We start from the raw sequence: 68,081 nt of genomic DNA, 5'->3' as shown, positions 1-68,081 counted from the left end.
AAATCAGCCACTTTCCTCCTACATTAATAATGGTACTTCTCTTCCACACCAACAAAATTTCATTTTGAATATCGCGGTACGTGACAAGCAAAGAATAATACATTACACTTCTCACGATATGAAAGAACGTAGACAAATTTGAGAAATGAATGAAGTGAAAGGAGATAACTGTTGCAACCCATGCTGACCAACTCATTACAGCAGTTTACTTCGTTGATTATTTGAAACTGCATAGAGAATAAAAAACTAAATTGCCTCACAAACGCAAAATCTCTAATGCTGTTGTTAAAGTGGCCTCGACAACGAAAAACATTTCCCCAACGAAAAGTATACCGACGTTCGTTGATAAAAATACAAAACACAGAATGATATTAACGAGGTTTCACGTCACGCATACTCCTGGCAATGCTGTGTCTGCGCGGCGATTGCTATCTGGCGTAATATTCCGCAAGCTATGGCGCAGGACGATGCCTTGTGCACTTAGGTTACTACACAATCACATTTCTATTGTATCAGACTCGGACGTTACTCATGGATGGGCTCGTCATTTGCCTTCCTTCGCACTTGTCTCCCTGCTTCTCACTGAAGTCGAGGGTGCTGAGGAATGGCGAAGCGCTTTGCTTGAGGTCAGGAAAACTTGTGGGTTTACAAGTATTGCGCAAGTCCTGGCTACTCTATGGGAAGAATTCACTCGCGATTGGTAGTTTGCATGAGTCTGCGGCATCTTTTGGGGAACCCAGAAGTGAAGACGACTCAGAGGAGCCACGGATCCCCGAGAATGAGGTTGAAGTAAGTGTGGTAAGCATGTGTGTATTGTGCCGGGAGACAGTATCCTCTGAGCATTGCGGTCTACGACATCTGTCATCTATCTTTAGTTTTATCAAAGAAAACTGGATTTTGGGTTTAAAGATTAGGGTTTAAGTGGTTGATGGTTGAATATTCACCTGAACAACCGTGCTGGACCGAATCGAGAATGTTCGTCAATTTTCGATCCTTTCTGAAAATGGCGCAAGCACCTTGCTGTGCATTTGGGTTAGGGTTCTGTACAATCCTTCAACTGCAGAAGAAATTGCTATGCGTTATTTGGTGGATGTTCCTGGACGAAGAGAGTGCGGATTAATACATAAGTATCTTGGATTTTGCGCTAACATATTATTATTTTCTGCCAGAGCGGATTATCGCCTTCAGGGCGAATTGTTAACAGCGAGGAAAGTGCGCAGAGTGAGCTTCCTGTCCAGCCGTATGCCTCCCCTTCCAGAGAGTACTTGCAGAGGCTCAGAAGAAGCGCTCAATTTAAGGAAATTTCAAATGACTCTGTTAGTATACCTCTCACCTATTCCTCATGTACATCTGACAAAAATTAACAACAAATGAACAGATAAGTACGTAATGCAAAACATTCTTGCACTTCTAACCTGAGTGAGGCATTTGTCGATTGCAGCAACAAGAATGTTTGGAAGAATAGTTTGACTTTTTACTTACATGTGAACAATGTTCAAACAGGTGAAACCTTGTTCGGAAGGGCCAATTGAAGATCTCAGAGTGTACGACAGTGTAGCTAGAGCGCCTTCCTGGACAGTAACGGTTTTGACGTTTGTAGTCGCATTTTCTGCTGGGGTGGCTGTAGCTCAGTTCAGGATAGATTTATTATCAAGGAAGAAACATGGTAAGATTTTTTTTCTGATTAACGTCCAGTCTCCTTGAAGCATCTGTCAGTTGAGATAGCTCGTCTAGAATCATGTTTTGAAATTGGTGCTCTTCTTGTTTCCGATTACAGCATTCGGTACCTCTTTACCCATTTAGTTCTCTCGTGTTTGGATATATCAAACTCTTCTTTTTCATTCATTACGAAGTTTCTCTTTTTTGATCAAGTAGAGAAACGTCTGATCTGATTTTTAAACAAACAATTTAACAGGAAATTAGTAAAGCCACAAGTTTGTAATAGATGATTGGTTGAATGAGCACGAACTTGGACTAGTCATTGAGCACATCAGAATGTTGTTATTTGGCATGGTATTGAAACCTTTCTTTGGGCAATAGTGGTGCTTGAGATTCTTGCAGCAAGTTAAATGTCTGTATCCTGTTTGTCGAGTAACACTTCGATTGCTGAAGCCATTGTAGATGGAGGGGTACCACCGTCTGGAATGGCGTCAGTTTCATATCAAGAGCAGGTAGGTAAGTTCAATATCTCTTAAAGTAATTGTTTGTCTCTTGAATTCACTGCTTTCGCTGAATTATACCATCAGTGAACTTAACACGTTAGTGATATGCTGTAGTAGCATTGTTGCTGCTGAAAACACTCTGTGGATTATGTTTTCCCTGCTTGCAGTTACTGGGACACTTTCGAGCCGAGGAGGCTCCCGAGTCTGAACTCAAACCTGTCCTTGCTGATGGCAGGTAATAAGATTCTCACGCTTAGTATTCTCCAACTTTTAGCTAACCAAAAGACAAATACATTTTGCAGGATCATTGGGTAGCATGATCGTGCAGTCTATGAACTCAAATTAGGTTCATTGTTCACTCCAGTGGTTTAGATTGATGTTTGCGCAAACAAGAGCAGTAAAGACAAGCTGCTTGCTATGCCTTCTGTATAATATTCTCGTAATAACAAGGAGTTTTTTGCAGTTCAGGAATCCGATGGTGTTTGCAATGCTGTCATATATATATATATATATATATATATATATATAATGTTTCTTCGTTGACGTTCGCAACCTGGTTTTGACTGTTGGATGCAGTGTAATGCTAAGGACTGCAGCTGCAAATGCCTTTCTCAGCATGCAAGATGCAGCGAGGAAAGACGGCATCTGGTTGATTCCTCTCTCTGGGTATGAAAACTCCCATGTACACAAAATGCAGATGACCATCATATCGGTTTTCTTAATTCGTGTAGTTTCTCCAGAAAGATGATCTGAGTAGAATAGTACTCTGATCTCTTTCGATTATAACGATTCAGAACAATGAATTTGCTATTTTATGTACAGAAAGTTTTCTTAGTGGTCAAACTCGCAGAACCGCAACCCTGTTTGTATCTTTATATCTGTGTGTTTGTTGGCTATTTCATATTCACGATGTGTTCATCCTGTTTTAAGCAATGGAACCTAATTTTGACTCACGTTACATTTGCCACAGGTTTCGTTCTGTAACATCTCAACAGAGTGTGTTTTTTGACGGGAAGGCAGAGCGTATGCAACGTGCGGCTGAGCGTGCTATGGTGAGTTCATTTTAATAGATAAGACTATTGTTTGTATGGCAGAGGATGCCAGACTATAATCGATTTATAATTCTAAACCGAGTCTGCTCGGTTCCTCTTCATGAATTCATGGCATTGTCTGACGAAGATATTCTGTTTACAATGAGTTTACAATATTTCAAGTGGTAACGATGAGGAAACGATCTTTCGAGCCTGCACTGGTCACTCCACTTTTTATCCTGTCAATCCATTTTCATGCTTTATACACAAAGCTTAACATGAATTTTGCTTATGACTGACAGTTATCTGCACCCCCGGGTTACAGCGAGCATCACACTGGTTATGCAATCGATATTGGTGATGCGACTGATCCTGCTACTTATTTCGAACCAGGTGAGTGGAAATTCCTCTTCTATCTTTCATGCTTTTCTGTTAATCTGTCAACGAGCTATCTAGATGACAACGCAAGTATGGACCATCTTTTTTCCAAAATCCTGAAATCCATTTCGCAGTTCGGTGCTGCCTTGAGAATACATGTACACACACCCACTCACACACTTGCACAATACTAACCCGCATTTCTATGACTGATAAGAGTTTGATGAGGGAGCAGCATACAGATGGCTGGAACAAAACGGTGCTAGGTAATTGTATGACTGGTTCCTCTCTTTATATTCATCAGCCTACTAAAACTTTCGAAATTGATGAAAGTAGTAATAAGCAGGAGGAAGCTTTCTCGTGGACTTAAAGCATCACATGCTAGTAGCACAACAGCCAGACAGCATGCAGCATATGAGGCTCTAGTTTGCATTAAAGCATTCATTTTCTCTAGGTTTTCAAGTGTTGCGTCTAACCTTGTTGTTTTGCTGCTAGATTTCATTTTGAACTGTCGTTTTCAAAGGACAACTTACATGGCGTCTTGTACGAGCCTTGGCATTGGCGATTTGTCGGGGATGACCATAGCCTTCATACCTTCTATGCTCAACACAAATTATATAACATCTCTGATTGTAATCCTTAGTTCTTGTTACAGTCCTTTCCATCAGCAGCGAAGTGACACCGTCATTGCCCTAAAACAAATTTTCATGTTCCGCTTACAGCGCAACCAAAGAATAGTGTACCGACCCGTTCATTAATGATCATACTCTTTCTCCAGTTAGACTGAGCTGAATATTTTCACAAATTGTCACATTTTGACCAGAAAGCTACTGGCGTTGTGATCAAACCCCACTTTCGCATGTAGCGAAAACTGCGAAAGTAAATATTATAGAAATGAATCTTCACATATTTCAAATCTCACTCAGATTCTCACATTTCACTCTATATAAAATGTTGGTTGTAAGCACTTCACCTGTGAAACTTGTGCAACGTATCTTCATATAAAGCCATCTAGTAAACATTTTAATATTTACATTTTGCGATAATACATGCCTTTAGCTCATTGTTGAAGCTCCAATGCTTGCCAAAACTTGGGATGTATTAGCGGAGAATCGTATGAGATTGGTCCTTCGAGTATTACAGGTTGTACCGACTCATGGGTGTGTTCAGGTTTTTTCTTTTCGACCCAGACGAATTGCGGTCTCTGGATCGGAGGGTTGGGTCTCTTGCTAGGATCTGACCTGTTGTTCTTTGAAGTTTCTTGATCTGGTGTTGGGTTGATCTCGTTGGAGTTTTCTGAGTGTGTAGGTTTGCTTCGTGGTCTCTTCCCTTCTTTGTTTCTTCTTAGTGGACAGTTCTTGGCATGATGTGAAGTGCTGCGACATCGGTTACATTAGTTTGGCAGACCACTGTATTCGATGATGTATTCTTTCGCCACCTAGGAAATTTGGTAGGACCATTGAGTGTGGAAGTTTTGTGATGTCGTCCACCAGTATGCGTACACGAGAGTCTGAAACTTTACTTCTGTATGTTTCGGAGGGGTCAATTGCCATCACCTCGCCGATGTTACTAAATGCCTCTTTGAGTTGTGGTGTGCGTAGTAAGCGTTGTAGTCCTCGCAGTTGGGCCCATATTGGATAGGTTACTTGTTGATAAAGCTGATGCAGCTTCCAGGTCAAAATCAGCTCTCCACGTAGAGAAGAGAATGTCTTGGTTGTTGAATTTGTACTGTTTGGTTAGCGTGTGCGTTTTGCCTTGTTCACTTGTGAAGTGTACCTCAAAGTATCCTCCTCCTAGCATCGTTATCGAGGAGTAGGAATTATGGGGTACCTGAGTGGCCCATTCGTGAAGTATCCTCGGGCCGGGGTTCTTCTTCAAGTATCCAATGAGGGTATGTTTCTCTTCATGTGTGATTTGCTGCTGTAGCTGCTGTAGTGTGTTCATGCTGAGGGTGGCTTTGATTGTATTGTGTGCATGTTGGGGTTGCGAAACATTGCGTCCTTTGGCGTGGGTGTAATTGTGTTGCCTATGGTACCTGTGTCCATGCCATAAGCTTGTAGTAGATTCTCGACATCCGGCTTCAGTTGTTCCGAGAGGCGTTTGAGCTCTTCTTCCACAGTGTATTGGTGTAGTAATCCAAGTTGTGGATTTTGTTTAATAAAAGCTTCGGCTGTGTCCCATTTTGCTTGTATGAAGGCTCTAAGGTTCTCCATCGTGTGGTGCGCTTGGTCTAATGCTTTCTGAATGATCAGTGTATCTATGTGGCTGTTAGGGTTGTCCATGATGTGAGGAGTTGGGCTGTTTACTGCGTGTATCTGCTGACCACTGCCAAACATGGTGGTTGAGGTCCCGATGTCCCAGTAGTTAGTGTGCATTATTGTCCCTGTCCCCGGTGTGCCTTAGTTACCCATGGGTGATGTCTGACGTGACTATCTCGTTTGGGGAGGAATTGAGAGTCTGTTGCTCGAGGAGAATAGGTGGTGATGTCCCGACGTCCCCGAGGTTAATGCTCCTGTCTGACCCTATTGGTTTTGTGTCCTTAATGCCCTTGAATAAGACTTCGTCTTCGTTGGACGATACTCTCCCTCCGTCGGGAAGTATAGGGGCCGAATCTCAAAGTCTCCTTTGGAATGTTTTTCCTCGGAGTTGAGGCTCACAAACCTGTCCTCACTCATTTGGGTTTCTGCAATTGAGTCGAGAGATGGGGGACTTACCTGTGAGGTCGTGTGTTGAGTTGGTTCCTTGTGTAGATCTTTCGTTAACTCCGCTCGACTCCCGCGTCCTGTCGACGCCTGAATTGATGTCCTGTTGCATAAAGCATATGCTGGCTCTCTTGCCGTGGCACTGTACTTGGTCTTGCGGCGTCCGTTGTCTGATTTTCGCTCCATTCTACTGTTGCGATCTAGTTAACTACGTTGGGTTCTGCTGGTTCTGGAACCAGAAATTCCTAAACAGCTCTAACCCGGTCAGATATGTACTCGCTCAATGTTTGGGTTGTATCGTAAAAATTGGATCTGTGTTTCTAGTTCCAAATATGTTTGCAAGTGGTTGCGTTGCAATCTCCTAGAGTGTTACAATGCTTCTCTGAGTGGAGAAATCTAATGCGCACTCAAAAACGTCAAAAATCACTCATTCCGGTAATTTCGGATCTCTAGGGTGCGTCCCCCGATTTCACGGAGCCCCGCTCGCTCTAGCCAACTCGCTCTCCGCTCTACCATTTGAGCTCCTAACCAACTGAGCTACGGGAGCTCACGCCCTGATTTATTTCATAATCCTTTATAGAGTTGTTTTTCGTAGTTGAACTATTAATGTGGAGATATCGGATTGTGTCGACTGGTTTTGCAAAGCGATTGACAAAGTTATGAGTATTTTGAAACTATGTGTCAACGAAGCGGCATAACAATGCTTCTTCAAAAATAATGAACATCCTTTGGTAGAAGAATGGACATGTGCCATCAACGGTCCCTTGTGGAGTTATTTTTTTCTTGTTGTGACAGTCGTTAGCCAGACTTTGTCCGACTCGATCCTAGGGCTGGTCGTAGGAACCACTGAATGCTTGTGGAATCACGTAGAACAAGCATTTAAGTTTTTGTACAATGGCGGAAAAGAAACATGGATTTCAATCTCTTACCGACGATGGACTCTATTCAAAGGTTTTCATCGGGGGACTTGGTGTGGAGGTGCACGGATTACCTCGCGAGATAGATGGGCTCCTTGTGCTATGGTGAATGATTTTCTCTGGCGTATAGTTCTGTCCAATTTAGGTGTCTAGCAGAACAAACAGCATGAACTCGTGATACGCCCTCTAAAAATGACGTATTCAGGTATCTGGCCCTGCATTTTATCTTTTAGTTGATTCCTTCCCGCCGAGTGTTTCTCACCTAGTTGCCTTTATCTTGTGATCGCAAAATCGCCAAGGAAATGAAAAGTGTACGGAAGTTCAATAGTTCATTCTGAACTGCACCACTGGAATTGTAACTACAACTCAGTTTGCAGAGACCTTTTACTCGGGTTCTTTTCGACGAGTTGTAAAAGAAAACAAAGTGCACCCAAGACTTGAAGAACTGAATCATAAGCTTTCTTACTTGCAGTACAGTATCCAACTACAGGACGCTTAGTCTCTCATCAGAATACCTTCAACAGATTCTAATTCCAGGTCTTTGGAGGCTGATAGCAAGTGCAAAGGAATTTTCTGGATTATAAAGTCCCCGGAAAAGCTACAGAATAAGGATGTATAAATTACAACATGATTTACACTGAAGTTAAGTGTCTAAGCGTTGTTATCAACTTACAGAACGTACACAGCCATGCAAGGTGATAGCCTCAACAAAGCTGCTCAATCGTAAAATCTAAATAATACTGGAAATTCCTATCAGGATTCTGCATAAACTAACAAGACAATGTCTGAGATCCTCCTGCAAACATCAGCTGGTGAGATACAACTGATTTTCTCTCTAGTGGATCTTACAATTGGGATTTATCTATATCTATAGATATATATATATATATATATATATATATGTTGTCATTAACATAGGGTCCCAGCGCAGGCAAAACAAGAGCGTATAATACACAAGGTAAGACGAACCATACCCATAGGTACTATCTACGGGTTGCAAAGAGCCAGAATGCTAAAACAAAAGAAAGAGTTGTTGCAATCCAGCTCATAAAAGCCATGGCAGCAGCTACCGCAAATCTGCCGCAGTGGTTGGATCTACACTGATCGAGATCGTTATGAATCAGCACAACGATTCCCGCAGCTGCGCAAGCTCCAGCAAATGTCATCATTGAAATGACCTATACCCGATTTCAGAAACTCGTTTAAAAAAAAGAAATCACTTACGGTGGCTGTTCAATAAGAGAATTGGATGACGCACGCCTAACCATACAGACATATTTATTAGGCAAGGATCTCTTCTGCAATGGAGACGACGTCTTATTTTAAGGACAAAACAAAGCATACATAAACATGAAAGGACCTGATAGCAGCTTGTACAAGTGAAAGCATCCCTTCAAGGACAATAAAAATGACATCAAGATTCTAAGCATTTCAAGCGAATTAAACCGAATCTCAAAGAGCGTAATTGAAGGTTAAAGAGCTTCTTACCCAGTCACCAACTACTACAAGGCTCACTATCCTTGGATTCCAAAGGCTTCGCTTCGTCAACAACGCAGTGTCCAAAACCCCTATACTGAAGCTCCAGATGAATTGAAATACCATCGCTGCCACAAGAAACCTTCACCACCAAAGTGCAAACTCAGCACCATTGAGGAGATTTCGTTACAAACAATTCGTTACAAACACAATTCGTTACAAACAAGGACATTCTACAAGTAACTTCATTCAGGGAAAAATCTTAAGTGAAATTAAAATTGCAACCACATTGAAACCCTGCGATGACCTCCTTCAGACACAGTTACCTGCACTATTTGTTTAATTTTATTTCTTTGACCCCGACTTTTCATGCTTATTTTGTAACTATGAAGCTGGATTGAAATCTTCTTGAACCTTTCGAAATCCTCAACTAGAATGAGGATATGTGAACAATATAGAAAGCCTCAGACGTGTGCGTTTCTGAGGTTTCCCTTCAAGTGGCTTGATGGATGGAGGGAATAGAAACTATAAAATCCAAGCTTCAAAGTCAGGAAGATTCGCACCAGAAAGCTGAAATTGAGGAAAATCCAGTGATTGATATCTTAATGCAAAGCGAAATAAGGGAAAATCCAGTTTGCGCGAGCCGCAATGCCAATCCCCCCATCGTGCCCGGTGATCCAGCCAAAACTTTCATTCGAACAACTGGGTGTAAAAATCGTGGGAACTGTGGCGGAACAGCCACAGGATGTACTGCGGTGTGACTTGCCACCTGATGCATGTCTTAGAATTATCTCAATGAATCTTTGTTTCCCTCCGTCCGCAGAATTAGCACCTTACAAACTGCCATGTCAACACTTCGACAACATAGACTGTCTCCATTGATATATCAAAAGCCTCTCACTTTACATCTCTCTTTACAGCGAGAAACTCTGTCCTTTCCATCACCATGCTCTCTGCTCAACCCTTTCTGACCCTTGAGCACCTGTTGATTAATAGTTTGGCCCCTTTAACTCAATACATCATCGAGATTTGACAGTTCTCAGACAAAATGTTCTGAATACCCTCTTGGCTCCTGTCGTGCATATTCACATCCTTCCCATCGTCTACTTTTCCAAGTTAGACCGTCCATATACCCTGGCAACCCACGAAAATTTACACCCATTCCAAAATGATCAAACAGGAATCATTACCCCCCTGCAGGATGCAACGTCCCTCGTCTCCTGCTTCCCACACTCGGTGCACATGAACTGTGTCTGCAATACAAAGTGGAGACGCCTGTCTGTGATAATTAAATCGTCGACGACTTTTTTAAGAGAAGTATTTGTGTGGGTGTGTACGATCAACAGCCGCTGCAGAGGTTGATTCCACCAGAATCCTTACAACCAAGATTAAGGAAGTAAGCTTCTTTTAAATCTCGAATGTTCCCAAGATTTCATCCCTCAAGGTAGGTCCATTGCAACTAAGCATCGCCATATTTAGTGATAGATGAGCTCTGAAAATCACATCATAATCTCAGCCAACCCCTAATTACGTTCAATTTCATGTTTATCTATCACGCTCGTCCTAAGCTGACAGCAGTGATCCCGTAAAGCATACTTCTAGTCACTTGTGCAAATGCTTCAAACATCGAACCATCGTCTGGCTCATCAATGGACACAGCTGAAGCATAGCCGCACCAGAGTGACATTCCAAGGCTTCCTGTGCCGTTGCGCCATGGAACAAATTCTAAGCTCATTCAGTGGCCCAGACCCGGAACAACTAGGTTCCAACATATCCAACCTCGAACACCATTCAACTTTGGTGCAATATTCATCGAACTTAGGAATTTCAACGACAATTTTCCTAGTGTTTTCGAGAATCTGCGGATTGATCCGTGTATCACAGGCATCCGAGTCCGAGAACGTTCAAACCAACCAACGATGCTCAGATATTTACCCCGACACCACTATTCCATCAAGTGACTCATCCTGACCTCGCTCCCAATCGAAGTACAGAACAAGCCACGCTACAATTAAGACCTAAAACGCCTGTGCAAACACAAAAAAAAAACTTAGAAAATGTGAAGGGGAGCACTCCAGAGTAATATCAAGTTGCTCTACAGATCGTCTCTATTTTAAGCCAGACATCGTCTCTATTTTGTGCATCGCTGTGATTGTGAGGGACAGTGCAGCACACTAATCAATAAACGAAATTTGTTGATCTGAAAGCAATCGGGGAGTGATCGGGGGGTTAATCGAGGGGATGAAGCAGTGAAGCCGAGACCACAAGTCACACGGAGACATCAAACTCTAAGGGAGGCGAAAGCTTTCTAGTGGGGAGGAAGTGTCTCGAGACCACCCTCTGCGTACGCTATAGCCGGGAGTCATTCCGCAACAACAGCAAAATAAAGCCCCAATAACATCTGAAATCGAGAGAGACGATCCAATTTGATGTCTTGTTTAAGTTTTGCCACCTTCATGTCATGGGATTTTATCACATACATGCAAAAATCTAATGAACTTTGATACTTAAACGTCAATTGGGATTTTTTCTTTTTATCTTTTTTTTTTCAGAATTTTGAAATGCTGGAGTAAACGTAGTAAACATTGAATGTGATAACAAAAATAATTAGAAATTAAATAAAAATTTGCAAATTTGCAAAAAACTTGAGGACTTTGCTTTGCAATGGGAAAAAATGAATAAAGACAAAGTAATGGAAAGAAGCAATATATTACTTAATTTGCAACCATAGTTTGTATTGGGGGTGTGGGATTGAAACTTATGCATTCTTTAAATCTAACTAAGATACTTAAAATTACTTGATCAAATTGTTATATAAAAACATCCATATCTTTTTGGTATCTTACAATTAATTATGTACATTATGAAAATAGACAAAACGAAAAAATTCATAAATTGTTGTATCAAAAAATTAGTGTCAAAAACACAAACTTCAAAGAACTAAAAAACCAATACACTCTTGTGTCACTTGAAAAGACTAGAAAATCATTCAAAGATGATATAGTATTAAACTAGAATGGCTATTGGCAAAGATAAGAAGATTAGAAAGTCTTGAAATAAGACTAGACTAGAAAGGCATTGACAAGACTAAAGAAGGCTTCACTCTTGCCTCCATATATACTCTTAACTAGGATCTATACGGCAAGGTCCTATAAGACTTCTAAAACTATTGACTTTGTAAGACATGTATCTTAACTTGCAAGGCAAGATTTTTTTATATACACCACATAGTTAGCTTATTTGGCAAGTTACCAACACGTAGTTAACTTGTTGACCAAGTTTCTAACCTATCAATCAACTATAAACATATGTAAAGCAAAGCAACATCTATTAAGCTTCTACAAAGCTTCTCTAAAAAATATTATGAAATAAATTTATTTTTACCTACTTCTATTTAATCATATAAGTAAATATTAAAGTAAATATATATGCCTCTGATAATTAGTGAGTATTGTAAATATGAATCTAAATATTTTTCTTAAAATCTTTATATACCAATAAATTCTTAATTTTTTAAATTCTAACTTTTTTTAGAATTAATTCTTTGATATCTATTATTTTAATATATAAAATAATAATAAAAGTTTTAAAATAGTTTTGAAGCAAAAATTAGTTATTATCTACTATAATTGCTTAATATTATAATGCATTAGTGGTTGTAATGTATATTTATAAGTATTGAATTTTAATATTGAATTTCATAGAATAATAAAATATATTATTGAAGAAAATTTATTTATTAATAATAAAAATATTTAAGAAGTTTCTTCTTTTATTAAATATTATTAATGATATTGCTTAGATTATTAATAATATATAATTAGTATATTTTTAGATAAAAGATAGTTATATTTTTATTCAAAAAAATTATAAGTACATTAAAATATTTCAAGCAATTATTTTTTTTCTATAACATATATATATATATATATATATATATATATATATGTGTGTGTGTGTGTATGTAGATAAGATAAAATCTTGTATAATTTATATACCTTAACTAACATTTCTTACTTTGTTAATAATATTTTTTGGAATAGATGGTGTTTCTAAATTCAAAACCTATAAGCTTGATTTTATTACAATTAATTAAAAAGAATGAAACATTATAAATTAAGTGAGGAATTATGAAATTAAATCGGAATCTGCAATTTTATGGCAGCTTTGATATTCCATAGTGTTGCATTTCTCTCATGTAATGTTCCACACAAGGTTTTGACATTGGAAAATTCTTGCAATATGTTTTAAGTTCATAACTTAGCAAGTTCCATAAGCTATAGTCCTTCAAACAATGAACTAATTCATTGAAAAGAAGATATTTAATAATATTCTTGTCAACTCAATGTTGAATTTTTTCCATAATAAGATTGTGTATATTGCAACATCTTCATACAATGAATTTAAATTCTATCAAAAACTTTATCAATTATATTATCTATTTTCTATTGCTTGATCCATCCTCATTAATCTTAGTAAAATATATACACTTATGGCAAGTCTTGCAATTTAATTAAAAGTCAATAAACACAATAGAAAAATAATTTTCAGATAGAAAAGACAAATCAAAATAAACAATTCAAATATGATATGCTATCAAGTGTACTTATATAAAAGTGAGTTAATTTTCTAAATTTATTTTATACTTTATAAGTTTTCATTCTTTTATTCTTTTAATTTTATCTTTCAAATAGACACTTAAGTTTCTTATAATTATTATATTTAGATATTTTATTCATCACTTAAACTTTTAAAGTATTTTTTTAGTTTGGATCTAATATATTTGCATAATTATACATTCTTGTATTTTTTGTGTTTTAAATAATCATAAATTAGAATGTTATATATACATTTTACAAGTAAACTATAGATTTAGATCAATTCTAAATAATTCCACAATAATTATAGAGTAATTTTTTTATTATATGAACAAAATCAAAACAATGCTAAAACTAATTTTATTTTAAAAAAATTACTTGATCTTATTTTATACATTAGTTATTTCAATACTTTGATTATTTTGTTTTTATTACAATATTAATTTTTTTGAAAACATCTTTTAATCAAGAATTTAATACTTATAAAAAAAATATATAAAAAAAATATTTTATATGTATTATTATATTATCAAATAAAAATTACTTAAAACATCTCAACATATTATCCTACTATTTTGAATTCTATTTTTAGAATCATCTTTCTTATTATTGTTATTAATCTTTATTTCTTTCCATATATTCAACTTTAGTGTCTTTATTAATTTTTGTATGTAATTACATAATTGTATCATCTTTTGCACTTTCATCTCTAAAAAATTTCATAAGTGCCAAATTGATTATATACTAATTTTTAAAATTTCATACATTCTAAAATTATTAGATATCTATACTAGTTTTATATATATTTAGTAGCTAATTATTTTTCTTTATTTTCATATAAGACATGATATAGAGTAATTCATGTTTATATCTTGCAAATAATTTATCAAGTATAGTAACTTCTAAATTACAATATTTAGTTAGAAAATAGTTTAAAGTATTTTTCTACATCCATAGATAAATTATCTTCCATTATCTATCTAATATCACTATCCCTCTTTTATAACCAACAAATTTTTCTTTTGGTACTATCAACAACCACTATTCTACATTATCTATCTAATATCACTATCCCTCTTTTGTAACCAACAAATTTTTCTTTTGGTACTATCAACAACCAGTATTGAAGTTTTATAATAAAAATAATTAAAAAATTAAATAAAAATAATAATGTGTAGTACAAGTCTAATATCATGCAAAACTTTGATAAATAAATCCCTCCTCCAAAATGTTTCACTTTTATCCTTTCTACACTTTAATGCTTTCACAATTAAAGCATTAGATTCATTGTTTTTCACTAATCCCCTGACACTTAGTTGTATGCCTCATACTTAAAAATCATTATGATGCCAAACATCTCATATTTCCACAGTTTCATAGGTTGTGTGGATGTGTAGCTTAATTATTATTAAATTATTGAACCTATATCGTTTAATTGGTTTTAGTAACGATGCCAAACACCTAAACTATCTTCTTTAAAAAAAAAAAAAAAAAAAAAAAAAATACTTACTGTTCCTTGGCTCATAATCATTTTGTTTGATTACAGCCCAGTCAATTTACATTTAATTGCTTTTTCAATCAGTGTTTAACTATTTGTATGGCCCATTTACACACGTGAGAGACTTATCAACATTGCAGAAAGACACTGACTTAAGACCTCCAAATGACTTCAAACTTCAATTCCGCAAACTATTCTCAAAAACTTCATAGATCTGTTTGTGGGTCTATCTCAAAGAATTTTTGAACATCAACAGTCTTATTCTATTTCATTTCAAAAACATTCTTATATTCATATTCAACAACAACACAATAGAAGACTGATCATGCTATTCTCTACATAATTCTCAGAATGACAGCGGAGTCTTCAGTTGTGAGAATGGTGGGAGTATCAATTTCATGAAAGTAAGCAGGAATGCTTGCTACAATTCAGTAGGATAGTAAGGTCTGACGAAACAGAGTTAGAACACGAGAGCACTCAAACAGGACACTCAATTGAACACTTCAAAGGAGATGAGATAGAGAAGAATGAGCGAAGCGGAATGTAATAATCGTATTACTACTACATCCAACTAAACAGACGCACAATTTGATGAATGCTGCAAAAGGGCAGGAGTGGAACTGGAATAACCTAGACGTTCTTTAGCTTCGCCATCTTGGATGGAGGCCATTTGCCTTTCTTCCTCAGCTTCCTCTTCCTAGCCAATCTTTTCCTTCGAAGCTCCTCTTTCTTGGCCTTTCTCTTCAGCAGCTCGGCTTCAGAGAGCATGGTCGTAATGGCGGGCGCCGACTCCTCGCTGGCTTCACTAGTAGACGCCTCAATCACGTCTCCAGTGGCCTTGACTACGGACCTTGGCGCAACTTCGGCAGCGCTAACACGCACATTTGAAAATCCCGAGCTCAAACCAATCGCATGACCTGACCAAAGCCCCAGTTCCACATCAAGGAACCGCCAACACTCTCAAACCTACAGCCCGTAAAACTCTACTCTCACCGAAACGTCTTTCCAAAACCATATCAAAAAAACGCAATCAACGCATCGTCCAACGCAGTAACATCACCTAGTCACGCAGAGCAAAACCTATCTAAAATCGACAACCACAAAATCTCAGGTGAATCAGGCCATGAACTCAATTCGAGTTACCAGATAAATGAGCAGCTGCAGGCTTCCACTGCGTCGACGCAGAAGCGCAAGGGGTAGTTGCAGAAGAAACAGACAACAAGGACATAGAACCCGCGAGCGCCGAGCTGATGGAAAGCGCCATCGCCACCATGATTTGCAGACACGCAAAAACCTCGAGCCCTCTTCAAGCTCTCACTTGCACCAAGTCTTCCTTCCTCGCTCTCTCTCTTTGGATAACTCTGGCAGTTCAATAAAAATGGAAGGCACGGACGAACGATACGATTCTGCTAAAAAAAGCGAGAGAGATGAATGTTTCGTACACATTCGTTCTAAAGGCAGCTTCGTCGGCCTCGATCACATCTTTTCGGGGAGTTTAACGTTGCTAACGGAATCCTCTTCTCCTCTCTCTTCTTGTTGATTCAACTCTCGGATGTGTATTACGTCTCCTCGAATATCAGAGTCCTTGATCACTTGCGGGGTGCGCGCATATAACCCTGCTACGTCGGAAGAGGTTCAATGCATTCCTTGAAGTACTACTCCGTTATCGTGGCTCACTCGTACTGCTTCCACAGCTTATGTCATTTCGAATCGTGTTCTCGTTGCTATTGAAACTTTCGTGCAAGAGTAGATTATTATTCCAGTAGGCGATGTCAACGGAGGCGTCCTGTTCGTGCTTTCGTAGGTTGCCGTGTTTCTATTGCTCAGAGAACTGTGTGAAACTTGCGATCGCATGAGAGGTTCTGTTGCACTTCTTGAGTGAATGGCTCTCTAGTTTGCTTTGAACGTGCTCAAAATTTTGTCGCAGAAGATCCTCTCGCGGTGTAAGACAAGAAGGATTTTTCCGCTATCTAAAAGTATCTGCGCGCGTTTATTTAGAATGCCCGGGGATGATTGCACATCACGGTCTCATATTGTGAATAGTATACAACAACTGGTTCGGCCAAAACAGCAACGCAATTCCTTCTTTAGTTCTTCAATCATACGGAAAACAGTTGTCGGTAAGTCCGCAACTCAGATAGACTTCCATGAAATGCTGCTATTCTTGGGATTTTGTTGAAGACTGCAACTCCTTCTGAGGTCAGGAAATTATTTGTTTTGTTGCTTCGTCTTCGAAAGGAACACCATTTTTCTTCTGCATATGATCATAAATGTGATTTCAAAATGACGATTACATGTATGTGATTTGATGAATATTTTAAATAATTAGACTTTAAGATTTACTTTTTTTATTATTTTAAAAAAGTCGTTAAACATATAGTTTAAACTAGGAGTTTTTATTGTGCAAGTTTCTTAACAAGTTTTAGTATAACACTATTCATATGTTGTTGATGTTTGTATTTATTATTTTTTTTTCCTATTTTTCTCTCTGTAAGAAAACAGTATGAAAAGTAGATTTTGGGTGTTGGATTTGATTTCTTTCATTACTTTTGTCAGTTGTAATTTAATTAATTAATTAATAATATATATATATATATATATATATATCTACAGTGGAGAAACACCATGCTCAAGGCTTTCAAGAAGAATTTGTTTGTTGATAATTTTAAAAACTATACATTTTTTAAAGTATGTTTTTACAATTACCTGATTGCTTTAAACTTTAATAGTGTATTTATAATAATTCATTAGTATAAATAGTTTCACCACTTGAAATTCTTACATGCTCACAACATCCACAACGATTTCATCACACTTCAAAACTTTTTTCACAACTATACGAAATTGCCCACAAGCAACCATCACAAGCCACTATTTCTTCTCGCAAATGCAATCAACAATCCTTTATAAAGACCTTAGAAAATGCCCAATAGATTATTATTTTGGAGTAAGATACATTGGCTAGAATTCTCGCAACTCGGTGCTTTCCTTGAAAACACCTCCCTGAGTTGCATATACAAAAAATACTAGGAATTTCAACAGTTGATAGAAAGCACCTATCAATAAAGTTGTAAGCAGAATCTTCACAAATCACATCATGTATACTTGTGATTCGAGTCACGCACGTGCCCAGCCATTTTTGCTTCGTTTGAATCTTCTCCCGCGGAGTTCTTAGAAGCGATGTTTACCGAGTACTCGAGCAATCATGGAGGTTTTTAGTTTAGTGTGAAACCCTAGAGGTTCTGTGTCTCATGCGTATAAATTACACGAGCGTGCGGTCTTTTACTTTGCAATACTCTATAAACTCGCTAGATTCAACAGTCGGCTTGTAATTGCGGGATGAAGCGAAGCTAAGAGATTACTTTGGTATGTGTGTGTCGTACGAATTCTTGGCTGAGAGTGTGGCTGCTACTCGTGTCTGCTAGGTGAATTTTCCTGTTCGGCTGTGGCTGGAATTGCCACAGAGGTATTTGAGGAACGAGTGTTAGTGGAGTAATCTCATTCATATGTATGGTTCGATCAGCTACTAGACTGAACATCCATACAATCCCCACGCACATTGTAGTAAAACCACCCGAGGTTGGAATTGTGTTGTTTCTGACCTAAACCCGAAGACAGCTGAATGCGTCATCATCATCAACGTAGCAAGAGACAGTTCGAAGCTGAGCTAAGCCTACGGAGGTTATTCCGCGGGAGAGACCACGCTCCACTGCGCCACTCACTACCTGGATCGACGACTCTCACGTGTCACACAATCGACAGAAACCATGAGAGGAATCAGTCAAAATTGTCGCGATTCAAGCCATTCAATGCAGGGATCCAACCAACCATGGATCGGCGCAGAATCATCATCAGCAAAGCCTCCTGTCTCGCGAGCGAGAGAGGGCATCGCATCGTCTTCTCATTCAACGTAAACAGAGCCTTTAAAGTTTTTTACGAACAAAAAGCATACACCGAACTTTCAACCTTTTGGACGGTCGCGACGTGCTTTTGTCTCATAAATCATCCAATGGATGATAAATTCATCCATTTTTCACGTGGTTTTGTACAAGGAATGATAAAGGCAGTGTGGCAGTGCAAATGAGCGGGGGGGGAGGCTTCGATCATGGCGCCTCAAAGCCCCGTAGGACTCGCTCTCCCGCGTTCTCACGGGCGTCCTCTCTCGCAAACCCTTGCAAGCCCTTCCCTTCTTCCCGCTTCTGCTTCTGCTTCGCTGCCCTTACCTTCCCTGTGCTGGTCGCTAGTCTCGCAGTGCTGCCAATTGTGCGTGCTCCTTAGCGTTTTCTTTGCTCGCTCGGTTCGACGGGGATCTTCAAGTTGTGGACGAGTGAGTTTAGGGGAGTCTTGAGTTTATCCTTCTCTCCCCCCGCCCTCCCTTTTTTTTTTTTTTTTTTTTTTTTTTTTGTGTGTGTGCAGAGTGGCTTGATTAGAAAGTGGTGGCGAGATGGAAGGGGCATCTGTATCAACAAACCCCCGCTCCGTGGAGGAGGTCTTTAAGGATTTCAGAGGGCGTCGAGCGGGGATGCTCAAGGCTCTTACTACTGGTAAGGTCCTGGCACCGTTCGCCTTTTATGTGAGCCTTGAGTTGATCTCGTCAGGGCCTAAAATTCAAATCCTCATAGTTCTGATCAGAGGAACGCTGGCTTTATATTTGGTCGCAGAGTAAAAGACGTGCCTGAACAAACTCATTGTTGTAGTTCAGGGTTTATTTCCCTCCTCTATGTCGTTGTTTTCTCACATGGTTAGCATGCATTAAATCTTTTACTCGGTGCGATGCAATTTCCTACTTATTGTGTGAAAGGATATATATCGGTTATTCGTTCTTGTCATTCTGCCTCATGAACATCCTCGCGCAAACGCTGACAATTACATTTCATGAACGAGCTCTTTCTGTAGCGCGTAACTTCTATTTCTCGCGTCTCGAGTCCGCCTGGGGGTATATTGACTATTTTTCTTATTCTTCTTGGATTGAGCAGAAGTAGAAGAATTTTACCGGCAGTGTGATCCAGGTTCGATTCCTAATTCCTCATCTAGTTCTATGACTGGATTCTGGCAGTAGGTTCGAACATGTGCCTCTTTTCATAGTGATGAGAGTTCATAGATTTTGGCAAGTTTATATTTGCAATATTTTGTGTTGGCATTGGGTTTCTCTTTTTTTAACATTCTCTGGCATAGCGACGGGGTATGAAGAGAGGTGTGTTTAATTTGGTTAAGGCTATAGCAATTCCATTGGTGACCATTAACGGAACTTGCAGAGAAGGAGAATTTATGTTTGTATGGATTTCCGGAGGAAACGTGGGAGGTGAACCTCCCTGCCGAAGAAGTACCCCCAGAGCTACCGGAGCCTGCGCTGGGGATCAACTTCGCACGAGACGGAATGCAGCGCAAGGACTGGCTTTCATTGGTTGCTGTACATAGTGACGCATGGCTGCTCGCTGTTGCATTTTATTACGGTGCCCGATTTGACAAGATCGAAAGGTACGCAAGACGTATGATTTCTACCATGACAAGCTTCTAGATCGCGATTTGTTTTTACAGATTGTATTTAAGTATGCGTCAGTTACAGATGAATGGGATGACCCCGTCTTACTTAACGTGAAATTGTCTTTAGTAGCATTTTTCGTCACCTATTTTGGCAAAGTAAACAGAACATCTTCTGATTACACCTACCGAAAATGTTTAGACTTTTGTGTTCTGGGGCATATTGACAGGAAGCGGCTATTCAATTTGATTAATGAGCTGCCAACGGTATTTGATGTGGTTACCGGAAAGAAGCCTGTGAAGGAAAAGAGCAGCGTCAATAATAACGTTAACAGCAATAGCAACAATAATAACAACAGCGGCGGGAACAAGGCAAAGTCTGCGGCGAAGGTGGTGAGTGATAATTCTGTGAAGTGGCAATCGCACACTAGAAGATGTTTCTGAGTCGCCATGGGTTTTTTATTAATAAGTTCGAAGGGAGTTGTGTTTTGGATATTGTTTGTGTCAATAGAGCTTTCTGAATATCTCTCATGTTTTATAAGTAACGAGGTTTGTGGTGCTAGCCGAGTGAACTTATGTTTAATACATCGTCGCCATTCTTTTGTGCTTGCCTCCTGCGGTTCTCCTCAGCAACGTGCGGCTGAAACTGCCAAGGCCAAACCAGCACCTCCTCCTCCTAAGGAAGACGACGATCTTGAAGACGAAGACGAGGAGGAGCACGGAGATACATTCTGTGGCACCTGTGGGGGAAGTTATACGGCTGAGGAATTCTGGATAGGTTGTGACATTTGTGAGAAATGGTATCACGGAAAATGCGTGAAGATTACACCTGCAAGAGCAGAGCACATCAAGCAATACAAGTGCCCGGCGTGTAGCAACAAACGGGCGCGTACGTAACAGGCCATAACGCAGCATTTTCGTAGTTTGAGAGTGACAGAGATAGTGTGACGATCGTTAAGTTGTGTGTGGCCAACGTCCTGTAGGACGTGAATGCATTGCATGCAGCGTGGTTCTTTAGAGAGCGTGGCCATACCTGCACAAAGCTGTTGTAATTCAAGTTTGTTCCTGAGGATATAATTTTTTAGGTGAATACGGAATAGAATTGGTGGGTGTCGCTAGCATCGGCTTTTCATTTAATAGTTGGACTTGATTTTCCCGATGCCCCGCTTAGTTTGTCAATTTCCTTTCCATTGAGATCTGAGTCAGCTTGTGGTTCATCATTTGCTAGTGGTCCTGTATTTGTTTGTCGTACCATGTTCAGCTTTAGACATCACTCTGTATGTGAATATCCCTCTTTGTGGAGAGGCCTAGCTGAGTCAACGTTTGGCATGATGTTTTGCAGCTTCGTTCCCGTGACAGCTGCTATGGTGCAGATCTTCAATGGCTGCGTCCGTACCTAGACTCTGGCTGTATCGTGGCTTCACTGAGCTCCAGTTGCCTAAGGCTGCTGGTAGGCAAGAGAGCTACATGCAGGGATTCCTGCAGCGAGGCACTGGTGCGCGTAGTGCTCATAAGATTTGGAACGACTCAAAGTAGGTGTTGCATCATTCCTGGCAATTGACGATAATCGCATGTTTTTGAAGAAAATCTTGGGTGCTCATTTGTGTCCTTGCTTAGGTTGAACCCTTGGGAGGATAGTAGTCAAAAGTTAGGTTTTCCTATATTTGACAAAGAAAAGCTTACGAGCAAGAGGTCGAGCCTGTGCAATTTTGTTTAGCTTTGGAAAGTTTCGAAGCAGCTTTGTAAGTCCGCTTCACACATCTGTTGGCAGTATCCTGAGGGATGCACCACCCCATTGAGCTGCCAAAAATCCTACACTCATTGAACTTCAATTCCTGTCTACAATTCTTTTACACATGAACTATGGAACACTGTTATCCTCTCAGTTTCATTATTGTCGAGATATCGTAAGGTCTTCATGAAAGTAATCTATAGAAAGTCCATGTGTGATAAATGAAGTCAAGTTACTGATTTTGTTTGCAGGATACTGACTCATGGTTGGATATTTTGGTATTCGTGTGCAAAAGCAGAAGGCACAGTTACGAGTTTTAAGAAAACACAATTGAAGGTGCGTAATAAGGTAAAATACACCAAAGTATTATTCTGAGTTTAATAAGAACTTTTTCCTTTTGTTTAAAATTATACAATTGGAATTTGCTAATTTTAAGCGCAAGGTTTTACTAGTATTGATTTATTTTTATTATTATCGTTACTTTTAACGTGGAAAGTTGCTTATCGCACTATACACTATGTTAGACTAAGAGTAATTTGGTTTAACTTGTCCATGTTGAATTAGAAAAAAAACATATTGTCTCCTATATATTGTTCCAAAAAAAATCAAGTTTCATAAAAAAGAAACTATACATATGTATTCTACTTATATTTGGTATAAAATTTTAATTAATTTTTTTTACTGAAATATCTGTTGGGTTTGTCAAATTTTTATTTAATGATACCAAGTGGCAGTAAAATTAAGCAACTATGCTAATATATTGTACGTACACAGAATCAGTGTAACAGGGATGTTATATATTAAATATTTTTTAGGTGCATTTTTTCTTTTTAAAAAACTTTCATTTTACAATAAAAAGGAAATATTTTAAAAAGAAATTCATTACGATGGTATTATCATCTCACTTAGAATAAAAATTAAATTATATTCAAGCTTCACCATCATCAATTATTTTGATTAGTTGCAAATCATTGAATTTTAATAATCTTATAAATTATTAAGCAGAATGTTCATTTTTTACATTCAAATAAAATAACTGTGTTTAACTCTCAATAATCTGAGGATTTGATATGATATGAATCAGCCTTCTTTAAGGCCATCTCATCATCCAAGGTATAAGTAAAACTTGGTTGAAATTAGATAATTTTCTGATGTCATACAAATTAGATGATATTGAATGGTCCTCACATCTATAGAACTTGCTTTTGCAATATATCATAATTTTAATTGTGCCAATTTACGTAGAATTATTATTTTCCAATTTAGATTGACAACTATAAAGTAGTCTAATAAAATAAATTATTGGTAAATAATCTCATGGAATTTGTGGCCAAATTACTATTGCTAATTTTCTAGATGTGTTTAATTTCATTTTTTTCTTAAGAACTATTTGTACATAGGGGAGAAGAAAAGAGATTTAAATTCTGTTCTAGGTTGAAATCAAGAAACCTTTTTCAATTGGTTTTCTATTTAGAAAAAAGGTACCAGTAGGTCATGAGAAGAAAAGATGGAATAGAATACATTTTTTTCTATCACAACATATGTAATGTTATACAAAATTTGTATAGGGCCCACCTCAAGCAATGATTTTCATAAAACTTTAAAAACCATGTCAATAGTTACTAAATATATATATTATAAAATAAAAAAAAATAAAGTTTCAATTGTTTGCCATGATAGTAAAATCAAGCTACGATAATTTATATTTAGAATTACTATTTCGAAAATGATTTAACCCATGTCATATTCTTACTTTAGACTTTACCTAGTACAAAGACTTCCAAAGACTACTTTTTTTTCACCATGCAAAGGACCTTTACACTATGACCTTTCTTAAGTATGCTTTTTATTTTTAAAGTAGGCTTTTAGATGTAAAAAATTCATAAGCTTTTTTTATAATAACTAATAATAAAAAAATACTTCCATAAATTGCAATAAGAAGCTTTGCAGTATCCTTGATACGCAGTGATTCCACATCATCTGATGAGCTTTTTGGACAAATGCAGCGACCATGCGAAGGTCTCTTTGGTGAAAAAATTAATGGAAAATGATTCAGCAAGCAACATGCTTCGTCTGTCAACTGAAAATGGTTCATGAGACCTCAAGGGAACCTCGGGATGAGGACAGACAACATTATGAATGCAGACATAAAAGTGGCAACAATTGGTGCAACAGTACATACGCTTGCCGTGTAAACTTATGTGCTAGAAATAATCCCCAGTCAGGGAAATTTGGGTTCTGTAAAGTCGTGCGGTGCACGATATACTTTCAGGTGCTGCGATCGACTAGTCAACAAAAATTTGCGGTGCAAACGAGCACGGGACCATCCTAAATGTAAAGAATCTGGGTGGAGTGAAACTCTTCACCCAGATTGCTTGATGTGCAAAGAGGTGAAACACTAGAATAGATGAACTAGTCAGGAAATTGGTCCAAACCTGGAAGGTATACACCAGTCTTTGTGACAAGAGCATATGGCTCAAAATTACTCCACGTAATCGAAGTCCTCAGAAATACCAACCTGTTGTGTACAACAAAAGAGGGTGCAAAATGTATTTAGAACTCATTCTGTCTTGTTCCAAGTTGAGCTGGATAATCGATGCCTGAAGTCAAATGCGAACTACTTCCATACTGTAGGTCTGAGAAACCAACCTCGCAGCCCTACAACAATCAGATCGATATGCGGGAGAAATTGAGATTTTGTGAAGATCAATCTCTACCTCTTTGTACAACTCTTCAAGCTTATCTCGTGCTTCCGGGAATTTCTTCGAACACCACTTCTGTAGTGCGAAAATGTTGTCTGTAAGCGAGTGAAGGCATCAAAAAGCAAGACGGATGAGTGGTTGTTAGTGAAGAAGTATAGAATAATAGTTCTTGCATGAACTCAATGTAGATGAATCCTTCATCCATACCGTAGCAATTTTCTCAAATAAACCATAACCATCACATAAAACCAACTTAGGTTAAATGAGCTCACCAGTCCACCGATTGACAGATTCATGGGCTACCTTGGTTGCATCCTCTGAGGCACAAATTACGCATCGCCATCAAAGTCAGCACAGGAATACGAAAGCTGAAACAAAATGCAATCTAAGCAAAAAAAACCTAGAACTGTAAGCAAAATGAGCTGAGTTTATGGTATATGAAACTAGAAACGAAGTAGAAGACTTACTCATGGCTTCATAAACTGCTGGATCATTATCGGCATACTTATTGATCTCCTCCTGAGGACAGTATTTCACATCTCAGTAATCGAACACAATATCTTGGATTCGAAAAAAAACAGTCCACGTGCATGAGAAGTTTATGAGATCAATGTTATCTGTCAGAAGCAAGATTGAGATGCTGATGTAATCCATCACCAGATGACAATACCTGAAGTTCTTTATGTTTCTTTTCCACAGTATTCAACTCTATTAACGCAGCTTGTCGCTCATTCTGGACTCACATACAGGGTTAGTCATTAATTTCGTATTTCAGACTTTTGGGCTGGAATTCACCACCACATAATAGATACAGTCGTCTACATAAACCTTCTGATCTGTATCAACACATATCTTAATACTGAGTACGCTATTGAAAGATCAGTAGACTCCGGTCACATAAAGCACAAAAATTACCGAATCCTCTCGACCTTCTTTGGAACTCTCCAGCTTGCCCTCCAGTTCAGACTCTCGCTTTTTTGAAATTGCATAATCGCTCTCCAGTTTTGCACGCACTTGCCGCAGCTGTATGAGCATACACCGCGTCAAGTAACAACACGCACGTCAACAATCTATTTTTCACAAAGTACACTTTTCAAAAGACAGCCGAATCGGAAAAAGTTCATCGCGAACAATACATCATGCCAGTGCTAAACTGTTCAATCCCGACCTTCAACAGTACCGCATTCATATGTAAAACTCGAGCATCCAAGGCCAACATTCAGTGAGAATTAGTGTTTCATTGTGTACAAACTTTGAAGGCGTATGATAACTGCAAGTATGAAATATAGTAGTAGATTCTTTGCTGTACACTACAGTGTTAAAGTTATACAAGGACAACATTGCGCATGGAAATTGTAAAATACGACGATACCTGATTCCCAGCTCGACTTGGAAGGCTCCAAAAATACACCTGCAATAGACAGAAGTTGGAATAGGTTAGAATGCGCATTACGGACATTGTGAGCCTATGCGAGTGCATAAATGTTGAGTTACAAAGAAAAAAGACTGGAAAGTGGCAGAATTCAATTCCTCTGCTCCAAAATTGCAAATCCCTAATATAATCCCTTCTGAAGGCAATACAACCACTTCATGCTTAGAAATCCAACTGAATCATGGACATGATAACAAGAATATTCAACGAATTTAGCTCTGATATCCCCCCAAAAGCTGGGAGGGAGAAAACACATGGAAGATGCACTCCTAGGCCTTCTAGATTGCAAAAAGCTTCATCGGCAGGTTTATATGAAGGCTGCAATGACTTACAGAAGTTCCGATCTTATCTTTGAAAACAAGATCATCATCCACTAAGCTCTGCACCACATCTTTGACTGATTGACTTATAACCCCTTTCTTAGGTCCAAGCTTCTCCAGATCTTTCAGCTTCAAAGCCAAGAACACCAGTTAGCATTCAGTAATGTTTCACCTACAAATTGGCTGAAGAAAATCTTAAAGATTCGCCTCTACCATACCGAGGAGTACAAGATGCCAGCTCAAAATACCAACAAACAATTAGCTGGTTGTAAACTTGAACTTGCCCAACACGAATTTAAAATAACTACTGACTTATTTAGTATTCCAAATCTCGTTAGAAGTAGTAACCAAGACATCATATACCTGGAAAAAGCTTTGGCTATCATAAAAAACTTCAAGCATCTTGTCCCGCTTTTCTTCCAACGATAAGCCTCTCTTCTTCGACTAGAAAATCCCACACAATGAACTATGTGTCAATTTCGCATTACCAGGCTGTACTCATTCAAAGATCTATCTCATATATTTACCCAGAAATAATATTCTGATTCAAAAGCCACAAAGAGAAAAACAATGCCAGCTCTGTAAAAATACTCACATGCTTTTTTAATTTATTACACTCCTAGCAGTCAGTCGAAATCAGTACCTACTAATTCAAAACCGATTTTTGTATTATTGCCGACAGCAAGGTCACTAATCTCTTCATGAAACTGAACCATATTAAGTTTTGCACAGCTGGAACACAACTTCTAATACAAGCCGAGTGCCAATCAATTCTGATTCTGCACAAATTCTGTAAGAGTGAAACTCACCATATTTTATCGTTAAAAAAAATCGACGATGCTACACTGTTCGTTCGAGTGAAATTTTACACTCAACTGGTTCCCCGACTGATCAAAATTTCTAGATAAAAACCTCCAACACGAAACCCTGCACAAACCAGGAAAAAAAAAAAAAAAAAAAAAAAAAAGTCAAGATTACAATTAAGATGATAGCGTCACAATTGAGACAACCAGATAATGAGACAATTAAACACCAAACCAGACAGAGGCAGAAGCCTTAAGTCTACAACCACGAAATTGTACGCTCAAATTCTCAGAGAAACATCTCGCTCCACCCTCAACCAACACACCATTTCCGCAACTAGGCAGGAACCCTCACTCGGCAGCAGTGTCTGTCCAGGAAAAACAAATCAATGCTAAAAACACCGTCGAAGGCAGTGGAATCGACCTGAGAATTATAATCATTCAAATCGCTTGCAGACAAAATATGACTAAATCTCAAAACAAAAAAAACTTCGTGAAGGAAAAATTGAAAGTAGGACAAAGGATGTACCGAAATTGGTGAAGGAAAGACAGTGTGATTGAGCGATGGTGCGTGAGTAGGCGAGGGCTGCGACGCGGTGGAGTAAGATGAGCATTCCCTTCACAGAGCGAGAGCTTCGAGACGAAGCGAGGTCTTGAACGAGGGACCAATCTTCTTCCCGCCAGAAATGGGCCTCAGCAAGTGTCCCTGTGAATTGATTTCAGGATCTCGTATGACAGGAAGTCCCGGTTCACTTTGCCCCATTCACACGGGAGGATGCTCTAAAAGGGTGCTCTAAATCGACTTGGACAGGATTTCAGATTCGAGTCGGTTTGACGGATGAATGAATGGGTGGATGGATGGATTAATGGATGGATGTGGTACAAGAGTCTGCTCCCAACCACTTCCAAGGATTCATCCAAATTGTATGGAGTGTATTAGTGTTAATATTATTGGTTCAAGAAGTTTTCAAAGAGTTCACTTCTTCTTCTTCTTTATGTGTTTATCCAATTGAATAATTTGTGCAAGATCAAAAAAAATTAGCATGTCTACTTAACATTAGAGTCCAACTCAATGGATTTGGAGAGAATCACCTCCAAACTTGAATAGTAGATAAATATTGCACAATAGGTTATTATTTGTAGATAGTTTAGTTCAACCCACTATTCACTTATTGCCTTGGAGGAGTGGATGAGCAATGAATTCAGCACAATCATTTTAAAAAAAATAAATAGCATTAAGTAAAATAATCTTTGCATCAATTGCAAAGATTAAAAAGATTGATTAATGCACGCTTTTAAAACCGTGATATTTTAAAATTAGACTTGGATACTTGTTTTGGAGTGCTAATTTTTTTATCTAAATCTTCTTTAATGCACTTGTTTTGACTTCAATACTTTTCTTTCATTCTTTCTTCTCATTGTCTTTCCTTAGATGTAGGCTCTTTGGTGTTCTTTCCTCTTCCTAGTTTGGACCATGGCTTTTGAGCTACCAAATCAAATATAAGAGTATGCAAAAAACAAAATAAAATAAAATAAAATAAGATTCTTTAATTGGATTAGAATTAGTATTTACTAACCATTTTTCAATGCCTTAAATTAGGAGTAGATTATCCTTTTTCAACTTGATAAAGAGAAAAAATGCATGAGTTTTTTTCAGCAATATAAAAATCTAATTTTGGTGAAGAATACTAATTAGAATCACTCTTTTAAAATTCTATATATATATATATATATGAAAATATTAAATAGACCCAGATTTTTACTAAATCGATCTACACATGATGAAGAATATGATAATCATGATGAATGTGGTTGGTTTTCATTGGTTTTAGATCTAGTATTGGAGAAATGAATCTAGAAGTATTTTTTTTTTTTTTCATGATGGTCAGGACAGGTGGATCAATTTAATAAAATTATGGATCTATTTAATATATATATATATATATATACATATATATACAATTCAATATGTGTAGTATATAATCCTAACATCTTTGGCAAAATTTATATCTAAAATGTTAAAGATTAAAACTATTACATCAATTACCCAAGCCAATCTTATAGAATTTGCCTATTGCACAAAATATATGAATTTTCCATACAAAGGTGGGATTTGCCTCATCTTGCTCCATGCCCTTTATTTGTAGGGGCAACAAGCAAGCAATGGCCACAAGTAGAATCATTTAACCTAGACTTAACCTCTATAGATAAAATTTTATAAAATGACTTTATCCATCAATTTAGTTTGGAGGTTCTTTTATAAAACTTACTATTAATACTTTAGATGTTAGACGTTTTATTTATTTGTAAAGTTATTAGTCTTACAACCTCAAATTGTAAGTAAAAAGAATGCAATAACCACATTTGAAACTCTTTTTTTTAAAATAGATATTAAATTTACAGTCTTAACAGTCAACTAGATATTACACTCAAATTCAAAATATTTTTGGATCAATTTTAAAGTTTGTATATACTTTTCTGTCTTTTTAACATTACTTTAAATATAGTTCTACATCTTTTTGTAGATTTTCGGTACATGTTAATTGAGGTTCCCTTTCTCTTGTCAACAGCAAAGAAAAAAGGTACAAGGTCAGTTCATATTTCTAAGTACTTCGAGAATCAACGTTTAATAGGAGATAAGAGTACTTTTATATAAGGACTTTTACTGAAAGAAGAAGTGATTTAATCGACAGATTTCACGACCTGGTCTGCTCAAATTATGTTTGCCTGATGAACTCCAGAATGATCCTGAAGCTATAATCATAAGTATTGTGCTTCGGAGGATATTTATCCAAACGAAGTTTAGACATTTGGGTCATAGGAATCTTGTGTGGAACTTAAACAATAAATTGTATTCTAAAATTGGTTGACGAGATAAACAATCTCGTCTCCATTTGACTCACCACTTCGTGGGCCAAGTGCAACCTTGCATCTAGCCTGAGACAGCTCCTAATAAGTGAGCTAAAAAGTGTGGTATCCCTCTGCTCAGCAGCAATAAACTAAATCCTAAATTTCGAACATAAATATGAAAAGACAACACAGAGGAACCGGCAAAACGCGTCTTCCTAGAAGCTGCTGATGGTAACCACTATACAGATGCAAGCCCATGCTTCGACTACAACTAGCAAAAGAGCATTTTCAGTTCCTCAATTCGTGCCACGCGAACTTCCTGGTTATTGAGCGCCCCAGCAATCATCCGTTGCTTTCTTGCTTGCACTGCTTGCATCTTTTCTTCAACTGATCCCTGTACATCAAACCATAGAGAATCTGAGAACACAAGCAGTTATCTACTATGTAGTAAGAACTACTGTATTCGCACGTAGCATCATTTGAAAATTAGCATAATATTATCGCACGTTTCAGGCTTAACCATTCGCACGATTAGAAAAATAAATCAAATCAAATCAAATCAATTCAAAATTGAATTACATTTCACGTACCTTTACAATAAACCGCTTAACTTGGACATCTTTGGTTTGACCAATGCGATGTATCCGCATAATTGCCTGCTCTTCGACAGCCGGGTTCCACCATGGATCCTAAATCCTCATCGACAAAGACTAATTAACACTAATAATTGTACAACAAAAAGTTGATAAGCCTGGATTCTATTGTACCCACTTAATAGAATGTCAATTACGAATAAGCACGAACAGATATAAGTGCATTAAGGACTCACCAACAGGAAAGCATTAGAAGCGGTAGTTAGATTAATGCCCACTCCTCCAGCTTTAAGTGAAATCAGCATAACCTACAGCATAGAATACACCAACCCAAACCTTCTGCTGAAATTGCTTTAAAAAAAATGTTAAGCCATACGCACATAGAATACAGAATACTTGACTGACGGCACAAGTGTTAACTGGAATATCATGAACAGGAGAAACGAATGGCTGGAAAAGAGTTTGATGATTAAACTGACATCACAGAAGCACATTGAATTGCCACTGCTGACAATCTCACCATGATGTCTGATTGACTCCTAAAATCGTTTAAAACTTTTTCTCGTTGCTGCTGGGAGAGGGATCCATCCAGCCGTACAAACTTTATTTTCTTCCTGGAGAGCATATAAAAAGTTTAATATATATGGGTAAGGGCCTGCAAGCATAGCTTCTAAGAATCGAGGAGCATTCATAAACCTTTATTTATCGCGTTTAATAAAAAGGTGTGCATACATACGAGCTGAAATTTTAATGAGTGATAGGTAACATGGCAGTCTGGGGCAGTTTGACAAAAGGAACACACATCAAAACTTCAGATCATCAATACTACTTATTAAACTAAACAGACATTAAACTTCAAAGTACCTTTTGAAAGGAATTTCAAGAAGATCCAAGAAAGCAGTCCACTGACTGAATACGACACTTTTGGCGCCTGACGGTCGAAGTTCCTCAAGCTCGTTCATAAGTGCATTTACTTTGCAAGAATCAGTCCAGTTGGCTTCAACATCAACTTGGAAACGGCTCTCAGAAGGAGCGGTTATAATATCTTGACGCGTCAACGTTTGCCTGTAGTGGATTTTCCAACACTAGCTTATAAAACCTCTCAAATATGTGCCATACGGTATGAAAATCTAGGCTTGCAGCTTAATTGCATCTCACAGCCTGACCTAACCAAGAATTACAAGAATTACCTGCAGATTGGGCACGGCCCTCCCCCATAGCTTCGCCATGAAGCAAACAAACAATCTCTGCACAAGCGGTGGGCACAAGGCGTAAGGACAGCATCTTCCATGGACTCCAAACAAATGGGGCACTCCCCCTTTTGCCCAGTCTGTAGATCCTTGACCACTTCTTCAACGAATGCCTTCGTTGGTCTATTTACAAGCCCCTCTTGTTCTCCTTTTAAAAATCGTTTAGCTAACTTGTCAAGGTCCGCGTAATCTGCAGTGTCACCACGGCTGCACAGACAAAAACCCTTTTCAGCAAAATTTACAGGTTGAAATTTACCAGGACTTTTCAGAAAGCCAACGACACGTACTTGCAACTCTAAAACAATTGTAAAACAAAACTAACTACATCTGAGAATGTTCACAAGGTGGTTGGTTCAAATACCTCATCACAAGGAAGGGATGGTCGCAGCATTGACGAAGACGCAACAGCAACTCAAGGATAGATGCATAATTGTGTAGCACCTTTCCTTGCTCTACAAACTGGTCAAACTTGGTCTGCAAATCCAACGATTCCACTATCAGCATGATGAGAGCACAAATAAACATAATGGTATGATCTAAGTTGTTCAGGTTCAATAAGCTTTGAAACATGGTGGAATAACCTTAGACTTTTTGTACAGGGCAGTATAAAAATCCTGTTCAGCTTCTGTGAATTCGCATTCCACGACTTGCATGTCTACTGAAGGAAGCACTAGGATGGGTCTGCAAATATCCAGGAGTACAGGAGTGTCAGACTTTCATCAGCAGCAGTTCATAGGCCATGCGAGACATGTCAAGTTGGACGAATAAGCAGAACCAGCAGCGTAGGTATGCAATGCAAAAACGCAAAGATAGTCCACAGAGACCACCATAATTTCAATGGAACTCTTCAACTCAATCTCACCTGCCATGTTGGTCAAGACTATCCTTAGTGCGGCGGAGCATAAGCGGCTGTAGAATGGCTTGTAGCAAATTCAGCCCCCTTTCATCACCCTCTTCACAGGGCTTCTGAACCAACTTCTCCCACCTGCACAGAGACTCAATGAGGAAATCCTAATGTGCCTGGAACTCCTTAAGACAGGACAATTAGATATCACAGAAGGTTCATATTTCTAGATTTTTCCTGCACAGCAGAGGACATGCATTCCAGAAAACCTGAAAGATGTTCCATTAAGATAAAGATCAAATCAAAATAAATACATACCAGCTATAATTGCTCCAGGGTTCAATGCGCAGAAAGTGCAGTAAACTAAACACATCCTCCAGTTTGTTCTGGAAGCACCAACCAGAGAAACGTGCTGGTTAGCTAGTGAATTTTAACATTTCTGGGCTAGAATCGTAGTGTGGCTTCAGACAACTCAACTTCCGAAGAAATCAAAAGTAGCATAAATAAAAATAAAGACAAGAGTACATGGGAACAACGCTTCGAACACAGAAACATCTATCGACATGAAACCAAGATGTTTTACATACAACAAAGAGGCCGAATTCACCTGAATAGGTGTTCCAGTAAGACACCACCGTCGGTCGGCAGTCAGCATAAAAACTGCTTTAGATGTACTTGTGCGAAATGCTTTGATGGTGTGAGCCTCATCAAGGACAATCCTAAACCAGTGTATTGAGTGAAGAGGTCCATCTTCCATAAAATTCTGCCCCAGGGATTACATTCAATACACATCAGAAAAACACCAAATTTAACCCCGCGCCCGTAACATGCAGTCAAGGAAGCACTGTAAAATTCATTTACTTAGGTACAAACTCTCAAGTCCTAGTACAGGTTCATTAACGGAAATAACTTGGTAAGGATAGAGAGTACTTACAGATTGATTTGATTCAGAAGCCACCACACCATAGGTGGTCAATACGATGTCATGTTCTAAGAGAGCTTTGCGTTCTCTTATGCGGTCAGTGCCATAATAAGCATACACTGACAGGGAGTCTCCAGCCACATGAGTCTCAAACTCCGACTGCAACCACCAGTGAATTAGACTGCGCCTAAATTGGTCTCAAGTGCAATAAAGGCCACGAATGATGAAAGTCCACTCAATATATGAAGCATGTTTCTGCTAAGAGACCTAAGTAAGGCCGAAACAGTTGAAATGAAGATAACAAATACCTTCCACTGGCCAAGCAAGGTCATTGGACACACGATCAAGGTGCCCCCTCCTTTTCGGAGACCACTTTGCTTCTTTCTCATCTCCATCACTTGAGATAAATTGCCAAGTTGGCTCCTAGGGGCCTCTAATGTGTTGGAAGACCCAGAAACGGCAGGATCTGTGGCCAGCCCTCCTCTTCCAGGATTGGCCATCACAACCGAAATCATCATAACAGTTTTACCTAAACCCATTGCATCGGCAAGGATCTGGAAAACAAACCAGATAAGGGATAAATGAGATCATATGTCATCAATGTCAGGAAAGCTGAAACCTCGGAGCTACTGAATGCATAAAATTACGAAGGACCTTGATACTTACCCCCCCTCGTGCAGCCGAAGAAGCACTTGGAAACTCCAAACTTGCTTCACCAGAGAAAAGATTAAGATAAAAGGTGGTGTTTTCCCTATAAAAAAACCACATCACTTTCAGAGGGATGAAGAGAACAAGAAATTAGCCAATGGAACTATCACCTGTGGACATAACCATTAAGTACAATGAAAGGAAAAATAATATCCCCTGACATAGACAAGACAGCGTGATACATACTCGGACAAATCATACGCTTCCCAGCATGGATGCAGAGTACGAGAAGCATCTTCAGTTGTAGCGCCAATTTCCAGCTGCGTCATCCAGTGCAAGGCCTGCTTTTGATAAGGTCGAAGCTCGCAATTCAAGATAGGAGGAGGATCCATCTCCTGTAACACCGCACGATGAGTAATTATACCATATCTTCAGGCTTGTCTAGCAGAAGCAAATAATTGTCCTTCATAGAAGAGACGCACATGGTCATAAATGGTGAAAGACACTTGATATTAGTTAATGCTACTACTGCAACTTAAGTTTGATATTAATAGAAAATCCCAAAATACCCACCATCTACACGTTCATCTTCGTAGAACAAACTTATCAATAAAACCCCTTGTTACTCAAGAAACTTACGTCTAATTTGCAAGCATCTGCTGAACCAACAAGCTTCGTCACATCTTCATCAGAAAGTACAGATACTTCCTCTTCAGCAACCTCTGCTTGGGCACCCGCGGTTGAGCCCTCAGCAGATGAAAGCTTCAATTTCTTCACGATTGGTGTAACATCTCCAACATGACGATCAAGCGTTCGCTTCCGGCTGTAAAGCTCCTCCGGTGTAAAAGCTGCCTGTGGGAAGATACACATTGCTTTGGCGGAGCCATCCGACAATAGAAAAAGGAAAAAAGGAAAATAATAGGACAGACCAGCTTTTCTCCTACAGATAACCAGCACTCGAGACATGTAGTTCAAAGCTGTTCCTACTCGTTGACAAAGTTGGGTGGTGATTGCATGTAGTGATTCCGTACTGAAACACTGAAACGGTTAGTTACAACTCACCCTGGTTATGGGTTGTCTGTGAAGAAGACGAAGCAAGGTAGGAAGAGGCTGATGAAGAGTTCCTTCAGAAGATGCCGTAATGCGAGCTGTTGAACTGTTATATTTTGCGAACATTGATCGACAAACATAAACCCTGCAGTGAAATCAAAGGTTGTGACATTTTGAAGTCGGGACTTGTGGAACCAATGAATATAACTCGACCACACATCCACGATCACATTTTTCATGATGACAACTAAGATCCAATAGTGTAATTCACCACAACTCCTTAGCTGAACGCTACGCGTATAGTGTTACTGACTATGCATCTAAGTTGAATCCATTTGCGAAAGCTCTACAAGTCAAACTGCAAACATGTTAAACACCAAGGAAGCTGCATGAGCTACTAATGAACTTACTTGAAGTCCACGATGATACTAGACATGAGTGAAAGATTTGCTGGAGAGCTACGGCATTTGCCTTCCACCTTTACTTTGCCTGAATTGACCAACGGTATCAAAGAGCGAGCCCAATCTCCTGGTATCCGACCAACCTGATTTCTCAGGTAAAAATGAGGTCAACAATCGCAACAATAATGCAAAACAATGGCACTTCTGTTGCTACAGCAAACTGGCTAGCAGGACACAACGATAATCAAACTTTTTGTCACTTATTAAAAAGGAAAGCAAGTGGTAACAAATTTGGACCCAAGGGAACGACGAGTTGCTACCTCTCCTGATCTTTGGCAAGAAAATCGAACGATTTCAGCAGCAGTTGATGCACCCTTGCCTCTTCCCCAGGGTCCCTTTCTGACATCCGCTGCGACAGCTGGCTTGGGAAAATTGAACTGCAAGAGATCTCCAGCTTGAAGCTTAGGACCCTTGCACGTAGAATACCCAACAACCTCTGCTTCACCAAGGAGAAGCCAGTTCTTGTCCGAGGCACTCCGGACTACAGTAGACAACGATTCGCCTGCGCAACTTGGAAACATACGGACAGACCTTTTGGGGGCACCGGGAACGACGGAGAGAACAGACAGGTCAGGATCATTTGGAAACGAATTATGTGGTTTGTCTCCGAGACTTGGAACCACCGGAATGGTAGACACTGTGGACATGTCCGGGTCGCTTGGGAATAAATCAAAACTTGGCATAAGAGCAGGACCGAATTGTTGAGTCTGCATCAAATCATTTACGTCGTAATCACTAGGAGATATGCACAACATTTCTTTTCTGTTCACCTCGGTGCAAGTGGGATTATCTTCAAATCAATGACTACAGGGTCTCGTTAAATCACGACGGCAGGAAGGTGAGCAAAATACTCCTCAGAAAACATCAAATTTCGTTCATTCACACCGAACATAGTTACTGCTGTTTGTTTTGAGCAAGAATAAGTATACGTGTATTGGGCCTCCAATCATGCAGAGGGAACAAGATACATACGCAGTTATCCTCCGCAGGATTCGGAGAAGAGACGCCTGGTGACAGAGTCTCAACCGCAGGCGCAAGCTGATCTATAAACACCGCCTCCGAAGAACCTGCGCTACAAGAACCTGGGGAAATACCTTGCATCCTATGTACATTACTGTCGGCATTTCTTGATTTGAGTTCAATGCGTGTGTGTTCGGAGTCTGCATGAGAAGGGTAGTCAACAGGAGGTGGCCGGTCAGGAGCTGCGTGAGCTCTTGGTGAAGCTAATTCTGGACTAGGCCTGGCATCAGAAATATTCGTCATATTCGCAGAATTCGAATATCTTTCTGCAGGAGCTTTTGGTATGCTAGAATGGTTTGAAGGTTGACTAAGGCTGGAGGAAGATGAATTTGATCTTTGATAAGAAGGGCGCACTTGCGTACTAGAGCTAACTGCTCTTACAGGTCGACGTGGAATTTTAGGTTTTGAAGCGAAATTGGATTTTGGAGTATCGAAATAAATGTTCACAGCCGCAGCGACGTCGTTTCCTGCTAAGTGAAGAGCTCGAATTAGGTCCATTTCACTAGGATCTACGCCCACTATAGCCCGCATTTCGGCAATACTCTGTTTGCTGACCTGTTTAGCCATCTCTCTCCTCCTACCGAGATTACCTGAAGGATTGGTGAATTCAACAGCCTCATTAGTAATGCTACAAAAATGCGAGCTGAAACATGCGACGCACATGGCTCGACAACACGAGATTTCACCAATTTTCACCCTAGCTACTGCCCACGTGCAAGGTCACCTCCAACGGTCACATCCATGAGAGACGAGACAAGCACCTGATCTCCCAAGACCGAGAGGGTCACCGACACCCAGGGGCATGCTGCGAGAATACTCCTCCACAAAAACCAACGCCACCACTCGTTCAAACCAACTCCAGGCTTGCCCAATCCCTCTCGTCCCCAACACCAACCAACTCACATCGCAGCAAAACAATCCACACCAAATTCAACGGTACCCAAAACCCTGTGACCAAAAAAAACCTTAAATCTTCAGTTAACAACAAACTAAACGCCATGGATTCAGAAACGCACGCGCTTACGCGCAGACCTATCATAGCACGACCCGCAACAAGAAAGAAAGGCGGGCCAAGAAGCCACCCGCCCGAACAACCCCGCTACAGCCCAATCCTAAGCGCCCTAAACCTCCACAACTGGCAACTAAGCAAGGCGGTGGAAGGCAAACGAACCAAGGCTGTCGACCGGCGAGGTCGCAGTGCTTGAACACACAACGGCAAACGGCTATGGGACGCAAGTGGCAAATTCATCAACAGCACTGGTCCTGGAAGATTTTGCTGCACCAGTCATCTCATCAGGGGGGGACAAAAGCGATGTCCTCCAGCGCTACAGAGGGCATGGAATTTGGAGGGGATTTCGCAGGGTCCGATGAGCAAAATCCCCGGTGCAACAACGAACACAGAACACATTTGATTAAATGAAGGAAAAGAAAGAAACAAAGAGCGATGCGATGCGATGCGAGCGAGCGAACGAGGGCCGAGAAGCTGTTGGAGCCCTAACGCACTCCCTCCCGCGCTGGTATTGGCGCCATTTCGCCACTTCACCGCGGGAGTTCGAGTCGACGTGGCTGCCACGTCGACCAGGCTTTTCGAACACGTCACTCTGTGTGTGTGTGTGTGTGCGCGCGTTTGTGTGGTTGTGTGTACAAAACATAACCTCAAAATCACTCCTACCTATATTATTACTTGCAAGATTAGCAACTTTTCATTCAGCTTCAAATTAAACAATATTTTTATAGACATTTTTTGCCACACTTATCACACAACTATTAATATAGTTATACAAACATAAAATATAAAATGATTTGTAAACAAGTGAAATTCTATGAAGATAACATGTCTTAAAATCTAAATTCCTCTAATTTTGTCTATTAATTCACTTATTTTTGTACATAACTTTGTTGTTGTTAAATTTAACATTTTAAATCTAATTGTATTACATTGTACTGGATATAATTATCACATCATTATTTTCAGCATAAAAAGATAACATAAAATATTTTTAAACAAAAATCAATGTCCACGTTTTGTATTATAAATGTAAACCATGTGACATTAGAGAAGTAATATGCATCACAATAACAAACCAAAAAATTTAAATGGATTAAATTAGTATCAGTATATTAAAACCAAATGATAGGCAAACAAAAACAAAAGAAAATTATGTACTTCCACAGAAGACCAAAATAAATAGAAAGAGTATTCTTTTAAAACTTTTACTAAAATTTGACATAAAGTAAAATGTCACTTATCGTGTCAAGAAGAAATTAATCCATTAACGTGAATACAAACCCACATTTTAGTTATGGTATCATACGTTCTTTTATTTGAATAGAATCCAACCAATTTATTTCAGAAAAAAAGATAATAAAAATCATTTTCATGTGCATATGTGTAGGGCATGGAAATACATGAAGTGGTGCAACTGAAATGCAAAACAGCAAGTAGATTTCAACGGTTGGATAAGCATCATGTGAGCAATGTGCGACATACACGGTTGGAAGATAAGCACAGAAGAGGAATTTCACTATTAATTTTTCATCTTTATTGCTTTGATCAAAGTATTACATTAAGGTAAGCTCTAAAATTTATCGTTTTGTACCACAGTAATCAAAGTGAAATGAGACCTTCTGTAATGGAATGTCACAATTGTCTTACCTTGAACTAGTATATATCAGGTTGAAATGTGGACTCACATGCGTACGCCGGGTACACGGTTGCAGATTTTCAAGTAGTCTAATAACTAGGCAACATGAAATGTTTTGTCAGACAGCGTGACAGGTCCTTGTAGTGCTACCAACATGTAGTTTTACAGGATATATCAACGCATGACACCAAACAATGAGCCCGAGAGACATTAATGGACGAAAAGCGTACAATATGACAATTCACTGAATGTGATCTTGAAGAAACATTTTTGACATAACTCTTCACAGAATAAATTAAGACTCTATGCTTCGATAGGAATAAGATAGATGTGATCAGGCCACCCACAAACGCTGGGATGTTCAAAAACCGAACATCACATAATATTGACATCATAAAGGACAATTCACCTTTAACAGACATCTCTTCATGCCTAGCTAAGCCGGCATGAAACACCTAGGGAAGTAGTTCCCGCTGTGACAAAACTAACGCCTCCTCACATTTCTCTCCTCTCTAACTTGCACTTAAAACTGGGATGAGGTGGCATGTCGCCTCCTGATTACAAAAACCACGAACCGCGTCTGTACTAACCGCTCTTTGATCAAGAGCTTCAGGTGCTACAGTGTGTGGCTCCTGAGATTCAAGCTGCAGTAATACCATACTACCAGGGGTCTAGCTTTGCATCTTACTTCGTAGAAATGCATCCAGTCCCCTGTTGTAACAGTATGGCCACAGAGCCATAACATTAATGTGAAATCAAAGACCCGCTGTCCCATGAAGGGGAAGATAACAACATAAAAAACTCTCCTGACCCAACTCCAAACAACCAGTGCAAGATCATGAGGACCAGCAAGCCTCAGCAATCCTGGAATAGGTACATTAGGATGGGATCTACATCTCATTCTCACTATTAACAAGTTCTTGACCGGACAGCCATGCTTGAATGAACCAGAAGCATCCAAGTGCGAGGCACCCGTTTAGTGGAACTTACGAGCAGGACCAGGGTAGAATGTTTCCAGTATCAGAAACTATACACAGCTGATTGCAGATCTCAAAGTGAATAAATTTTAGCCAGTTTTTCGCGCAATTTCCCGTCAAGAGCTCCAAAGTACTGCCCCCAAGAGTTATTCTGGGACAGCATCTGCATTAAAACGATATTCAATCATGTCAAGTTCAACTAGAAAAGGCTAGGCAAGCTGGCTTTTAATGCTGTGAGCGTAGAAAGGTCAAGAAGGAAGAAAAATGTACACTGAAAGTAATCAACAAGAGGTAGTTCAAAACCAGATACTCGTAACTTGCTAACTCGTACAATCGGTTACTAAATTATAAGCACTGATTTGGACTTGCAAATTTTTCACCAACAACAAAGGACGAACACCAAATGCAATTATTATTACCTGCTTATAACCAAGTAATACTTGCGTAATCTCTGATGAGAGCTCCTGACTTCGAATTTCCTAAATGAAAAAAGAAAAGAAAGGATGATCTCTCAGCTGCATGATTCATGGACACCTAAATGACGGTGAGAGGGCAGAATATGCAAACTATTTCAACTTGGCAGTGCCACCCAAAAAGAAATGAGACAAGGACAACTTTGATTCTAATCACATGGTACCGACGCCTTGTTAGAAAGCACTTACATGCCAACTCCCGATGGCCTCACACATTGAAACAAATGAGTTCACAGCACCTCCTGGGTTCAGCCGTACCTATTAGCCAAACACAACAGGATAAAAGTACAGAAGGTCAATATTAGGAATAGCTTCAACACCCAACTTATTTTTCAAGCTATTTGAAAATATAAAAATACCAACAGAAAAATCAGAAGAATTCTAAAACAAGGGAGCACTGAACTCCAATTCAAACAGGAACAGCTGCAAGTTGCCATAAAACTTATGTAACCACAAAAAGCCATCATACCATGGCACACAAGCCCCGGAATGCATCTTCCTTCTCAAAATCATCTCGTATCCTGCAAGCAAGATATATTTCAGTGCATCATGAGTAAAAGGGACTGACTTCTTCATTATCATCATACAAACGCAAACAACCTCAAACACAACCTCAAAAACATACACAACCTCGGTTGAAGATGTTTTTCACAAATGAGATCTAGTGTATTATTTTAGTTTCAGAAGTGCGTGAATGCACAAATAAATGAATAAATAAAACGAAAATAAAATAAAATAAAAGATGGGCGAGGCTACAAGAATGGCTAGGATTTGAGGCAGGAAGTTTACATGCAAAGTGCTCGACACCAAGCCTGCATAAAATGCTCCATGTGGGGAGCCACGAGCTCTGGACAAACCCACCCTAGTCTGCCCAAGGTTATGGCGCTATTCTCCAGAAGCGACTTGTTTAAACCCTGCATGTTAATATCCAGCTTAATGACAACTTCAATCACCACATGTCAAGAATAGCAGTAAATAAATGATATCCACAAAGCATCCTACTTTCAACTGTATGAATTTAGATACGCATTTATCATAAAAATGTCAGTATACCTCAATGTTTGAGAGGATGGGCACCAGCGATGAGATGACAGTCATCACAATAGGTGAGACCTCTTTTCTAACCTGAAATGATCAAAAGCCAAATCAACAACACAATCAGAGATTCCAATCATGTGGCGAAGTGCATGAAGGGAATCATAAAAAAAAAGTCACATTACAATCCCATTCCAGCAAGGATTGCCATCAATTAGATGTATACCATGAAACTGTACATTAAAGACAAAGAGGTTTTGACCAAATATAGTTTCTGGAGCATAAAAATCCTAACTGATTACAAACACTACCTACTTTGATTCATCATTTCAGAACACAGGAGTCATACCTTAATGGCGACTTCACCGATGGCCCAGCAAGCATTGTTAGCAACTGAAACATTTTCTTTAGCATCTTGTCCCTGCCATACACAGCGTCCACGCAAGTAGTAAGTAAGTAGTAAGTTAGTAAGTTGCAGGCTCCGACTACTGAATAAATACTTACATTTTACCAAGTGCATGGCAGGCACGAATACCTACCAGCTGCTTGGCTGCTAGACTCAAGAACTCCGCCAGACGGGGCTGCAAGTGAATCGCACATGTCTGCTCAAGTCCAGGAGTCAGTATCAATTTAACACAGATAACAGATATAGTCAACTTCAAGATATAGATGAAATATATGCATTGCGACATACAAGGATAGGACACAGATAAAGCCTATTCTCAAGAAATTAATACCTTAACAAGGTCACCTAGTAGAGCCAAAGCACTTTGACGCACATCCGGGGCTTCGTCAGCACAGCACTGAAGTAAGAGGTCTCGAAGATCACTCCTTCCGACCTGAAACAGGCAGGAAATATCAAAATTGTCAGGAATAAGAAGCAGTTTTACGAAGATCTTATTGAGCCAAAACGTGGTTACTAGCTGTCAAATTGGGAATTTGTCGCGACACTGTAAAAAATAAAGTTATTACCAAACTCTCGATGCTGCTGCCAAGGCCCTCTGCAAGACCAGATAGTAGATCCAAAGAGCAAACGATAAACTCTTTGTCGTAGTTTACCCCAGCCCTTTGAGGATCCGTCTGCAAGCACGCATCAACATATTTAATAACAGACAGTCAAACTCAGAAAATCCAAGCTTAAAGCAACAAATAAATGAACTAAAAATTGCTTTTGTGACGGGATACACCAATATACCTTTGCAACTTGATGTGTACGAATAAGATTGATGCACCTAAGAAAAACAGGTTCTGCATACTGGGTAAAGCCTGGACCGAGGGCCTGTTAACATAAACAAAATGTTAATCCTCATACAGCGACGGCTTATCTGGTATTTAGAAAAAATTAAAATGAAAAGTGAATCTCATCAGGTAGAGAGCAAATAGAATAACATGCTGTGAACAGGAAGACAAACATAGACATGACAAAGCACATCACTAGAAATGTCTAATCAGTAAAGGGTTCTATTGATCACTCTGTGTTTATAGATAAAATCATCAAAAGAACGAGACTATACCTGTGCTATGGAAGTAAAACATTCAAGCAGGGGAAACAGGTCTCTATCTGTGTCTGGCAGTTGCTGCCACTTAGAAATCAACGGATGCATTAAGATTTCCAGGTATTTTGGCTGCAAGGTACGAAAAAAAAATTAGACGCAAAGATGTCACTTCCCAGCTACAAACACAACCACCAACCACCAGATTACAAGACAACTATACTTTCCACGTAATAGTCGACGAATGCAAACATAAGCCGTCTCCGAAACTCCTGACAAGGCCTCAGTAACTGGAAGAGAACGCAATCAATGAGGGGAATAGAGATATGAAGTTACGTACATCATTAAGCTCACTGCCGACAGCATCTGCTAAAGTACCGATTGCGTCATATAAAATACGAAGATTACGTCTCTGTTCAACCAAAAAAACACAAAGTAATATGTAATATAGTTGATTGACTTAGAGAGCAGAGACTCAACAATTGGAACACAAATAATGAATTGTGCAACTAGTTCATTATGCGATGCCTGTCGTTTACATCATGTCTTTCAAAAAGATTCCAGTAGTTTGTAATAATAAGTTTACGGACCGAGTTGACGAAATAGTAGACAATAATATTAAGTCCAGAAGTTCGTCCCACACTCCTATACTTTGTACTGCCTAACGAGTTGTTTTGAGCTCAAAAACTTGAAAAGCTTGTTTTAGAAGAGAGTTAAATTAATGAAACTCTGAAAAGAAAATCATAATTTGAGTTCTCTAAGAGAACCAAAAATATATTCAAGTACGCTGCAAATGTGTAAGTCATGCATAGACACCAAGATCTTGCGTTTCGTTACCCACCTGGTAAATCCCAAAAGCATACATTAGATGTTGTAATATGGGTTCCAATCTAGGAGCTAGATCTTCAGCGGCTTCCTGCAAAATTATAACAGGTCAGAAATCAATTATGGGTAAAATCATAATCATACTTACAGATGATCGAAACTGCAAAGAACAAATTGCTGTTCAGGTCATACACACAACATTCGAACAATTTGGATGCAAGGGACCATTAATAAACAAGAGGGACGACCTGCGGAAGGGCTAAGATGCAGGTGTTCAACAGTAGTACATAATTACCTCTTCGAGAGTGGCAAATGCGGAACACGCAGCTTCCTGCACACGCTTATTGCTATCCAGAATGCGTTTAAGCAACCCTGTAAGTACAGCATCAAATTGCGATTGTCCCTCTGGAGACTGTGCTACCTGTTCATGTGGAGATTTTAGTGTTTTTTCCTATGAAGAGTCACAAAAATAAGCTGAAAATAAAATAGCATTAATATTCGCTACAATTTTCAAAAGACTTAACATCCCCGTGTAATTCTACGCCAAATTCGTCCTTTTTGATCGCATACAATAACAATCATTCATCTGCAAGACTTAGAGGGATCTAAATCAAATTCTGTGCTACCACCTGAACAATCCATTTGCTGTAACGTGATAATGTCCAGCATGATATGCTTCGCACAAGTGGCCGTGAATCTTCCATGAAAGAAATAAGGTACGTTACAATCTGGACAATTGACCAACAATCATTAGAACTCAACAGATAATTTGCACATGTATATTAGCACCCTACAAGATTTCCTCCCCCACATTTTACGAGTAGGAAAGTGACAGATTTGTCAGCTTTCTGATCCTAACACCTACTACTGAGTGATAATAATAAGAATAATAAAAAGAATGAATAACCAGAAGATACAGCATAACGTAACTAGGCTAGATGGCTACTGAAACGGTTGTCAAGGCATGCATATAGGAAATTAGATCAAAGCTTAGCTCTCTAATCAACAAATATGACAAATTCAATGTTAAAGGTGAAGGATAGTGAAAGTTTAAAAGTATCAAACCTGTGCTAAATGGGGTAATAATCCAGATATGCAACCTTCTGCAACTGCTCCTAAAGCTAAAATAGCTGCTTCTTTCTCCTCCCAACGACCATCCTTGCTCAGGCCAAGCCTCACCTACACCATACGGTGTTTATGTGAGTAAAGACAGAAGAGAGATTTAACATTATTGTCAATGCTACAGTACAACATGTCCTCCACGATAGTTATTAGAATCAGCTATTACAAATAAGGCACGCAGGGTGCTAGAGACGCAGAACATACTGGATGAACAACGTGATTCAAAGAGTTTCTGGACTTTAGAAGGGACAAGGGAGAACTACGAGCATGATGATGCTTCTAAAACCGACACCACAGGAACACAATAGTACTTAATAGTTTAAAAGATGACCAATTTAATGAACTACGACTCTATCATGGACAACATCAAGGCAAATACCTGCACAAGAGGCATAAGAACTGGAAGAATCTCATCTCCAAATACAGTTGATAAAATATCAAGTCCAGCTGCACTACATTTTCGCAAGTTCCAGGAATTTATTATATCATCATCGTCCTGTAGAAAAGAATCACAAAGTAGAGATGTGAGAACCAGCATAGCAAACTCTCCTGAGCACTGATTTCACAGTAACTGAAACTTTAAGTCTTTCACTAAAACCATCAAATTTGAAGAGGATGTTGAGGCCAATCCTCTGATCAACAAGGAATGCCTTACTTTGTATTACCTTACCAGTTCAAATAGCAAAAAGAACGTTATTCGCACCCTTAACCGTGGGTTAAGCTCATCACAAGACCAACGGGTAAGAACAGACCACAGGAATGCAAGGGAAAGCCAGCATTGATGAGGGGAACTGCAGAGGCGGCACCTCATCGACTTCGGCTCCATCAGATCCATGACAGCGCGATTGATGGAACCTTGGTTTGATATCCTATATGGCAAACCAGGCGATTTTAATGCCCAAAGTTAGTACGATCACCACGAAGTATTTAAGGTTTATCGTCATCAGACACCTGTCTATTTTGAGCATGTAACCATACATCAGACTGCACCTTTAGCCCTTCGCTAAAATCCAGGACGGCATCTACTAGAATTTGACCGCATTATAATCCGAAAATCAACCAACAGCTCAGCGAATTGAAGTTACCTGGTCTCTATCAGGTGCATTCTCATCTTCCTGCACGATCCAGAATACGTCGTAAATGCATAACCCCAAAAAGCTTATACAATGATATTAAAAATGGCTAAAAACCCTTCATACATAATCGTCGTACAACAACAACAAATAAAACTGTCTGAACGATCCAGGAAAACACCAGATAAATAACTTTGCAGAAAATAACACACGATGATTATATTCTTACATCACCATCCTGTAAAGCTTCGTCGTCCTCCGCGTATACCATGTTGTCCAACAAAATCTGCAAATATGTTGTTGAATAAGTTTTGTAACATGTTTTCGTATAGACCAGAGGTACTAATGCACTCACAATTAAAAATCTAAACCTACTTATGAGCTAGCTCTACAATTCAAACATGTAAATCATGTTATGAGTCAACTCACAACATGATGTGTTCACTCTTCAACTTCCCAATCAAGACCCACTACAACTTACATCGATGAGACGAGGCAGAAACCCTCGAAGCAATTCAGGAGGTAATTGTGCTTCACAATAAGCAGACCTGCCAAGCCAACATCTTCAGGGCACAACCATGCATGTTGATATTTACACATTCAATTGGCTTCAAGCTTGGCATGATTTTAAGAAATCATCACAACAATCTGAAACTCAACGGTTTGTCGAATCTCAACCCACCAGAATTCACATGCCTCTAAAGCCACTTCCGTATCAGTGTCGTTATTGGCTTGCAGCATGTACTCTATCACATTTTGCATGTGTGGCTCCAGAACATGAGGTTGAATTTCCAATAATTGCACGAGAGCAGCACAGACCTGTTTAATACACTCAAAACACCACATGTTATAGCACTTCTACTTGAGAAATATGTGCAATGAAAACAACTTTCTGTAAGGCGATTCAGCATGGAACGGTTCAGATACCTTCTACCCAACTTCAAACTTACTTGTTTCTAATTCTGTTTTCCTAAAGAACAGTCGAAAGAAGTAGAACGCATATGCAGAGAAGCTACTACTGAAAACAACAAATTAGGCATAATTGTATCGAAAACAATGTCCCTCACTTAAAGATGCATACTTACCAATTTACGAACATCGGCAGAGTTATCATTTGCTAATGAGAACAAGCTTTGAAGGTAATTGTCCATATGAATAAATAGGGCCTAAACCATAGAAGAAACAATGAACCAGTTACAGCCACAGCAAGAACAAATCTTGATAACACTAATATTTGTGAACTTTTGAACTTTGAGAGTGTCAATACACTTTCCAAGTGAAACATGAGAAAGAAAACGAAAAAGCAAGAATGGATGTGAGTGCAAAAATGTAGACAGCAGCTTACATATATTATACGTCAGAATATATAATCTGTTACACCTAAGGATATATGGCTAACAAGTATCTTTAATCCTGGGGTAATGCTTCATCAGACCATGTAAAATGGTGATCAAGTCTAAGAGAGAACAGGGTCAGAGCTTACAGTTGGCATGAGAACAATGAACTGGTTGATGGCACCCAATGCTAGTCTTCGCAACACAGCATGTTCAGAAGATAAAAACTGCAGAAGGAACAAAATAAAAGGTCAACGTACGCTCTAGTCCAACACTTGACAATGTCCTATGGGAACTGTTCCATCATCATCATTCCTACACTGCAAGTAAAAACTCAAACTTCCAAGTCCAACGCTTACCTTCAGCAACCTAGGAAGAAAACCTGTGATTGGACGTTCTGATAATCCAGCCACATCCATATCCATTAGTTCAGGCATTTCTTCTGAGATCTGCACTGCCAAAAGGTACAATATTACTTAAACACTTGTTGTAACGTGATGGAACCTGGAATATCCACGTTACCCAAACAGACGAGCTGAGCAGATGAACAAATGAATCTTCTTCGACATTAAAAGCGAACACTACACAGAGAACTGCGTCGTCCCCAAGGGGCAGAAGCGTTCCACTTGATTCTACAAAGCTGAATAATGACGTGCATAATGTTCTGGACATTCAAAAAAAAATTCAAAAAAGGAGAACGTAGTATGAAACTTTAACATGCTATTCACACACTTACTGAGTATTACCAAGGTCCCTAGAAAACAATTTAGAAAAAACGAAGAATACTACACCTTGAAAAGTGCACCCAATGCTCCCTCCATATGATTATAATCATGGCTGTCTAGGCATTGAATCAATGCCTGAAGAACTTCTGGCCAGCCTTGAAAACCCCCTTGCTGTACCATAACACTCACTATAGTACCAACAGTGGATCGAACACCTAAGTCTGGAGATCCAAGACATGGCAACACTTCCGCCTTGATATACTGAATGTGCAGAGGATGGACTAAGTGGTAACTGCTTTTCAGGTTATTCTTTAACAGCAAACCTGCTGCTTGTCGTATATTGACAGCATCTCCCTGCAATCAAAAGGCGGTGTCAAGATTTGAAGATGATTCTTTAAAATGAAATGTGGTGACCTTATATAGCAAAGGTCTTGTAACGTTGGTTAGTAAAGAACCGAGCGTTTAATATTCAATCTGTTCTAACTTAGTAAGAGCGGGACGATAAATGTGGTGTTGTAACAGTGATCTATCCAGCTGCACCCGACGGTACGAAGTCCAAATGCGCATTTACAACCGTGATTCGATGTAACCACAATTGAATTGTGAGCATTTAAGCAACGGCATGAGAAGGCATCAGACTGAAAAACTTCGAGACTAGTCATTCAAATGCCATTGATTCGATCATTCGATTGCGCATCTTAAATGCAGTCTCTAGACGATACCGCGTTTGAGACTGAAGATAATGTTGGATTATTAGCTATTTGAACTTTGTGTACATCATTAGAAAAGAATCCGGTAGAGAAGTCGTCAATCGCACACCACATGCTCTTCCGGCCATAACAACCCTAGAAAGTCCCATACAGTGTAAATGGCCATAGAACTACTCAACGCTCCCATGAAAACAAGAGCTCTCTCTAAATGCCCTAACATAAAGCCCCTACATAAACATGTGGCCACAAGGACTCCATGCATGAGCCGCAATAGCACGAAGCGTGTCGATGCCGGGCACATCGATTACATTGATTATACAAGAGGAAATCACTATTGTGTGAGTAGACTAACAGAATAGTAGCGCACAAACAGTGTGCGAAAATCTTCACAAGAAAACACCCGAAACATCGCCCTGTAGGGCACCGTGTCTACAAAGCCAATCTAAATAGAACAATACCGACGCCACGCCTGCAGATTGACACTTGCAGCTATTTATCAATTTTCGTGTTTTAAAACCAGTGCGCATGGACCTTCCACTAAAGCTGCACCAAGTAGTTTTTTTTTTTTTTTTTTTTTTTTTTTTTCTTCTTCCAAAATCTGACACTCTTCGCCATTTTAAGCGCAGCGGAGGGAGAGATAGATAGTGAAGAACCTCGGCATGACATAGGATGAAGGCGAGATAATTGTTGAAGTCCGGCAGCTGGCTACAACGCTGATGCTGTTGCCAAACCCGCGACTGGTCCGCAGTGGGCAACCGGTACTGCTCTAGCAACCCGCAAATCTCCTTCAACTCCGCTGCCTGCGGCTGCCACACGGCCGTCGCCATCCCTCTGGCACCACCACAGCCCGTTGCACTGACTCCCCTCTCCTTGCCACCTCGAACCCTAATCCACAGAACCACCACTTCCCACCCCTTCCGACCTCCTCCGAATTCCAAAATTCGCAATCCTCTAATCAATAATTCTGCGCATGGAACCTCCCTTGCATCAACTCACTCACATCCCCTCTGCTTCAATCAATCCGGTCCCATTGACACACTCTCCAATTGCAATAATTCATTCTTTTTCTTAAAAAAAAACCTCCAAAAAAAAAACAAAAAAAGAAAAAAGAAAAAAAAAAAGAACGTAAAAACGTAAAAATGCCGATAAACGAATAGCGGAGGTGGAGGATGGATGCGATAGAGACAAGCCGAAGGCAGAGACGCAGAGTCTGGCACAGACTCTCCCAAAGTTCTCCTTTCGTGAGAGCGAGGACGAGAGAGAGAGAGCTCGTCTTCCTCCTCGTCGTCTTCCCCTCTTCTGCCAGAAACGCGTCTCCCTTTGGATTTTGGCCCTTCCTGTAGACTTGCCACGAAGCAATGGCTGGCGCCCAAGCGAGCACGCTCCCACCATGGGAACTCTAATTCCCTATTGCATCAATCCATATTGTCGTACGAAACCAATCCATCTCTAGCACACACCATTTCACCATTTTATTCACCTGCGACATTGTCCACTCTTTACTTTTTTTTGTCTTTTTACATTAAGTTCATCATCTTGTAAGCTTTGATTATGGTAATCTTTCCATTTTGTGGGACATTGGTATATTGAGTGGGATTGTGAGAAACACTCGTTCAATGTCCGTGTGGGAGGAGAATTAGGGTTTAGTGGATGGATTAGGGTTTAGAGAGGGGATGAAGCCCTATGAGTGAGGGGTGGAAAGCATGGGAGCAGCATCCTGCATCGAATGGCATCCAATGGCCCAACCCCACCACAAAAGAAAAAAACTACTTCTTCAATGGATGTGGAGGGTCCCTCCACTCCTTTCTTTTGCACAAATGGATAAAGAAAAAGATACTGAAAAGGAAAGATAAAATGATTAAGTGTGAACGGGGTATTCTGTTTATAGTTAACAGTCAGGGAATCCCCTTATTGATTATAGAATAAATGAGTAATATTTAGTGTGGGTAGCATGAAGAGCACACTGGGGAAGGATATGCCGCATTCCTTGCCTTGTTATATTTAAGTTTAATGAACGCAAAACTGTTAAACAGACAAGTTGGTTGTTGGACTTTCACACTCACTTCACACGATTTTGTGGTTTAAAACCTATGCGTGTGCAATTTGGATTACGGCAATTTTGGTATCACTTATCATTTTCACAAATATTTGATTGTTTTCTGTATCTACAAAAACATATATGAATTAAAAACTAAAAATATAATTCAAAGGCATAGGCACTTATTTCCTCTTTTAGGAACTCTCTAACAGGAATGTTCTAAAGAATACAACCTCGTATGTCTGTGCGTGACTGACTAATTGTATAGATATATATGTGTGCATAAAGAACTGTGAAGTCGGTGAACATTTTCAAAAGAGTTGGGTGGCCTCGGAGGTCGGTCCTCGAGGCCAAACCAAAGATGCGAGTGAAACAATCGCCGCTCACTCGACCCCATCGTCGCGGAATCCGACGTGAAGTGGTTTTCGTTTACACGAGCTGTGATCCGACGAATTCCTCGTGTTCGCGGTGCACACAACATGCAGGACGAACTAGAAAAATAGCAGGCATTCGCCACTCGCCCAGATTCAATCAACAATTGCTAGCCTCGGCTCTACATCGCGCTTTGCAGACGTGGGTACTGTGGGATTCTCTTTTTTCTTTGTGCATTTGTTTCACATTTATACTCGTCCCTAGGAGTGGTTATGTCTCTTTGGAGCGTCTGATACGATGATGTGAGTCTGCTCTGCCATGACTGCTGGTTACCGAGCTCGATGGGTACCCGGACCAGAACGTTCTCGTGCTTGTCAGCATCATGGATGCAGCTGCATTGTTACTGAAGGAGTCCTGGAGCATCCACATTTCTTGCTCTCCACACGTTGTACATGTATCCGGTGAGACCTCTATTTATTGTTGGAGTAGTGGTAGCAGGAACACTAGTGACCCGTATTAATGCGTAATAGAGATTGGTAGAAGCTGAGCAAGGATGTGCGGCACGAGAAGAGCAACGTTATGTGGAGTATCAGGGGTCCAGGATCATGAGAGTTAATGAAGGGATGGATTGGATGGATTGTCAAGGAAGTGTGTGAGAGGGGGGTATTTTTTAGAGTAATTTTTTTTTTCTGAAGAAGAGGAAGAAGCAACGAGGGGCAGACCTTTCATCAGTGCATTTAGCTGCAAGGGGTGAATTCAAGTTTATGGTTAGTAAGGTAGTTTCACACCGAAATGGATGGTAAAGACCTGCGAGTGTTGCGAGAAGAGGATTTTATGGGTTGCACTAGCTTAGCTGGAATATTTGGTGAAACTCGTGGAGCATCCTGGCATCGGATTGATGGAGGCATCACGATTGTAATTGGCTTACTATTATAAACAGATCCGTGTCCTGCGAGAGAAATTTGTGACTCATGCGTAGCAGAATACGCGAACTTTTTGAAGTGAGCAGGCTACAGATATTGGCATCATGGATTCCAGGCTGGCTGTTCTTGTTCTGCTCTGTTCACAATACTGGCAAACCACTTCAATTGCTGCCATGATGTGGGACGATTAGAGGAGCTAACCTAATGCCATATCCAAACAGCACACACAAAGGTACGCTTGCAAGGAATTCTAAGATGGAAATGGGGGTTGGATAAGGGGCCAAGACTGATCCTTGCCAGCTGGGATGAGCCAATTTTGGTACCAATGAAGAAAATTATTCTCCGCTTATGCTCTAAATATTCATGGAAACATGTTCATCATGTTGCACATTTTATCCTTAATGAAATGTGAAGTCTGAAGCAGTTGCGATTAGGCATGTAGCCGTGCGTGCAGTGTGATACTGTTCCTCCGTCTTCTTTCTTATAGAGAAACAAAAGATCTACAAATGTCTCATCCCGTAGTTTGTTCACTATTATGTGGTACGTATATGATCCTCAGGCAAGCCCTAGTCCCTTGCCTTTCCCATCAGAGTCGTCACCATTCTGTGCCTGACTATTTTTTGACCTTGCACAGTATAATGTGTTTGGAGTCTGATTTTCTCAGCCTTAGCATGTGCAGTTAATTGGAAAAGGATTTGCGAAGATCAAGGTCTGACTCCATTTCTTGCAGACTACACACTAAATTTCCCCCTTTTGTGATTTGTTAGGTTGGTGAGATGGGCAAGGTTTCGAAGTGGTTGTTATTAGAACTGGTTGAATTGACCTGGATCGCCTGATTCCTTGCACTGCCCTACATGCAAACAAATTGATCATTTTGAGGCCATTGTGGTCGTGATGATTATCTAGCTTCTGGCAAGATCTTTCAACGAGGTTTCGTTTTTAATCATTCGTGCTGCTCAGAGTTACCAAAGAAATCGAGAGTTCGCTTGCACCAATGAGCAAAGACAGTTCTCATTATAAATTGTGGTTTGCTGCTCCCAGTGCGAGCATGGTTATAGTTGGCAGATCCTGAGGCTTCTATATCGGCTGAGAGACGCAGACTTCGCTTGTAAGTGCATACCTTCTTCACTGCATGAAGCTCCCTTCAATGATTTTAAAATCAACATGATTTGTTACCGAATCTCGCAGACATGACACCAAAATATTCCAATATGCTGACAGGAGTTTTTAATGAATTTACTCTGCAGTCTAGCCAATGTGGAACACATTGACGTTGGGATTGCCATCAATGGCATTAACTGCTACACAATTCTCGACGAGAGCTTCTTTGAGCTACCCCTTGCCACAAGTTTGCTTTGATTCGTTGAAGTGGAATGCATGCATGCGCTTGGTTATCTTAAAAGCAATTACTATCTCGCAGAATCTGTCTGAAATCATCCAATTTGTACCTTTTCAGCTTCTATGTCATTCCACTAGAATTATATCACACAAAGCTAGACAGGTGAAAAAATGAATGTGGGTATTTTCAGTGATGATAAATGAAGGTCTTCTGAGAATGTTTGTCACAGTTTCACTTGACTGCACATAGAGATCTTGCTAGGAGAACTGTAGGATGAGACAGTATTTGTTGTCTTTTAAGACTCTCACAGGCTGTGAAACCATGATGAACTTCTAGGCCATAGGTCTTTGGCTTGTAATGTTTCTAGGGCAAGTTGTCTTCCTCAAATACTGCATCTACATGGCTTTAGAAATTGGGTTGGTGGAGGCTGTGGTGATATGTGCTGATCTGCCATAAGCTTGCAATGAGCCCTTCCCAAGTGTTGAAAACTTTTGACATTTAGTCTAAACTCCATGTGTGTAAACAGAGTCTTAGAGTATGTGAATTTTATACCAGAAGACATAGACTAGCACCTTTGTAAAATAAGTTTGAAACTCAAGTGGGTGAATAAACAATGTTGTTTGGATTATCATCTAAACTGTTCAAGTTGGGCAAAAGATTTCACTTTGTGCTAGTGCACCAAATGTGTAATGGATAAGGCATATAATTTAATTTTTTGAATATAAACTATTACACTATGAAATATATATTTAAAAAAATGTTGAAAATAACTTGTGTGTGTGACAACAAAGGGGCTTTCCACTCATGAGACAGCATAATTAAATTTGGGTGGTCTCAAACATATCATGATTATTGTTTTTTTTAACTAATTTGTATCATGAAGAATTCATTGTTCTGAGATGATGTGTTTTTTTGGCTTGATGATGCTACCTAGATAAACAAGCAATTTAGCAGTCGAGGAATTTAATTTTTTTCAAATTTTTTAGTTTAATGATTATTTATTACATGTATCTATTTTCCTAGTTTGAAATGGTTTCTATGTGATTAGAAACTAAGTCCTCCTTATATATTTAAAAAATCAAAACAATAAATCAATTGAGATATATATATATATATATATATATATTAAAAAATTTAATGATAAAAAAAGGAAAAAATCCACTAAATACAAAACTTAAATAAATTATATACCTAAAGCAATTTATTTAGCTTTAGCATGGAATAAGTTGAGTTGTTATTTTCATTATTACATTCTTGCGTAATTAACTTTGATTAAATATATTAGTAGTGTACCAATACTTAAAAATATTTATTGAATTGAATGATTTTAAATTAGAAATATTTCAACCACATGTTTTAAACTAAAAATTAAATAAGAAAATTTCTTAAAGCTTGTTTGTGTATGTGTATATATATATATATATATTTATATAAATTTATATACACACATTAAAATCTATAATTTTAAGGTTCTAATATGTTATTATTTAAATAAAAAATAATCACATATATATAACATTGAACTTACTTTTTTATATAGATAAATTTTATTGGAAATAATTTTATTTTCAAAAAATATTATTTTAATCTTAAATCAATTTCTTATAATTGTAATTTGGTTAGATTAGATAAAAAAATTAATAATAAATTATTATGATATTATTTTATAAATAAATTATATATATTATTTAATTTTAGAATATAACATTTTAAATAAATAAAGTTTAGAATTCTATTGATGATAATATTTAAAAATAATAATTTCGAAAACTCCTAGGTGGACATTTGTCTTTTATTTTATAGACATCCCTCTTTTGCAAATGGAACATATGCTTACATTTTGTTTTTTTATAGAAATTCTATGAAACAACAATGAAATAGCTATTGAGACTAACAATATATATATATATATATATATATATATATATATAGTTATATGTATATTATAATTTTTATTTGTTATTTTCTTGTTGTTACTCTTTAAAACTTCTATATTTTAAATTTGTAAAAGAGAGTATTCATGCACTAAAAGACAAGTGCCTATCTAGCAATTTCTTAATTTTATTGTGTATATATATATATATATATATATATATATATATATCTGCACATAATTTTATATTTATTTCATAATAAGAAATTTAATATATATATATATATATATATATATATATATTTATATACAAATATTTGTATATTTTTAATAGTAAATATTTTTATGCATTATGTCTATATTGATGTTATATTATTAGTGAATTTAAAATCATTGCATGAAGTAGTAGAAACAAAATTTATATTAAAAATAGATGTAATAATACCACTAGATTCAAATAGGTCATGGAATTTGAAAAATCAATTCAATACTTTAAATTGAATAAAATTTAACTTTTAAAATTATATAAAATAACTTTATCAAAATATTGAAATATTTTAAACTTGTAATATGTTAAATGATTATCAATACATCTAATGATTTTGCTTGTATTGATGCCTTATTAACAACAATATGCAAATTTATTTTTAATGTGTCTAATAGATATTGATAAAAGTAAACAATGCTAGCAATGATTTTTTGTTTTGTTTTGTTTTGTTTTTTTTTTGTTTTTCTTATTATTTTTATATCATAATATATATTAGTCAACAACAATGTAGTGAAGGCTTTCAACATGATTATACCTTTATATTTATGTTTTTGCAAGAAAATTAAAAGTTTTTACTAATAATTTTTTTATTGCACATTAGATGATAGAAGAGAGAATAGAAATATTATTTGGACATGCTTTTTTGCTTATGCATTATATAAACATGATTAATAATGCATAATGTTTGTTAATATTATAATTTAGTTTTAAATAAGATTTAATATATTATTTATTTTCGAATTAGTTATAATTTATAATTTTTGAAGAAAAAATATATTATAATATATCTTTTTATTATTTTTGTTTTAATGTTTTAAAAAGCATATAATATTTTTACAAATTTATTTAGCTTAGAATGAATTCTATACATTAAAATATTATATATATATATATATATATATATATATGGTTTTTTTATGATAATATTTAAATATAACAATAATGTACTTCACTTCCAAAAAATACTTATTGAAAAAAGAGAAAAAGATTTCAAATGATTTTTAAGCTTTTATGTGTTGTCTATATATTTACAAATAGTATATTGTAATTTTTAAATATTTGCAAGATATACTCAAGTAGTTTATACAATATATTTAATTTTAAAATTCACAATTATAAAATTTTAAATTATATATATAATAAAAAAATTAATAATACAAAATTGAACAATATATGTCATGAATATACATATTTACTCTAAGAGGTTAGAAACTTAGCCAACAAGTTAGCCACATGTTGCATATGTTGGTAGTTTGTGGTACAAGCTAACAATGTGGTGCACATGTAGGAAACTTCTTTTGCAAATTAAAAAAACTATCTCACAAATTAGACACATGTTGAAGGTCTTGTAGAATGACGCTACGTAGCTTATAAGTTGATAGTATATTTGGAGGCAAGAGTGAAGCTTTCTTCACTTTTGTCAAGTCCTTTCTTGCTTCTAGTATAGTTTCAAGGGTCTATAGTTTTCTTGTCTTTTGGCCATAGCCATTCTAATTCTTTTTGAATATACATACTTTCTTATTTCCATTTTGTCATTTTTCTTTGAGAGAAAGTCTCACTTATTTATTTGATTTCATGAAGTTCTTATCCTTGACAATATATCATTTTTAATGTTTTTGTAGCCACCATCATTGTTTTTTAATTCTTTTTTTAGATCAATCTAATTAAGTTTTTATTTATTTGAATGCTTTCTATCTACAAGCACTTAAAATAAATAAATAAAAGCATTAATGTATACTATGTACATGAACTTCTTGTCAAGAGTTTTTTTGCACTCTCAATATCTAAGTAAATTGCACTCTTAATATCTAAGTAAAATATCAAATGTAAGCTGACTACAAATTGGTTGCATTGTATATTCCTTAGATTGTTAATTGATGAAATATTTGTATTTTATGATTTTCAGGCTAGTTTTTTTACTTTATTTTTGAATTCTGATTATGATAGTAAATTGAATGAACATTTTAAGCTTAAACTATATAAAATTAATATCATCACTAATACCAATATTTAAAAATAATCTTTAAATTATAATTTGTTATTATATTGTACAAATGTATATGTATATATATATATATACACGTACATATTTTACATGCAAAATCGTTTGAGATACAACAATTTGTAAACTCTGATATCACAATACTGACTCATTTCTTTGTTTTAATTAATTAATTAATTTTTCCATTTCATGTCCACTGGACTCAACTGTTTAATATGTTATGAGCAAACAATAAAATTTGAACTTAATAGTATTTAATTGTATAAAAAAATAACAAATGTGGTGAATTATTGTGGACCTGCGTCATAAATAGGCAGGCAAGCTGTTATTCCCACATAATTTAGGCATAGTAAAGATTCTAAAATTGTAAATCATGTAATGAAATCTAGTTTGGAGAGGTCGCAATTCAAAGATTCCCTACGAAATAAAATATTCCACACGATATCTTCAGGGATTCTGGCACATCATCATTAGAATGAGTTGTCGACACGTCGGATGCTGACGCGGACAGCACGGTCATGAGGAGGTAGGGAGGCATTACCCTATTCCCGGCACCGTCTGCCACGGAGAGAGACGGGACGGGCACGCCCCCTATGGCCGTCGTCATCTCGTCGCAGCTGCACCGCGAACGGGCTTCTTCACCACTTCCGCTTTCGCTTTTCGCTCGTTCCTTCGATTGCTTGCGCTTTGAAGCTGCCGATCGTGAATATGCATCTGGTAGTGGAAATTTAAGAGAGTCTCGAGCATCGTTTGGCGCTTAATTTGGCTTAATTCTGCGGTGAGGTGAGGTGAGTCGGAGCAGGAAAGCGTTGCGAGAGTCCGAACATTGGTGATCTCTGTGAGTCACGATCTCTTTTTGTTCCATTGTTCCTGGCACTTGATTGATAGGATAACCTTTTATTTAAATTTTTATGTGATGTGTTTGTAATCGCTGACGTGTTGCCCTGAATGATTTGAGATTAATTAATTGATGGAGTTGTGATGTTGAGCTTTTCGATTTCTCCTCGCAGTCGTCGTAAGCGTCGCAGGCTGTGAGGTATTGAGAAGTTTTGGAGGGTGTTCACAGTTTTTTTTTCGCTTCTGAGTGAGTGCTGTGGAATTGGTTGACGTTTTTCATGGATAGTGACCCTTCGATGTGTTGGTTGCTTCTCTGAGCTGGCGATGGTTTCTCTGCTGCCTGTTCTGTGTTATCACGTTCTCTCCTATAGTCAGTTGGATTGTCTCTTACCTGGGAGTTCTGAATTGTACATTGTTCTTCTTAATTCGCTGTCTTTATTCATTTTTGGCAATGGCCGAGGGGTGTAGTGGTAAACAGTTATTGGTCTTTACGTCTCGGGTGAAGGTATGGTATCTCTTATTTGACCTTCACAAGCTGGTGAAGAAACCATGTCTGTGTCGTTGTCTGAGATTTTCCCATTATAACTATCACGGTCAATCTGAGGATATCGGAATTATCGGGTAGATTACACGAATTACCCCTTGACTGTCAACCGGGGGTACTGAACGCTTTCCCTCTGTTGCAGAAAGGAAGGTATAGTACCCGGTAAACCTAAGGGTATTCAAAATGCAGCGGTGCGTTGTTAAACGCGTTGGTGCAGTATATGGACGCAGCCGATCGGTTATTGGAAAAGCATCATCTGAGTGCTTACATCCTTCCTTTACGCATCGAAGCAGCTCAACTCTGTTGTCAGATCATAGGTATGAGCTTACCTACACATCTCGCTTCTTTTCTACGCAATCGTACTGCATGTTCATAACTATGCCTGACTACCTTGAAATTTTACTTGATTTTTTTAAAGTTCCTATAGGCTCTCTCTTAATTCAAGTTCAATCTTTTGTCTATGTTTGAAGACCTCAATCGTCTCTTTCATTTGCAAGTTGCGATGCTGATAAACTATCCGAAGCGCATCAGTACCAGATGCATAACCTTGGTAAGTTGTATTCATCAGTTGTGCACAATGGAGAGCCTCAGTGCATTGTAACACGATTGATTTGATTTTTGAAACAATTTCTATTCCTCGATCTGATTGTGGTCAGTACTATTATTATTGTTCAGAACTATTATTATTGTGAATCTTGTTCAGTACTATTATTATTGTTATATAAGCCCTAAACACTCCTGCATAACGAAAAACTTAATATCAAGTATGATTTATCCTGGAGACATTTTATTCTTCCAAATTTCTTATTTCTTGACTCCGAGATATCTAAGGTTTTTAGATTTGTGCAGTGCAAGGAAAGTGGGAGCAGACTTCCAAATCAATTGAATTGCTGGACCCTCTGAATGGGGAAAAATTCATATCTGTTCCCGATACCTCTATCGATGAAATATCGGTGTGCACTCTCAATCCTTCTCGACTTTAACATAAGCTCTTAAATGCTTAGTCCCCATAATTTCTGTATCCTTATCCGTGTTAAAAGGTGGGAATAATTTCTTTTGAATCTAGTCAGGCATATGAACCTAAAAGTTATGTAGAGTTCATTTGTAATATTTTTTAAAACAGTTGTTTTAAGGCTACATTATCTTAGTATGTGGTTATGGGTGTCTGTCATGACAGCCATTTGTACAAAGCTTACGGGCATGCTCAAAGTCAGGTCTGCACAACCCGCTTAAGAATCCCGAAAGGTGTGTTATGCTTGTCATCAGTTGCAATTATAAACCTGGTTATCAAATTTAGAATGATTATAAGTTCCTAGCCAATCGAGGATTGTTGGATTAGAGGCCTTTGTAATTTTCGTAAGTTGATATCATTAATCTAACACACGGAAACCTCGTTCTTGTTTGGGCTTGCTCTTATGCGGAGAGATCGTCTTATGGAGTCTTTTTTACCTGAATCTAGCTGATGCCAGTTTTAGTTTGCACTGTTATTATTGCACAAAGGCTGATGGTACCCTTTTCTGCTCATGCACGTCAATATGAGAACACGCGTGTTTTGAACAATGTGTTGCTTAAATTGTGTTTATTGTGTGGCCGGAAGGTGTGAAGTTGGTGTTAAGTGAAAATTTGCTGAGATCGGTTCTTTATAAAACACATTCCTGCAGATACTTGCTTTACGGAGATATCATGGCTAAGGCAGCTCACTTGCTGAAGCAACCTCAGGTTTTATTTATTTATTTCCCTTATTCCCTTTGATCCCTGACAGTTCTCATATTTGGTTTTGAGTTGATCAGAATAGGTCGCATAATTTTTTCCTCTGGCCATTCAAGCTATTTGAACCAGAAGCGCACGTTTCTTTTTTGAAATGTCTCCACTGCCATTTTTCACCGTTAAAGAATGGAATATTTGTGAGGTTCAGATAACATTAAATCGTAATCTGATGTATCTGTAGCGTTGTCATGCTTGCGTATGTCGTTCGCTGTAAATTGTAGTGGGCATCGAGAGATTGTTTGAGGGTCAGTTATATCACTATAAAGGTTTCGCTACAGCTTTTTTTTGTCATGTTTTAGGTCGAGACGTTCTTTGCCCGACTCATCCAGCGGGTTGCACCAAAGAGCTTTGCCCAGGCGGTAGGGGAGGTCACTGTTACACAAAAATTTCTCGAGAACTTTTCTGGTGATCAGGTATAATTATTCTTTTGCATTCATGGCCATCAAAGGTAGTTTATAGAGGCGTTTGCTCCACTACAATGAAGATTCTAACCACTTTTATTTTTTTCTCTCACTTTCTTTGATTGTCCTTCACCAAAGTTAAGCTCGTGGACAAGCCATTACTGGATGTGGGGGACATCCATGAGTCGATTTTAGTGCTGTTGCTTATGAAGTTGGGTTTACTACAGCTTGTGTCACTGTAAAATTCAAGAGTATTGTTTTTGAGTTTGCAAACTGTGTTGATGCAATGTGTGCTTGGTTATTGTGGTGTTTGGCTTGTGACCATTTAAAGAACGTTCTTTGTTTTCTTATAAATCCCAAAAGATGACAATTCGTATTCCTGAGGGGATTACCTACAAACGAGAACAAGATTCTTTGCCTAGTGGACAGGAATATATGTCCTGAAAGAAGTGAAGGGTCTAATTACATTATCGTTGCACAACGTATTGCCTATGATTTAACCTTGAGTGTATCGAGAACTTGAAATGAATTCCTCTCATGGTTTGGAGCAGGTTCGCTTTCTGGCTCGGTCTTTCGTTGTTCCGGGGAACTACCAAGGACAGCAAAGCAATGGCATGCGATGGCCTTACGGTCCGGTAAGTTTCTAAAAGTTTATTTAACCGCCTTGAAGTTTTGGTGGCTCAATTGCACTCTGCTACTTTGTAGTCATCGGGTTACTTTTCATGAACAAAAGCATTTTTTGAGAAAGAATATCAGTTGATACTTGCCTCCTAGTCTACCTCAAGATAGAGCTGAATCAAGTTTAACCTTGGCTGATACTAGGTGGCAATAATTACCCCTTTCAACTTTCCCCTCGAAATTCCAGCATTGCAGGCTCTGGGTGCATTGTTCATGGGAAACAAACCGATATTAAAGGTTGACAGCAAGGTTGTTACTCATGCTTTTCTCCTCCTAAATGTAATGGGCTTAAAGATGTGGCAAACAATCTCAGTAAAACAGTCTACTGGTGTTGCATGGTTATCCTTACACGCTTGTATTGTATACTGGTATTGGCGAGGATATTTTAGTTGTAAATTTGAATCAGAATCTCAGATGATTGTCTGCTTTTTGCTCTGTTTGTAGGTCATCGTCGCCGTTTTTGGTCATTTCATTTCTTTTCCTATATGTATGCGTATAATAGATTAGCTGCGTGCAGGTTAGTATTGTAATGGAACAATTTATTCGGCTACTGCACAAATGCGGGATGCCACCGACTGATATGGACTTCATCAACTCAGATGGTCCAGTCATGAACAAACTTCTACTTGAGGTCAGGTTCGTCCAGTGTCAAGTCTTTATTAGTCTTTGCTACATGTCTTATATTTGTGAGACGCTTCCTTAGGAGTATTACGCAAGTTATCTATGGCTGTAAATGGTATAGGTCTTCTTTCTCTACGATTTGTTTTGTTTAGCTTTCTCAATGCTTCAGTTCTACTTAAAAGACGCCACAGATATTTCCCCCTTTACTTGTGAGCATTAAATGTCAAGCATAATCATAAGCCAAGAAAATTACTAAAATTCAATTCAAGAAACGTAAGATTCAATTCGAACAACGACATTGCTATATTTGAATGATCGCTTGATAAGACAGATCTTATTCATCGTCTCGGCTACCCGTGCATTTCCTCAATCGCTTCAAATAATTTTTGTTTGTTCCATGTGGTTTACGATTCTAAAGTCCTTAACATACATTAAATTGTGTATAGGCGGAGCCCAAAACGACTCTTTTCACAGGTAGCTCAAAAGTTGCCGAGAAATTGGCATTAGACTTGAAGGGTCGTGTCAAACTGGAAGATGCGGGATTTGATTGGAAGATACTCGGTCCTGACGTACAGAACGTGAGTCGATAAGCTGCTCATTCATAAGACGATCCTTTGCATATTGCATGCTTAAGTTGGCTGCTGGGAGTGATTAACTACTTTGAGTAGACGAAGTTAGATACAGCAGTATAAAATTGAAGCATCACTATTGATGATGGGGATTAGCTTTTTATATGCTTTCAAGTGAAAATCAGTTAATAGTTTCTAGAGAAGAAGATTTGTTAAGAGATTTGACACAATCATTTGTGAATTGAGGGTGGGTTGATAGCCAAGAGTGTACTGATGTTTTGATGAGGAAAATGTGGGCTTCTGCAAACACAGGAGGACTATGTTGCGTGGGTGTGTGACCAGGACGCTTACGCTTGCAGTGGACAAAAATGCTCAGCACAATCAATACTATTTATGCATGAGGTTCCATATACATTTCTTTTAGAGCATGTTTTCGAGGCAATTCTTTTAAATGTACATGGATCTAGCTCTGAGAGTATTATTGCTGTACATCATTGAAGTCGACTTAAAAAGCATTTTGTTAGTTGACCAACTTGGTCTTTTACAATAAGTCCATATCTGTGATGTCCATATTTTCTTCGTTGCAGAACTGGGCAAATCAAAATTTTTTGGAGAGATTAAAAAAGCTTGCATCAAAACGGAAGCTGGAGGACCTTACTGTTGGCCCTGTTCTAACGGTGCGAATCTGGTTTCCTTACGTTATTCGATTTTTTTGCCAGTTATTGAGGAACTTGAAATACTGCGAATTGTCTGATTTCTTATAGTTTGTTATTTGATTTGGTATAGCCTATTGTATTGAAATACAAGTCTGTCAAAGTGGTGTGTGTTCCTTTGGGTAGTGTGTGGCCACCAAGTTTTCCATAGAACACCTTGTAGTTTCTAACCTTCAGAAGCTGTAAATTTGCTAAATACAGTGCTGTAAATCTCATCACTTTGTAAGTTCAGCACTTGCTGGTTTTTATAATCCTCCGCACATGCTAATAACATTTCTTAAATTGGTTCATCGTGCTATTCAGGTGACGACAGAGCGGATGTTAGATCATGTAAAGAATCTATTGGCTATCCCAGGCGCTCGTGTTGAGTTTGGAGGAAAACCTTTGACAAATCATACCATTCCTGATGTGTACGGGGCCCTGGAGCCTACTGCAGTGTTTGTCCCATTGAAGGAAATTTTAAGGAATGAGGAAAACTTTGCTCTTGCTACCACTGAAATTTTTGGTCCATTTCAAGTGAGTAGGCTCCTTCATTGGCATCTTTTAAATGTTTCTAGTTTGATATGTCGAGTGGGGTGACAAAGCACTATGATCACGGTCCTTCCTTTATGAGTAGTCAACAAAAGTTTCTATCTTTTGTGATTTAGTAGCGTGCAGAATGAAAAAGATATTTGCTGTGAATTTAGCATTCATTGGTTGATCAGTGATTTAGTTTATTCTTCAAAATGTCGATCGAGCATTTAAGCTGTAATTGTTCGGCGTACTGTGCAGATACTGACAGAATACAAACATGAAGACCTTCCGCTGGTTTTTGAGGCTTGTGAACGAATGCATGCACATCTTACTGCTGCGGTTGTTTCTAACGATGTTCATTTCTTACAGGTTAATATACCCATCTTCCACGTCAGAATTGACTTGGCTTGTGTATATTTTCAAATATCCCGTTGAAGTCAGTTGCAGTGGCTATTAACTTAATTCGTGTATTTTATTTAATTTTTTGGAAAATTCATCTAATAAGTAGATAATAAATTCTCTGTTGTAACTACTCAAAATTTACTCGACTATCATATTCCCATGATTTGAAGTTATCGTTGCTGAATTGGTTTACAGGAAGTCTTGAGCAACACTGTTAACGGAACGACTTATGCTGGCATCCGAGCTCGGACAACTGGGGCACCCCAGAATCATTGGTGGGTTTTCTTCTCCTCTACTTGCAACTCATTTCGTAAATTTTAGGTCTGTGATTGGGTATTCTTAATCCTCAGGCTCTAGATCGGTGTCATTTCCTGCATGGCATTTTTTCACATGCAAGCAAATCACTTGCTGTACCACGTTAACGTTCCAAATGTTCAAAATGACAAAAGCTTTGTGGACCTTTAGTTTCAACAATAGATTTTGTTTTCTTTAAACAGGTTTGGGCCAGCTGGAGATCCCCGTGGAGCGGGGATTGGGACACCTGAAGCTATAAAGCTTGTATGGTCGTGTCATCGTGAAATTATCCAAGATGTTGGACCTATTCCAAATGGCTGGTCTACTCCTCAGTGCACGTAAGTAATGAGCAATGGAAAAGTATTTATTATCAGGTGGTATTCTTCGTGCATCGAAAGGATTTTGTAGGAGAAAAACTTGTTGGAAGCAAATTTTGTAAGAATCTCCGATTCCAAGTTTTCTAACGATGAGAAGACCTCAAATTTACTGTGCTGTCCATTCAAATGATCAGAAATAATCTCATATAACCTATTTGTGCAAGTGTTTTTTCTTTTCTTTCCTTTTGTGTAGCCATCGATTACCATAATACCCATAATCTAGCGGTGAAAAGAGAACAGTGGAACTGCAAATAAGCTGAGCTTTGAGGTTGCGTATCCACACTCAAATGCATTCTAAGATCTTTAGAATCCAATAAAAACTGAATTTATGGTTTTCCAATAAATGCAGTTGAATGTCGGCTCACATTAATACTAATCTAAATTGGAAATTTTATTTTCCTTTTTTTAATGTTCATTTTTCTTGGAGGCGGAGTGGTCATTGATTTTGTTAATTGTGTTTAAAAAGTTATGTTTAAATTATGTTTAAATTTTTTATTTTATTTTATTTTATTTTATTCTATTTTATTTTATTTTGATACTTAGAACCTTTTTTAAGAAGATTTCAATAACTTCTAAGGTTTATATGAATCTAAAGCCAATCCAAAATATAAAAATATGTAAGTCTTTTCAGCTTTTATTTCATATATATTAAAGTTATCATATATTACATAAAGTAGTATGTTTTGATTTTGTTTTAGTGTATCTGTGAAATGCTAAAAGAAAATCGGGATATATGGAAAAATAAGTAAAACTCAGCACATTATTTTTGATTGATTTCATTGATAGAAAACTTTACACAAGACCTTTATGACTTTTCTTGCAGAAGAACAGAAGATATAAAATGGCATTAGAAAAAAATGTTTTTCACCTATTTGATGGTTTGAGAGTGAATTGAAGTGATTTCATATTTAAATCATCTTGTAGCAATTTCAATGATTTTTTGTCATGTGAGTTCATTTAATTTAATTTATTTTTTAAATATCCATAAATACTTAACATATATCTAATACTCTTTGGTTCCATATTCAACGTAAAATAAGTAAATATTGTTAATTTTGTAATGATTTAAAACAATGAGATTTAACTAGAATTTATACATGAATTAAAAAATATAGTAAAATTTTGTATCTTGAATTTCTAATGTTATTTAATAATTATTTACAAAAAAATAATATTGAATATATATAATAATAATATAAGTATTTATCATTAATTATTCTATAATGTATTTAAAGAAACAAAACATTGTTTTATAAATGGTAATACAATATTTAACTAGTGTTAAAATCTCCATGAAAAGTAAAAGATACAAACCTATATTCTCTTAGATATCTTGACAAAACAAATTATATTAGTATAATAGTTCTTGAAAAAAAGTTCTTCAATCAGAAGTAAAAATCTTGTGATAAAATTTAATAAATGTAAAATAAACATTATTATTATTATTATTATTATTATTTTGTAGTTCAATTTTATAATTATAATATACTAAGTACACTTATGAAGAGAATCAAGGTATATAATGTGTTGTTGGTACATTAATTATTATTTCATTTTGGTATATTTACATTATTGATTTGTAGGGATAATGTTTTTTTTTTTTTTTTTTTTTTTTTTTTAATATACATGTCCAAAGATAGTTTAGATATTTTGCAATATATATTATATATTTTTAAAATGTATTATACAAGAACCTTTTTTATATTACATCTATTCAATATTAAAGAAAGTAGAGAAAAAAATCATATTAATTTAAAAATAATATATTTCATTATTTTGAAAAAATCCAAGATTTCTTTATAATTTTTTTTTTTCATTAAAAAGAAAGAAATAGTTGAAGTATTTTGAGTGTAATGTAATGTTAAGATTATATATTATTTTAGAAAATATTTTAGAAAATAATATTTATATTTAGTATATATTTTATGTTCATATTAATTTAGAACTCATTTATATTTTGAGAGATATGTTAATATTAATCAACTTCTACAATTTTGTACACTTTTATCAACTTACTAGTTTGGTTTTTTCTTCAAGTCATATAGTTTTTATGTTTAATTTGAACACTAATTTTTTTGGTGATTTTTTATTACCAAAAAATAAAGGATCGAGCAGGAAAAGTTGCATGTAACTAAGTCTACCCAGGATAGACGATAACTACACATTGCAAATGGAAAGGAAAAAAAGACATTTTCGAAAATTCACCCGTAGCTCACGTTGACTAGCAACAAAACTTGATTCTCCTTCCCCGCTATAGCAGTTGCCACG

The 68,081-nt window shown here is 37.9% G+C and overlaps 8 protein-coding genes and 1 long non-coding RNA gene across 20 annotated transcripts; 4 read left to right on the top strand and 5 right to left on the bottom strand.

The window, feature by feature from the left end:
- Positions 1–412: 412 nt before the first annotated feature.
- On the top strand, positions 413–4,480 carry LOC112282588 (uncharacterized). 4 transcript variants are annotated; one of them, XM_090250269.1, is made up of 10 exons: positions 413–789; positions 1,170–1,316; positions 1,504–1,666; positions 2,122–2,171; positions 2,330–2,397; positions 2,739–2,828; positions 3,133–3,214; positions 3,496–3,586; positions 3,789–3,837; positions 4,067–4,480. In XM_090250269.1, the coding sequence occupies exons 1-10, from the start codon at positions 532–534 to the stop codon at positions 4,212–4,214; spliced, it is 1,146 nt and encodes a 381-aa protein (XP_090106395.1). In that variant the 5' UTR covers positions 413–531; the 3' UTR covers positions 4,215–4,480. The 4 variants fall into 4 exon arrangements, with proteins under 4 accessions (XP_090106395.1, XP_024376144.1, XP_024376143.1 ...); XM_024520376.3 differs by having other exon boundaries at positions 2,113–2,171; XM_024520375.3 differs by having other exon boundaries at positions 413–798.
- A 3,262-nt stretch (positions 4,481–7,742) lies between these two features.
- Positions 7,743–11,049, bottom strand: LOC112282589 (CASP-like protein 5A2). Of its 3 annotated transcripts, none has more exons than XM_073533859.2 (3): positions 9,230–11,049; positions 8,679–8,808; positions 7,743–8,450 (listed from the first exon to the last, which is right to left on the bottom strand). In XM_073533859.2, exons 1-3 carry the CDS (start codon positions 9,442–9,444, stop codon positions 8,424–8,426), a joined length of 372 nt encoding a protein of 123 aa, XP_073389960.1. In that variant the 5' UTR covers positions 9,445–11,049; the 3' UTR covers positions 7,743–8,423. The 3 variants fall into 3 exon arrangements, with proteins under 3 accessions (XP_073389960.1, XP_024376145.1, XP_073389962.1); XM_024520377.3 differs by having other exon boundaries at positions 7,743–8,368; positions 9,230–10,991; XM_073533861.2 differs by having other exon boundaries at positions 7,743–8,331; positions 9,230–10,977.
- A 4,083-nt stretch (positions 11,050–15,132) lies between these two features.
- On the bottom strand, positions 15,133–16,097 carry LOC112282374 (uncharacterized). Its single transcript, XM_024519897.3, has 2 exons — positions 15,906–16,097; positions 15,133–15,679 (listed from the first exon to the last, which is right to left on the bottom strand). Exons 1-2 carry the CDS (start codon positions 16,033–16,035, stop codon positions 15,393–15,395), a joined length of 417 nt encoding a protein of 138 aa, XP_024375665.1. The 5' UTR covers positions 16,036–16,097; the 3' UTR covers positions 15,133–15,392.
- Positions 16,098–18,851: 2,754 nt separating this feature from the next.
- Positions 18,852–22,662, top strand: LOC112282371 (PHD finger protein ALFIN-LIKE 3). Of its 3 annotated transcripts, XR_016502851.1 has the most exons (7): positions 18,980–19,306; positions 19,739–19,771; positions 20,018–20,240; positions 20,474–20,636; positions 20,874–21,132; positions 21,586–21,775; positions 22,274–22,662. XR_016502851.1 is itself a non-coding variant. In XM_024519890.3 (6 exons), exons 1-6 carry the CDS (start codon positions 19,207–19,209, stop codon positions 21,597–21,599), a joined length of 792 nt encoding a protein of 263 aa, XP_024375658.1. In that variant the 5' UTR covers positions 18,980–19,206; the 3' UTR covers positions 21,600–22,075. The 3 variants fall into 3 exon arrangements, 2 of the variants coding, with proteins under 2 accessions (XP_090106396.1, XP_024375658.1); XM_024519890.3 differs by lacking the exon at positions 22,274–22,662 and having other exon boundaries at positions 21,586–22,075; XM_090250270.1 differs by lacking the exons at positions 21,586–21,775; positions 22,274–22,662 and having other exon boundaries at positions 18,852–19,306; positions 20,874–21,402.
- A 1,431-nt stretch (positions 22,663–24,093) lies between these two features.
- LOC112282372 (meiotic nuclear division protein 1 homolog) lies at positions 24,094–27,877 on the bottom strand. 3 transcript variants are annotated; one of them, XM_024519894.3, is made up of 12 exons: positions 27,762–27,877; positions 27,239–27,356; positions 27,025–27,072; positions 26,793–26,873; positions 26,442–26,558; positions 26,050–26,088; positions 25,593–25,700; positions 25,348–25,410; positions 25,145–25,196; positions 24,950–24,994; positions 24,693–24,772; positions 24,094–24,493 (listed from the first exon to the last, which is right to left on the bottom strand). In XM_024519894.3, exons 4-12 carry the CDS (start codon positions 26,829–26,831, stop codon positions 24,458–24,460), a joined length of 579 nt encoding a protein of 192 aa, XP_024375662.1. In that variant the 5' UTR covers positions 26,832–26,873; positions 27,025–27,072; positions 27,239–27,356; positions 27,762–27,877; the 3' UTR covers positions 24,094–24,457. The 3 variants fall into 3 exon arrangements, with proteins under 3 accessions (XP_024375662.1, XP_090106397.1, XP_024375659.1); XM_090250271.1 differs by lacking the exon at positions 27,025–27,072 and adding an exon at positions 27,559–27,600 and having other exon boundaries at positions 27,762–27,831; XM_024519891.3 differs by lacking the exon at positions 27,025–27,072.
- Positions 27,878–30,058: 2,181 nt separating this feature from the next.
- LOC112282797 (DNA repair protein RAD5A) lies at positions 30,059–38,344 on the bottom strand. 2 transcript variants are annotated; one of them, XM_024520875.3, is made up of 22 exons: positions 38,042–38,344; positions 37,632–37,818; positions 36,823–37,460; positions 36,111–36,557; positions 35,800–35,933; positions 35,402–35,534; positions 34,979–35,191; positions 34,586–34,734; positions 34,358–34,442; positions 34,000–34,245; positions 33,704–33,850; positions 33,377–33,532; positions 33,088–33,155; positions 32,788–32,910; positions 32,507–32,606; positions 32,287–32,399; positions 31,866–32,132; positions 31,540–31,740; positions 31,196–31,289; positions 30,912–30,983; positions 30,673–30,771; positions 30,059–30,476 (listed from the first exon to the last, which is right to left on the bottom strand). In XM_024520875.3, the coding sequence occupies exons 2-22, from the start codon at positions 37,672–37,674 to the stop codon at positions 30,354–30,356; spliced, it is 3,651 nt and encodes a 1,216-aa protein (XP_024376643.1). In that variant the 5' UTR covers positions 37,675–37,818; positions 38,042–38,344; the 3' UTR covers positions 30,059–30,353. The 2 variants fall into 2 exon arrangements, with proteins under 2 accessions (XP_024376643.1, XP_073390456.1); XM_073534355.2 differs by lacking the exon at positions 37,632–37,818 and having other exon boundaries at positions 38,042–38,179.
- A 1,502-nt stretch (positions 38,345–39,846) lies between these two features.
- On the bottom strand, positions 39,847–50,570 carry LOC112282492 (transportin-1). The gene is made up of 28 exons (XM_024520121.3): positions 49,936–50,570; positions 48,639–48,926; positions 48,207–48,296; positions 47,997–48,074; positions 47,599–47,679; positions 47,196–47,332; positions 46,995–47,061; positions 46,743–46,799; positions 46,526–46,555; positions 46,247–46,309; positions 45,820–45,936; positions 45,384–45,497; positions 44,948–45,046; positions 44,614–44,739; positions 44,335–44,409; positions 43,834–43,905; positions 43,515–43,625; positions 43,196–43,279; positions 42,973–43,080; positions 42,738–42,839; positions 42,540–42,602; positions 42,350–42,421; positions 42,019–42,090; positions 41,755–41,879; positions 41,435–41,486; positions 41,155–41,223; positions 40,912–40,971; positions 39,847–40,655 (listed from the first exon to the last, which is right to left on the bottom strand). The coding sequence occupies exons 1-28, from the start codon at positions 50,107–50,109 to the stop codon at positions 40,566–40,568; spliced, it is 2,676 nt and encodes an 891-aa protein (XP_024375889.1). The 5' UTR covers positions 50,110–50,570; the 3' UTR covers positions 39,847–40,565.
- Positions 50,571–52,129: 1,559 nt separating this feature from the next.
- On the top strand, positions 52,130–54,585 carry LOC149989231 (uncharacterized). The gene is made up of 3 exons (XR_016502850.1): positions 52,130–52,847; positions 53,383–53,723; positions 53,863–54,585. It is a non-coding gene; the product is annotated as an uncharacterized LOC149989231 (long non-coding RNA).
- A 4,158-nt stretch (positions 54,586–58,743) lies between these two features.
- On the top strand, positions 58,744–65,922 carry LOC112282856 (putative aldehyde dehydrogenase). Of its 2 annotated transcripts, none has more exons than XM_024520953.3 (17): positions 58,744–58,935; positions 59,621–59,795; positions 59,976–60,028; positions 60,328–60,431; positions 60,656–60,723; positions 61,140–61,197; positions 61,545–61,658; positions 62,198–62,281; positions 62,469–62,573; positions 62,842–62,955; positions 63,392–63,523; positions 63,827–63,916; positions 64,102–64,191; positions 64,531–64,743; positions 64,999–65,109; positions 65,338–65,417; positions 65,640–65,922. In XM_024520953.3, exons 2-17 carry the CDS (start codon positions 59,662–59,664, stop codon positions 65,776–65,778), a joined length of 1,689 nt encoding a protein of 562 aa, XP_024376721.1. In that variant the 5' UTR covers positions 58,744–58,935; positions 59,621–59,661; the 3' UTR covers positions 65,779–65,922. The 2 variants fall into 2 exon arrangements, with proteins under 2 accessions (XP_024376721.1, XP_024376718.1); XM_024520950.3 differs by having other exon boundaries at positions 59,949–60,028.
- The last annotated feature ends 2,159 nt before the right edge of the window (positions 65,923–68,081 follow it).

Source organism: Physcomitrium patens, chromosome 5, assembly GCF_059467195.1.
Source record: "Physcomitrium patens ecotype Gransden chromosome 5, ASM5946719v1, whole genome shotgun sequence".
NCBI classification, from domain to species: Eukaryota; Viridiplantae; Streptophyta; class Bryopsida; order Funariales; family Funariaceae; genus Physcomitrium; species Physcomitrium patens.
The sequence above is the reverse complement of the archived record's forward strand: the minus strand, read 5'-3'. Positions and strand labels throughout refer to the sequence as shown.

Bases quoted from the DNA above. Each gene is read 5' to 3' on its own strand.
- LOC112282588 (XM_024520374.3), top strand. From the start codon at position 532: ATGGATGGGCTCGTCATTTGCCTTCCTTCGCACTTGTCTCCCTGCTTC. The intron at 799-1,169 runs GTAAGCATGTGT...ATTTTCTGCCAG, and splicing joins ATGAGGTTGAAGTAAGTGTG to AGCGGATTATCGCCTTCAGG. The intron at 2,172-2,329 runs GTAGGTAAGTTC...CCCTGCTTGCAG, and splicing joins CAGTTTCATATCAAGAGCAG to TTACTGGGACACTTTCGAGC.
- LOC112282374 (XM_024519897.3), bottom strand. From the start codon at position 16,035: ATGGTGGCGATGGCGCTTTCCATCAGCTCGGCGCTCGCGGGTTCTATG. The intron at 15,680-15,905 runs GTAACTCGAATT...GGCTTTGGTCAG, and splicing joins TGCAGCTGCTCATTTATCTG to GTCATGCGATTGGTTTGAGC.
- LOC112282372 (XM_024519891.3), bottom strand. The intron at 24,773-24,949 runs GTGAGCTCATTT...ACTCGCTTACAG, and splicing joins ATCTGTCAATCGGTGGACTG to ACAACATTTTCGCACTACAG. The intron at 24,494-24,692 runs GTAGAGATTGAT...TGTACACAACAG, and splicing joins TTGAAGAGTTGTACAAAGAG to GTTGGTATTTCTGAGGACTT.
- LOC112282856 (XM_024520950.3), top strand. From the start codon at position 59,662: ATGCAGCGGTGCGTTGTTAAACGCGTTGGTGCAGTATATGGACGCAGC. The intron at 60,432-60,655 runs GTGTGCACTCTC...CTGTCATGACAG, and splicing joins CCTCTATCGATGAAATATCG to CCATTTGTACAAAGCTTACG. The intron at 63,917-64,101 runs GTTCCATATACA...TCTTCGTTGCAG, and splicing joins CAATACTATTTATGCATGAG to AACTGGGCAAATCAAAATTT.
- LOC112282797 (XM_024520875.3), bottom strand. From the start codon at position 37,674: ATGCCCCTGGGTGTCGGTGACCCTCTCGGTCTTGGGAGATCAG. The intron at 34,735-34,978 runs GTAAGTTTCTTG...GCGGTGTTACAG, and splicing joins CAGATGCTTGCAAATTAGAC to GAGATGGATCCTCCTCCTAT. The intron at 30,984-31,195 runs GTGAGATTGTCA...TCTATGCTGTAG, and splicing joins GGAGTCAATCAGACATCATG to GTTATGCTGATTTCACTTAA.
- LOC112282371 (XM_024519890.3), top strand. From the start codon at position 19,207: ATGGAAGGGGCATCTGTATCAACAAACCCCCGCTCCGTGGAGGAGGTC. The intron at 19,307-19,738 runs GTAAGGTCCTGG...TGGATTGAGCAG, and splicing joins GCTCAAGGCTCTTACTACTG to AAGTAGAAGAATTTTACCGG. The intron at 20,637-20,873 runs GTGAGTGATAAT...GGTTCTCCTCAG, and splicing joins CAAAGTCTGCGGCGAAGGTG to CAACGTGCGGCTGAAACTGC.
- LOC112282492 (XM_024520121.3), bottom strand. From the start codon at position 50,109: ATGGCGACGGCCGTGTGGCAGCCGCAGGCAGCGGAGTTGAAGGAGATT. The intron at 48,927-49,935 runs GTTCTTCACTAT...TTTTGATTGCAG, and splicing joins TCATCCTATGTCATGCCGAG to GGAGATGCTGTCAATATACG. The intron at 47,333-47,598 runs GTAAGTATGCAT...TGTATTAAACAG, and splicing joins CTGCCGATGTTCGTAAATTG to GTCTGTGCTGCTCTCGTGCA.
- LOC112282589 (XM_024520377.3), bottom strand. From the start codon at position 9,444: ATGCATCAGGTGGCAAGTCACACCGCAGTACATCCTGTGGCTGTTCCG. The intron at 8,809-9,229 runs GTGCGAATCTTC...TTGGTGGTGAAG, and splicing joins TCCTCAATTTCAGCTTTCTG to GTTTCTTGTGGCAGCGATGG. The intron at 8,369-8,678 runs GTAAGAAGCTCT...AATCGGGTATAG, and splicing joins TTGTAGTAGTTGGTGACTGG to GTCATTTCAATGATGACATT.